Genomic DNA, 72089 nt, shown 5'->3' on the forward strand with positions numbered 1-72089 from the left:
TTCAAGTTCGCATGCTTGAGATAGGATTTAGTAGGAGTTTTCATGACCCTCCTGGATAATGGGATTTAATTTTAAATTTTCAGGACCCTCCTAGATAATGGGATTTAATTTTAAAATTTCAGGGCCCTCCTGGATAATGGGATTTAATTTTAAAATTTCAGGACCCTCCAGGATAATGTGATTTATTTTAAAATTTCAGGACCCTCCTGGATAATGGGATTTAATTTTAAAATTCTCAGGACCCACCTGGATAATGGGATTTAATATTTAAATTCTCAGGACCCTCCTGGATAATGGGATTTAGTTTAAAATTTTTAGGACCCTCCTGGATAATGGGATTTATTTTAAAATTTCAGGACCCTTCTGGATATTGGGATTTAATTTTAAAATTCTCGGGACCCACCTGGATAATGGGATTTAATTTTTAAATTCTCAGGATCCTCCTGGACAATGGGATTTAGTTTGAAATTTTCAGGACCCTCCTGGATAATGGGATTTAATTTTAAAATTTCAGGTCCCTCCTGGATAACGGGGTTTAATCTTAAAAATTCTCAGGTCCCTCCTGGACAATGAGACTTAGTTAAAATTCAAAACGTTCATGAGTAACATGATCTAGCATAGGCAGACCTTGAGGAAATATAAGTTTGGCTTTGAAGTTTTCATGCTTAGGATAAGATTCAATTTGAAATTTTAAGGACCCTCCTGAATAATGGGACTTAGTTTAATACCTCCCTTAGATGCTAAGATTTAGCATAAGTTTCACCGTTAGGAAGTTGAATTTAGCTCTGAAATTTTCACCCTTAAGATGTGATTTGATTTTAAATTTCAGGTCCCTCCTGGATAATGGGATTTAGTTTTAGGTGTTCAGGACCCGCCTGGATAATGGGATTTAGTTTTAAGGTTTCAGGACCCTCTTGAATAATAGGATTTAATTTTTTGTTGTCAGGACCCTCCTGGATAATGAGATGTAGTTTAAGACTTTCTTAGATAACAAGATGTAGCAGAAGTAACACCTTTAGAAGATATGATTTAGATTTTTAAAGCCGTCATTTAACTAGAAGTTTTCAGGACCCTCCTGGATAATGGGATTTAGCTTTCAAATTCATAGAGATATTTGGTAACATGATTCAATGCGCCCAGCATCAAACCAGAGCAGACGTTTTCTTTGTTTTGTTTATTTTGTGGAAATCAGGCGCCCACCTGGAGAACAAGGGAATACAGTTCAAGTTTTTGGCAATCAGGCGCCCACCTGGAGAACAAGGGAATACATTTTTCAAGTTTTAGTAATCAGGCGCATACCTGGAGAACAAGGGAATACATTTCAAATTCAGCAATCAGGCGCCCACCTGGAGAACAAGGGAATACATTTCAAGTTTTGGTAATCAGGCGCCCACCTGGAGAACAAGGGAACACATTTTCAAGTTCAGAAATCAGGCACCCACCTGGAGAACAAGGGAGTATAGTTCAAGGTTTAAGTTTTCAAGTTCTTACTCATATTTGGTAACATGCCAAACTGGGGTAGAAGCTTTCTTTGTTTTTGTCTATTTTGTGGAAATCAGGCGCCCACCTGGAGAACAAGGGAATACATTTCGAGTTTTGGCAATCAGGCGCCCACCTGAAGAACAAGGGAATACATTTCAAAGTTCAGCAATCGGGCACCCACCTGGAGAACAAGGGAATGCATTTCAAGTTCAGCAATCAAGCGCCCACCTGGAGAACAAGGGAATACATTTTCAAGTTTAGAAATCAGGCGCCCACCTGGAGAACAAGGGAATACATTTCAAAGTTTAGCAACCAGGCGCCCACCTGGAGAACAAGGGAATACATTTCAAGTTTCAGCAATCAGGCGCCCACCTGGAGAACAAGGGAATACATTTCAAAGTTTAGCAACCAGGCGCCCACCTGGAGAACAAGGGAATACATTTCAAAGTTTAGCAACCAGGCGCCCACCTGGAGAACAAGGGAATACATTTCAAGTTTCAGCAAACAGGCGCCCACCTGGAGAACAAGGGAATACATTTCAAATTCAGCAATCAGGCGCCCACCTGGAGAACAAGGGAATACATTTCAAGTTCAGCAATCAGGCGCCCACCTGGAGAACAAGGGAATACATTTTCAATTTCAGCAATCAGGCACCCGCCTGGAGAACAAGGGAATACATTTCAAAGTTTAGTAACCAGGCACCCACCTGGAGAACAAGGGAATTCACTTCAAGTTTCAGCAATCAGACGCCCACCTGGAGAACAAGGGAATACATTTCAAGTTTCAGTAATCAGGAGCCCACTTGAAGAACAAGGGAATACATTTCAAGTTCAGCAATCAGGCGCCCACCTGGAAAACAAGGGAATACATTTCAAGGTTCAGCAATTAGGCACCCACCTGGAGAATAAGGGAACACATTCAAGTTTCAACAATCAGGCGTTCACCCGGAGAAAGGGAAAACATCTCAGATTACAACTCAAGTCGACAACAAAGGAATTCCACCGGGAAATACAAGTCAACATGGCAACAAGAGCTGCAAGATCAAGTTTGAGGATATAGATAGGATTTATTGTAATTCATAGATCATAGTTTAGTCTAGCTTCTTTTATTTTATCATGGTGATAAGGGGTTCAGTAAGCAGTAGCAGCGGCAGCAACAGTGAAGTCACAGCTTCATGGTAGTCCCAGCTACCAAACATTCCTGAACTATACTGACCAGATTCCTTTTTAGCCAAGGATATGTAGGCAACCTCGGAAGCAGGGTGCAGTCAAATATTTCAATAATGCTTCACACGGAGTATTCAAATGGGCAAAAATCGCTCGTATCCGCTCACTTTATCTTTGCACGAAAACTTTTCGTGTTTCTGGGCAAAGAGGGGAAGCTGTGAGCACGTGATTTTTGACTTATATTAATTACTCCCATAGATTCAAGAAAATAAATTTTTCCCATTATTTGCAATTTTTGTAGATTTTTCGTAGGACTTTTGCTAATTGTTTGCATTTGTCCATGCATGTTTATTTTATTTAATTCATGAAAATACAAAAAAAATATACTGTATTTGCATTTAGGATCTAATTTTGCATTCTTGAAATAATTAGTAATTTAGTGTTTTATAAAAATAGAAAAATCACAAAAAATAACTTATTTTTGCATTTTTAAATTTTTAGTTTCGCATTTTGGTAGTTTTTCTTTAATTTTGGTATTTAATTAGTTGTGGTAATTATTATTAGTTAATTTAATTTGGTAGGATAATTTGATTAGGAATTAATTTAGGTTTTAATTTAAATTTTAATTTAAAAGAAATTAGAAAAAAAGCTAATTTAAAAAGAAAGAAAAAGAATTGAATAAGAAGCCTGTTTTTGGGCCATTTTTGTTTTAAATTCCATAGGCCCAAACATTTTGCCCTGAAACTCGTCCCATTTTGGTCTAAAACCTGCCATTGAACCCGGTCCAAGTAGTCCATCACCCAAGCCTTTGAAACGACGTAGTAAGGGAGTGGAACTACGTCGTTTCGAGTTCAGTTAGCTTTAACAAAATCCTAGCCCTTCATTTCGCTTCATCCGGCGGCCCAGATCACCTCACTTACCCCACTTAAAACTGTCCTAAGGGACGAAGAGCCCAGGTCGGTCCAAACAACCCCCCCTCGTTCATCTCCCTCATCTTTCTTCTAATGAACCCTAGCACCGCCCTCATATTCCCACCGCCTTAGCCCGGTGGCGCCACCTCTGTTCACCACCAAAACTACACCCCGGAACCTCCACGACCCCCTCCTCCCAAATCCCGGGTCAGTTTCCCTCGAATGTTGCCCGATCTTCACGAATATAAGATCAGAAAGTGAACCTTAAAATCCCAAGATTTTCGAATCAAGATTTCATTGAATATTTTAGGTCCATTTTGACTTTATTCATGTGTTTCTGATAAAAAAACACACGATTAACCTCAAAATGAGCCGAAAATTTGAAGACCTGAAGATTCGTCACCATTCTTTACTGGTCCGAGTTGTTTCTAGGTATTTTGTTCTTCTATACCCTTTGTTATTTAACTTCTATTTCTTTGCTCTCTTCTTACCTTCTTCTATTCTTTCTTTTAGTTTTCTGATTTTGATTTCCCATTTTTTTTTCATTTCTTCACGCCGTCTGTGTCTGCATGTTAGATTTTAAGCTGTGTTTGATTATCAATTGGGTCATGTCTTCAAGTATGGATAGTTTGAATTTTCATTCTTGTTTTGGGCTTAATTTTGTTCCGAGTCATTAGGTTTCTGAATTTGAATGTTTGGTTTTTGGGTTTTTCTTCATATTAATTGGGTTCACAAAGACTAAATAGCCCAAGAGGGAATTGAATTGGGTCTACGCAGACCCATTAATTTGGGTCAACTGGACCCGGGTTCTTCCTGGCATATAGAGGGTAATAAACAGTAGTGTGGAGGGTATTATAGGTAATTGGGGGTGGGGAATCTTTGTGTAACTGAATGGGAAGCTTCTAGGAAGCTGGGGTTTGGGACTGGATTTGAAATTCTGAAACTTGCATTAGGGGTATGGGAGCTAAAACCAAAATTAGAAAAGGTTTAAAGGGCAAACTTTAATATTTTTAGGCTGCCTTAATGCCTTGCCTATAAAGGCATTTAAACTTGACAGGCAAGGATGATTGGAAGAAGAAGGAAAAATCACAAAATTCAGACGGCTGAGCTTTCTGATAAAAATTCTGAACTTTTTTTGCATTATTGGTAAAAAAATGAAAAGAAAAAGTCTGCTCTTGTTCTTAGATTTTTGATTCTTGTGTGGTATAGAACTCTTGGAAATTGGTGATTTTTTGCCGAAATAGAAACCTGGTTGATGTTATTACTGTTCTATTGGAGATGGAGGTGATTTCTGTTGTTGTTCTACTGCTGTTAGACTACCGATTCCTTACTTCTTGGTTTCTTCTCAATCTCCAGGTACACTTTCGAATCATTGCAATGGAGATATGAATGTTGAATGAAAAATGGGTTTTAATGTCCAGATTTCAGCTCCTTTTAAAGTCTGATTTGAGTAGTTTTATTGTGGTTGATGTTTATTAATCAGCTTGTTTGCAGTTTTAAATGAACTTAGCATAATTTCAAGGAATGCCATGTAGTTGTTGTAATCATAAAACTGGACTTTCATTCTACTTCAGTCATTTCAAGTATATTCAACTGAACTTTTAGCTTTGTATTAGAGGTTTGATGCCATGATATACTATTGCTTGGCTCACTCGTTTATATACTGAAACCAATTGCCTTATTAACTTAGATGTATCTGTGCATTGGATATACTTGAAGAGTCAATAACTTTGCTCAAATGATATCCATTTAAGGGCTCCTAAGGTTGTCATCTTTGAGGATTGGTTGGATTACCTTACACTTAGTACATCAGTATATGCAAATAGGTGTATGCATGTTAGTAGAAAGAATCTTTGATGTTTAATGTTAAAGGTTTCACGGAATTGGTCTATTAATTGTCATAGTTACCATGTTTGGAGTTGGACAAGGTTAAGTCTATGTTATCAATTATATTTTGCTGAAATCATGTTGATGATGGCATGTGATTTGAGTAATAATGTATTAGTATTAGGAATGGTTCAATTGTGGATTTTCAATCATTAACTGTTGGATTTTCGCAAATCAACTTGATCTGTAAATTCAAATGGCAAAATTTGACGATTTGTGCTATGTATGGACTCGAACTGGACTGTATGGCAGGTCATTTTCCATTTTGGGCTCTCTTTTGGGCCTGGCCTGGACTAGTGCTAATTGTCAACTGGAGCAACCTCACGTCGGTAGGCTGTTGGGCCTCATGCTAGGCGTAAATATTAATTTCGAACCATCAGCCTCTTTTCTCTAAAAGAAAACGTACTTTTGTTAGTTTGAACCATAGTAGAATCCCATTAGTGTTTGGATAATTAAGCTTCTTTAAATAGTTGGGAGGTGAGCCGTATTAGACAATGCAAATAGTTTACGGCCCTCCGAGATTAGTTTGAATCCCCTTTTAAAATTGGAAATGAGATGCGCCGTGCCAAACGAAAATCTTAAATGCACGGCCCTCATTTAACTAATGTTTTGTCCCTAGAAATTGAGGCGCGCCATTTAGTTGAATTTCCATGGCCCTCGCAAAATTGTAAACACGTAGTTGCTTTAGGCACGTTGTTTTAACAATCTACCTTCCTAAACTCGGGTGCGCATTTATGTGACCCAAATCCAAATCTCAACGATGTTAAAATATGTCAAAAACTACGGGTGCATTTATGTGACGTGGTTCGAAACGTGTTTTAATAACGTTGCAATTTTCTTTAAAGAAGTGGTTAAAACTAAAATCTACACATAGGTTCATAATTGTTTAAAATCGGATAATTAAGCCGAATATAACAGTTGAGCGGCCGTGCTAGAACCACGGAACTCGGGAATGCCTAACACCTTCTCCCGGGTTAACAGAATTCCTTACCCGGATTTCTGGTTTGCGGATTGTAATACAGAGTCAATCTTTTCCTCGATTCGGGATTTGAACCGGTGACTTGGGACACCATAAAATTATCCCAAGTGGCGACTCTGAATTTAATAAATAAATAAATCCCGTTTCGATTGTCACTTTAAGTTGAAAAAAAAACTCTTTATACATACCCTTTCCGGGGGTGTAGTGTAAAAAGGAGGTGTGACAACGATATCATAAACTATACTAGAATTTGACAAGGTACGAGTAGCAAAATCTTATACGCATTGGCCTCGTCAAATTTTTGGCGTCGTTGTCGGGGATTGGCACAAGTCTACTTCAGACTAAATATTCTGTTACTAATTTGGAAACTTACTATTAGTATTATTATCTTTGCTATCAATGTGTACTAAATATTACTACTATTACTTTTACTATTACAAGTACTAACATCTTATACAAGTATTATTATCATTTATCCTTCTTATCATCATTATAGCATAACAGTCACTATTATTAATACTAGTACTACTCGTAACTATATTCTATATTAGTATATATTATTATTTTTCATCGTTAGTTACTGTTACTACTAACTGATTTCATTTACCATTTTTTTCATAACATCTATTGCTAATTAGTACTAATATAATTACTATTATCATATACTACTACTACTACTACTACTATTATTATTATTATTAATAATAATAATAATAATAATAATAATAATAACAACAACAACAACAACAACATTATCATACTACTATTTTTTTATCGCTTATTATTTTTGTCATCTTTGTTGTCCTTGTTATTCATCACTTTCTTTTAGTTATTTTCTTCTAAGTACTACTACTACTACCACTTTAGGAGTTAAGTTCAGTTTGTTCTTTTAGAATTTTGAGTAGTTTATGACCCGCTCTTCTATAAAAGAGTTGGTCAATTACGATCCTGAAATTGAAAGATTTCTTCGATTGCGCAGGAAAGGACAAACATTATCTTCCCAAAGTATAGCTTGTGAAGGTATGGAGAATCAGGAAGTAGAAAATATCAACCCACGCGAAGTACCACCACCAGTACAAATAGTGGGGGAGATTGTAACGACCCAATCGGTCGTTTTGAGCTCCGGCGCGTCATTCAGCAGTTTGAGGCCATGAGAAGCTTCATCTCAGGTATATTGACTTGAGTGTATGGTCAGAATTAAAATTCAGGAAGTTTGGAGTCAAATCTAAATGGAAATTCTCATTTTGAAAGCTTAAAATTGAAGAAATGAACTAGGATTGGAATTTTGAGTAAATGACCTCGGAATTGGGATCCGAAGGTTCCAGCAGGTTCGTATGATGATTTCGTACTTGGGAGTATGCCCGGATTGGGTTTTGGATAACCCGGGAGCGTTTTGGCGCCTATTGTGGAAGATAGCATTTTAGAAGAAATTGCATCAGTTTGGCTTAAAATGCATTTCAGCGTTATTGATGTCCGTTTGGAATTCCGAGACTGGGAGTAGCTCCGTATGGTGATTCTGGATTTGGGAACGCGATCGGAAGTGAATTCGGAGGTCCACAGGTCATTTTGGAGTCGTTTGGCTAAATATAGAAATTTGAAGGTTTTTGAGAAAATTCGACCGGAAGTGGAAATTTTGATATCGGGGTTGGAATGCGATTCCGAAAGTTGGGGCAAGTCCGTAATGTCGAATGTGACTTGTATGCAAAATTTGAAGTCATTCCTGAATGATTTTGGTAAGGTTTGAGACACTTAGTCTCTTTTAAGGAAGCTTAAGTTGGAAAAGTCAACCGGATATTGACTTATATGTTAGAGCGCTCGAAATGCGAATTTTATGGTTCAAATAGCTTTGTTAGGTGATTTGGGACTTAGAAGTGTGTCCGGAATATTTTTGTGATGACCGGTGTAGAATTAAGCTTGAATCGGCAAAGTTAGTATTTTGGCGAATTCCGGTTGATAGGTAAGATTTTGATCCGAGGCTCGGAATTGAATTACGAGAGTTGCTGTAGCTTCTTTATGTCATTTTGGACTTGTCTGCAAAATTTGAGATCATTCGGACTAGTTTTGACGTGTTTCGACATCGTATGTGAAAATTTGAAGTTTCAAAGTTCATAGGCTTGAATCCGTGGTGAATTTAGTATTTTTGCGTTGTTTTTGGTGATTCGAAGGAACAACTAAGTTTGTGTCATATTATGGGACTTGTTAGTATACTTTGTTGGGATCCCATGAGGCTCGGACAAATTTTGGAAGAGTTTTTGGAAGATTTTTGCCGTTTTGAGCATAAATGTAATGATCTAAAGGTTCATTTTTAGTTCTAGAGATCCAAATTTGATTTCGAGACTTCTGGAATTTTGATAATGAATTATAGGACTGATCTGAAAATTTTGGTCTAATTTCATCAAGTCGCGATTAGGTTTTTGACGTGAAACATGAGTAATTGTTTAATAAGCGAAATGGATATCGCAGTGAGCAAATGAGCTCCGAATTGAGTTTCGATTGAAGGGTTGTGTTCGTATTATTATTTGAGACTCATAGGAATAAGAATCGTCTAATTCTGAGTTCATATGATGGAGTTAGAGCCATTTTAGTAAAAAATGGTTGTGCTGCAATTTAAATTGGCTGCTGGTGCATTTTTTTAGCAGCAGTGAACAGTAACCCGCGCGTGAACAGTACCGCGCGGGTGAACAGTAATTGCAAAAAATCTGGGCAGTGAGTTTATATCAGATTTTGGGTCATTTTTCCACCATTTTCAGTCATTTTGAGAGCTTTTGGACGGGGATTGAAGGGAGTTTCAACTGAGATCGATTGGAGATACGTTTTATGAGTTAAATACATGATTTTATTGAAGATTCATCCTTGAAATTCATGAAAACATAACCAAATTATAAGAAATTTGGGCTTGAGATTGAAATTCTAAAATAAAGATTTGAGGGGTCATTTGAACTCCGATTTTGGTAAATTTTATATGTACGGACTCGTGGAGAGACGAGGAATCCGGTGATGTGACTTTCGTAATTTTTCGAGAAGTGGGCCCGGGGCTCGGGTTTTGCAAATTTCGTGATTTTCGATATTTTTCGAGTCTTTTCGATTGAGTTATATTCCCTTAGCCTATTGTAATATATTCCTTGTGGTTTTGGCAAGATTCGACGCGCGAGGAGGTCGATTCGAAAGGAAAGGGCATCGCGGAGTAACTTTTGGCCGTCTTGAGGTGAGTAATAGATGTAAATGTTGTTCTGAGGGTTTGAAACCCCGGACTTTCACATCGTAACACTATATTGAGGCGTGACACACACTCCATGGCGAGTGCGGGGTCAGATACTATTGGGGATTGTGACTTGGTCCATCCCGTGTGATGTTTATACTATACTGGTGATTGATACACATACTTCATTGACATTACTGGGCTTGATGCCATATTTGGGGCCTTGTGCCGATTTGTAAAATCCTTCGAGGATTGATATTACTGCTTAGCATGATTTGCATATCATTTAATTTCAGTCCAAGGTTTTAAATGTTGTTTTGCATACTCAGCCATAATTCTAAGTGTTGAAAACTTAAATGATATTTTTAAATGTATTCCGGGCTGGGAACTCTGTTTTGTAAATGCCCAAGGGGCTTATTATATTATTTTCTGGACTGATTATAAAGTGACTTGAAACAGTGGTAACAATCACACTGTGTGATATACTTGAAACAGTGGTAACAATGACACTGTGTGATATACTTGTAACAGTGGTAACAATGACACTGTGTGATATACTTGAAACAGTGGTAACAATGACACTGTGTGATACACTTGAAATAGTGGTAACAATGACACTGGATGATATACTTGAACAGTGGTAACAATGGCACTGTATGATATAAATTGGTCAGGTAACAATGGTTGACCGGTCAGGTAACAATGACTGACCAAGATATTGCGCTTGGGCTGTAGGAGCCCCTCCGGAGTCTGTACACACCCCTAGTGAGCGCCGTCGACGATAAATAAATATGGATGGCTCGGGCTGCACGCCGCAGTGGGTACTGGAATGTACCATCATATGCATTGCATTGTATTCATGTATTTGTATCTATACTGTTGTTTAACTGCTCAGTTCCATATGTTGTTGTATATTTGGATTTTAGCTTACTTTGTGTATTTACTGGATTTTCTTCGGACTGTAGTTACTTTTATTACTCACTGGGTCGGAGTACTCACTTTACTCCCTGCACCTTGTGTGCAGATCCAGGGCAGTCTCAGACACAGTAGATCCAGTTGATCAACGGATCCAGCATTTTGGGGAGTATCAAGGTAGTTGTACGGCGTTCGCAACATTGATTTCTTCCCTCCTATCCTATCCTTTTTTTATTTCCGCATTATCAGACTTTGGATACACTATGTATTGGGATGATATTTTGTATTCTAGAGGCTCAGATTCGTGACATCGGGTCCTAGTGAGATTATGTTGTGTATATTTTTAAACTCTTCAGTACTTTGATCTTGAATTAATTGATATTTCCATCCGCTATTTTTGATAAATTGGGTTAAGTGTTGAATAATGGTCGGGCTTGCCTAGTAGTGTGTTGGGCGCCATCACGACCGGAATTTGGGTCGTGACAATCAATTTGATGAAGTGGCGCCAAGGCCAGCAAACAGAATCTTAAGGGATTATGCTAGACCTAACCGCTTCAACTGTGAATCTAGTGTCAGAAAACCTCCAGTGACAGCCAACAACTTTGAAATCAGGACTGGCTTGATTCAAACAATTCAACAGTCTTGCATCTTCACTAGAGACGCAAGTGAAGATCCACACAGTCATTTAATTGACTTTTTGGAACTTGTTGAAACATCTAAGTATAATGGAGTACCTCCTGAAGCTATCAAATTAAGGCTATTTCCTTTCTCTTTAAAAGGAGATGTCAAGACTTGGTTGTGAAGTTTGCCACAAGGTTCCATTACCACATGGGATCAAATGACTCAAAAAAATTTAAACAAATATTTTTCCCCTGCTAAAACCACAAAGTTAAGACAAGACATATCTAATTTCTTGCAGACTGACACAGAGTCAGTTTATCAAGCTTGGGAAAGGTTAAAAGCAATGTTAAGAAAATGTCCACACCACGATATTCCTGAACATATGCAATTATATATTTTTTATCACGGGCTAAAACCCTCTTCTAGAAATGTGATAGATGCAGCTGCAGGAGGTTCAGTAATGGGAAAAACAACAGAGGAAGCGTTGCAATTATTGAATGAAATTTCTGAGAATGCCATCCAATTTCCATCTAAGCGTATAATTATCAAGAAGGCCGCTATAGTAAATCAGGTTGATACTTTAAATACACTAACACATCAAATTATTTCTTTGGCATAAAAGTTTGAAACTTTTCAGGTGAATACACAACAACCAAGCCAATTTGAGGCTTGTGACATGTGTGGAGGAAATCATCAGAACCATGAATGTCAAGCAACCAATCATAATGATGAACATGTCAATGTCATCGATTACAAGCAGTATCCTTTTGGAAGTCCAATGGCACATAAATATCCAGGATTTCAATGGAGCAATCTAAATGGTGCAGAGAACTCTCAAAGCTTCCAGAAGCAACAAATACAGGGTCCACCCGGATACCAGAATCCAAACCATGGTCAATCAAACTTTAGACCTTATCAACAAGCAGGGCCCTATCAGCAAAGGCCTCAACAAGCTCATTCAAGTCTTGATGATCTTCTGTATAAGTATATTAAGGTCACTGATGAAAAGATGGAGAGCCAAAATTCATCCCTCAAAAATCTGGAAATACAGTTGAGCTAACTGGCAGCTCTTGTTTCAGAAAAGATTTAAGATCTCTTACCAAGCAATACAGAGAAAAACCCAAAAGAGCACCTTAATGCCATCACCTTACGATCAGGTAAGGAGCTTGATGAACCCTATGTAGACCAGTTAAAACAACAGGTAAACAACGGTAAGAATGTTGAAATACCCTCTGAACCATCTCAAAAGAATAAAGTCAAGAAAAAAGAAGAAAAAAATATTGAAAAATTGACTCCTCTCCCTGTGAATATTCCCTTTCCACAAAAAATGAAAAGAGAAAAACTTGACAACCAATTTGCAAAATTTTTGTAGATTTTAAAATAAATTCACATCAATATTCCTTTTACTGATGCTTTGTTACAAATGCCTTTGTATGCCAAATTTTTAAAGGAAATTTTGTCAAGTAAAAGAAAATTAGAAGAAGTTTCTGTGGTAATGCTTACGGAAAAATACAGTGATATACTTCAAAATAAGCTACCACAAAAACTTAGTGATCCAGGCAATTTTACAATTCCATGCACTTTGGGAGGAGTATATTTTGAAAAAGCACTTTGTGATTCTGGAGCTTCAATAAATTTAATGCCATTTTCTATCTTTAAAAAGTTAGATCTTGGTGAAATAAAAGACACAAGTGTTTCTCTTCAGTTTGCAGATCAAAGTACTAAGAAACCTAAGGGAATAATTGAAAATGTACTCGTAAGAGTAGATAAGTTTGTTTTCCTTGTAGATTTTATAGTACTTGAAATGAAAGAATGTCCTAATGAACTAATAATTTTAGGTAGACCATTTCTTGCTACAGGAAGAGCAATTATAGATGTTCATCAAAGACAATTAATTTTAAGAGTTGATGAAGAAAGAGTCATATTTGATATGCAAAAGATACTAAATATTCAGGAGATGAAACATTATCTTCATGTTTTTCAATTGACCTGATGAGTTATCTTACAGATGAATTCAAAGATGATCAATTAATTCCAGATTCAATGAAAATATGCTTGATCGAATCAGGCACCACACAGGACGATGATCCCACCATCGGAAAAGAAGGTGAAATATTGGACAAGGATTCAGAAGAAGAATAGATGAAATCCGAAAAAGTTCAATCAAAAATTGAACTCAAAACTCTCCCTTCTCATTTGAAATATGTTTAAAGTATTGAAAGCACACAAAGGAGCCTTGGGGTGGACTGTAGAAGATATTAAAGGGATTAGTCCAGCTATTTGTACACACAGAATCCTCATGGAGGATAGCTACAAGCCAATAGTCCAGCCGCAAAGAAGATTGAATCCAGCAATGCAGGAAGTAGTGGAAAAAAAAATCGTAAAGCTGTTGGCAGCAGGTATTATATACCCCATTTTTGATAGCCCGTGGGTAAGTCCCGTTCAGGTAGTACCAAAGAAAGGAGGTATAACAGTAATAAAAATAATAAACTCATATCTACCAGGTGTCACGACCCACACCGAAGGGCTGCGACAGGCACCCGGTGCCTTACTCAACCGAGTACCAACGCAACATATCTTTCTTATCATATTATCATGAGTAAATGAGCCAGAAAATCTGTCATGAGATAACAAGAATAAAACATAAGGGAATACTCAACATATGAAGACCCAACATGATATACAAACTTATATATGTGACATACGGGCCTATAAGGCAGACATGACCATTAGTAAACTCGAAACATAGGCCGACAAGGCCATACAAGTATCCATACACCTGAAATCTGTCTACAAGCCCCTAAGAGTACATAAAATCATAAAGGTCGGGACAGGGCCCCGCCATACCAATCAATATATATCCAAAGCATACTGACCAAATAGGCAACTCCGGAGCAAGTGGAGTGCACCAACACCTTCGCTGAGCTAATAGCCTACTAGGAGGACTGTCAAGCTATCAAACAGGACCTGCGGGCATGAAACGCAGCATCCCCAGGCAAAAGGGACGTCAGTACGAATAAAGTACCGAGTATGTTAGGAAGGAAAGCATAAACAAGAACAGTAATGTAAAGAGAGAGATATAGGAGATACAACCTGTAACATCTGAGTGCCTCTAGGGGATATGATATGAAATGCATAATATATATATATATATATATATATATATATAAACTTTTTAAAACATTCGCCTCTGTGGGCATCATCATCATCATATCGTACCCGGCCTCAACTCGGTAAAAACGTACCCGACCATCATAAGGCTCGGTAGAATCGTACCCGGCCACGTGGAGCTCGGTAAAACCCAACTGATCAGTGGTTGCACAATAGGTGTCATACCCGGCCGACTATAGCGCGGCTCGGTAGAGTAAACTAGATACATATATATAATGCATGCTCGGCTCATGGAATTATGTTCTAACCCTTTCGGAGTGATGTAAGGTCATTGCACCTTCGATTAACATTATGGACATCCCTACCATCAATATGAACTTCACTAGGACTCAAGGATCATACAGACTTTCTTAGAATAACTTTGTACGGAAAGAACAACATAGACAACCTTAGTTACTAGGAGTAGATTCATTATGAAATAGCGTATCGTTTATGTTCATGTCACTTTAGATCATGCCAAAGGAAAGAAGTAAGTGCCTTAACATACCTTAAACCCATTGAGTCCTTAATCCCTTCAAGTAACTCTTTAAACAAGTCAACTCAATCTATCATAGTATAAGGAGATTCAAAATCAGTGCTGAGCAAAGGCTAAGTCTATAACTTAAGCTAGTAGCTCGTTTACGTAAATTTGGGCAGCATCTCCCTTGTAACAAGGGCCTCCTCCAATACCATATACCAACAACAATTACCAGAGCAATCCATCAATACATAATTATCAATATCAAGACACCATATAACAACAACAAGTCACAACTACATTACGACGAGCGGCAAGCTCCGATTGGAATCCGTATACCCCTTATCAATCCTTATAGACTTCTTACTTCAACATAAAAGTATCATTAACATGATAATGAAGTCATTAATCAATGATTCCAGCCTTATACCATATATTTATAACAACGAAAATAATCCACAACTTCAACTATCCCCAACTAGCAACTTTATTCACTAGTTCATGTCTAGCCCATCCATTTAACTTAATAAATATCAAGATAACCTTAGGCACAAGTAAGAACACAATATAAATACCTCCTACAGTAACTTCAAGTCAAAATCCAAGTTATATTCAGTTTACAACAACCCTCAATAGCAATACAACACCATAGAAGTGACTTAAGCTAACCCAAGTATTATCTTGTAGTTTATCATCCTAACAACTTAACCAACATACAAGCAAGATTAAGAACAATTAGTAGGATGTTATACTCACCTTAGACAGCAGCAACAACTTGGAATTTCATCCAAATACAGCCCACAACAATCCTCAATGACAACACAACCTCAAAGAGGTGTTGTTCTTCACTAGAACTAAGTTTTGATGTTGAAATATGGTGTAATCACTTTGGAATCACTTCAAACCCTTGTGGTATATGTTTAGGAGGGTTAGGAGAAGTTTGGAGACGAATATTAGTTGAAAAATGAGCAAAAATAGGCGTCCAAATCGTTTATAAATTGAAGTAGGTCAACCACCGCCTAAGTGGGTCCCATTGGGAGCTGCTTGCGCGGTCTCGCGAAAACACAAATATCTCTCTACTCCGATGTCGTATTGACAAACGGTTTAATGAGTTAGAAAGTACACTCGTAGACCTTCAATTTGGTAGGTAGAACACCCCATGATTCCAAGTATATTTGGAGAAATTCTCAGATACATTTGACCTAAATTTCAGCAAATTTATGAATGTAACTTGTGATGACCTTTGCCAACTCTTGTTCCACAACTTGCTTGCCTTCAAAATGTAGAAAATGAATATCATACGACTAAAATAACTCATAGAATAACCTCCTTATCATGTTAAGAACCCTAGTCTCACCCCAAAGTACATGTTATAACATTCCAAACTTGTCGACTTTTGACGAAACTTATTTTCTTCAATTGGTTTAGCTTCTAAGATTTCCAACCCTCTTGGTACTCGTTATTCATGATCTTAAATATTTGTAACCTCCAAGGTAACATGATTAACTTACTTTATTTGCTTCCAAATAGAATCTCATTTCCGAGCTTACATCAATGACTTACGACGTACTCTCACGTATGAAAACTTGGGGTGTAACATCATTCCCCACTTTGGAACATTCGTCCACGAATGTTGACTAATGCGCTTATCAGTTTCATAAACTATGGCTCTTACGAATACTTTAATGCTCATCTTTCCATCTAAGCAACTGTTTTGTGAATAAGTCCAAACGCTTGGGCATTCCCCCCTTTTAGGCCTCTTTTTCACACCATGACATGTGGTTGGAATTCTTCCAACATCGTAACATTTGATACCTTACGTCATGCAGTATGTACGACTGTGTCTTTGTATGAGCGCCTAGCGACTCGTCTTCTCTTTTTCCTCCATCTTTTATCCAATCTCTAAGCCTCACTTTATGAACATATACAGAATTATGACAAGTTGTCCCTCTAGGCATCTATAGGTGTACTGATGTCTTTCGCTTGGTACTTTATCGAACTTAAGACTATTTCTATCTCTTGTTTCATAGCCTTGTATATCTATCCTTATGGATTTACTACATCTAGGTAGGTTATACTATACCATAAAACTTACTTCGGTTTATTATTACCGAGGTTTGCTACCCAACTCCAGGTTACTCTCTCGTTGCTTATCCTATATGTATAAATCTAAGTCCTTTAGTGCTTCCTCATTATTATTCATCTAAGAATAACAAACAAATCTCATCTCGAACTTTGGAACTTGTACCTATCTATTGTTTATTCACCTTAATGTTGATCTATAATCTATCACTGATAACTTGCAACCTCTTATGTAATACACTGTCACTAGGCTCACATCTTATCGGGGAACATATGAAGTGATTTTCCTGATCTACCTAGGGATAATACTATACTTCAATAACCGTATTTCATTGCATCCCAACGCGATTCATCTTATGGGGGTATTCTAATCCCGTGCAATTAATGAAATCCCTTTCTCGTTAAATCATTACTCAATCAAAGGCCTAAGAATCATCCTCTTATCTATCACAATTACACCCTTATTCTACCGCCAGGGCAACATTCCATCTCTTCTAAATGCACCTAGTCTTAGACTCCTCTGGGTTCATTCAGGCTGTATAGAGTTTTTTATTCATATGGAAATCATCAGCTCCCTTGTTTTGATGGGTTTAATCCCGAGGACATACATATTCTCGTCACCTTCTCACTCATCTTTTCATATCATTACACCTATCTGCCTAAAACCTTGTTGCTCTACAATACTTTACCTTAGGACCTACACCGATCTATTTATACTACTTGCAACCTTCCTTTAACTTGCTAGCACCATAAATTTCCTTTCGTGCCTTCTCAGTTGTCCTTAAATGTAAGCAATTACTTTTGCTGGTCGTTCTATCACTTGTTGCATGAATACTTAGCTTGTCGTTTTGCCCACGAATACTATAATTTCCTATACCTCATATGATCTCAAACATCACCTTTGATGGCTTTTTTCTTCCATTCATTAGCCATGATAGGTGCCACTTTCTTTTGGAGTGTATATAATATTGTAGTGAGACTGTTGTTACAAGATCATTTACTCTTTAGCTCACTATGCTTAGGTGGAAACCTTCTTTCTTATTTCCTCGGTTAACCTTTCATTGTAGTACTTAGGGAGACCTTCTGGCTCTTGTAAAGTTGCAAACTTGATATATCATACACCCGAAGGAAATTTTCGTTGTTCTTACTCGCCTATAATAATCCTTAGTTACATAACTTTGTGCCTTTGTGCTCGTAGGGTTACTTCTATGCTCAAATTTTTATTTTCTCCTTAGTGGCACTCTCTCTTATTTTCATAAACCTTTAAAACGGTACCTTTAACTGCCTCAACTCCTATCTGAATTTTTTTTTCAAATGATTGCGATCTCGTATCTGCGAGACTGAATTCACTATGCTGCGGTTCACTATATTTATCTTGCATGATCTATTGATTTATCTGTGACCTCTTGTCTAGCCATAACTGGGCTCTTCCTGAATCAACTACTAATTACTCGTTGGTCCATTCTCATATATATATATATTCTGCATAATCCCTCTTGGGATATATCCTTTGTCTTAACTTATCTCTCGTCACTAGCTCCTGATGTATCAAATGTCCATTCACATTTATTTATCAATAACATCATGGCCAGAAAATTTTACTGCCTCTCCCCGATGTCGTGCTTGTATAATGTTCTGGAGTCGCAACATATCTGCAGGAACTGAATAAATTCAACATCATCCCTTTCTCCTTTTTACCACATTCTTCCTTTACCATTTCATCGTTAACTGAACCGCTTAACTCTGACTTAATACCATATCACACCATATTCCCCCCTTTCAAGGGAGTACTAAGATTTAGTACTACGACGATCTACCTATAGTTGTTTTACCTCTTCATCTTTGGCATCTTTTCACATTATCAATGAACCTTAATCGCCTTATGGTAACCTTCTGTACCAGGGATAACTAAATTTCTTAAGCACGAAGGTGACACCTACTGTAACTGGCACACTTAGTCCCATAAGATTAACTCTGCTCAGAGTGCTTGCTTTAGGTAAGCGACTTCCTAAATGGCCTTTAAAGCTAATTGTCTGTTGTCTATTCTATTATTGTTGGAGCACAATCTTTGAAATTCTCACGATGTCGACCATTATCAAATCCTCTGGTCCCTAATTCATGTTCGATTTTATCTTATTCACCAGCCCATACTGATTTTTATTACTCCGGGGTCCTACCTTTCCTCATGGTAATCACGTTGAAGTCACCAACTCATTTCTCGAAATAAGGATATGACTTTATGGCTTATACTCTTTTATTGCCTTAAGGCTTGTCACAGTCCTACGACACAGGAGCGGGATTCTCTAAAAAGCCAAGGTCGTGGGTGGCCAAGAGGGCCCACTTGGAAACTTGGGATATCAGCAGGAAATGCGAAGGTTGCAACTGCTATCTAATTAGCTCTTGGGGATATCATAGGTAAGAAGGAAGCCAATGCTGGAGGAAGTGAATCAATCATAAGAGGTTGTTAAAAAAGGCTTGTATTTTCCTTCACTTGACTATAGACTATGTCATCGTGTCCTATTTTGATTTACTGTTATCACCCATATATCACATCTTACTCATGATGCATAATTTATTTTCTTCTTATTCTCCGGATAATATTTTTTTTGTCCATCACTTTATTCTGAAAACTTCAACAAAAAATTCTTTCCCTTTTAGCTCCCCTAGCTTCATCTCACTGGCTCTTTGGAATGCCTAACATTATTTTGTTTTTTTTATTCGGGGCTAGAGTCATATTAAGGTAAATATTTGTCCCTTCTAGGATCCCACTACCTATCTTCTAATTTTTTTGAATATTCCAGTATTCATATCTGATTGTACTACTCTAGAGTTCACCATCTAGGTGTCTTAGAAGGAGATCTATTACCACATTTGCACTATCTTTGGAAACATTAGTTAATGATAACAACCCATCCACAATTTTTGGGTTACTCTAACTCCAACTGGATCCTAATATCTCATCTTTCTCTTAAATAATATCTGTTAGCTCCTATAGAACATAACTGAGATGGGTGTGGCCAATTGTACTTACCTCTGTCATTGATGAAGGTACCAAAATGCTTATATTTCTCTGCCTAATTTGAAAATATTGATAATCTTCATTATCTGGGTGCCTCGTACCCCTCTTCACCTTACTTCTTTTACTTGTTGAAACTTGTATCTAGCTTCTGAATCCCTCATAGCTTTTCACAATATTCGTGAATAGATATCCTTGCCTTAAGGCTCCTTATTAAGAAGCTTACACATCTTAGTACACACATGATCTGTTGAAGACCTCATATTTACTCATCATAAGCATGATGTGAAATCGAGTTCCTCTGACTCAACTCTTCCACATCCACATGCAATCTCTTACCAACTGTCTTTGTGGATGTAGGTATCGTTGTATTACGACTAAAGTCGAATTTAGGAGTTTGAATTCTTACAACTGAGCTCTACTGCACGATCTAGAGTAAGAAGAAAGAGTGACAGACCTAAATGCCCTGTAGCCTCCTGCTTATAAGTGTGGTGCACAACACACCCATAAACAAGACTCTACTAGACACGGCTTGTAGACTCCCTAGGACAGAACTGCTCTGATACCACTTCTGTCACGACCCAAACCGAAGGGCCGCGACGGGCACCCGGTGCCTTACTCAACCGAGTACCAACGCAACATATCTTTCTTATCATATTATCATGAGTAAATGAGCCAGAAAATCTGTCATGAGATAACAAGAATAAAACATAAGGGAATACTCAACATATGAAGACCCAACATGATATACAAACTTATATATGTGACATACAGGCCTATAAGGCCGACATGACCATTAGTAATCTCGAAACATAGGCCGACAAGGCCATACAAGTATCCATACACCTGAAATCTATCTACAAGCCCCTAAGAGTACATAAAATCATAAAGGTCGGGACAGGGCCCCGCCATACCAATCAATATATATCCAAAGCATACTGACCAAATAGGCAACTCCGGAGCAAGTGGAGTGCACCAACACCTTTGCTGAGCTGATAGCCTACTAGGAGGACTGTCAAGCTATCAATCGGGACCTGCGGGCATGAAACTCAGCATCCCCAGGCAAAAGGGACGTCAGTACGAATAAAGTACCGAGTATGTTAGGCAGGAAAGCATAAACAAGAACAGTAATGTAAAGAGAGATAGAGGAGATACAACCTGTAACATCTGAGTGCCTCTAGGGGCTATGATATGAAATGCATAATATATATATATATATATATATATATATATATATATATATACTGATATGAAATGCATAATACATATATATACATAAACTTTTTAAAACATTCGCCTCTATGGGCATCATCATCATCATATCGTACCCGGCCTCAAAGAGGACTCGGTAAAAACGTACCTGGCCATCATAAGGCTCGGTACAATCGTACCCGGCCACATGGAGCTCGGTAAAACCCAACTGATCAGTGGTTGCACAATAGGTGTCGTACCCGGCCGACTATAGCGCGGCTTGGTAGAGTAAACTAGATACATATATATAATGCATGCTCGACTCATGGAATTACGTTCTAACCCTTTCGGAGTGATGTAAGGTCATTGCACCTTCGATTAACATTATGGACATCCCTACCATCAATATGAACTTCACTAGGACTCAAGGATCATACAGACTTTCTTAGAATAACTTTGTACGGAAAGAACAACATAGACAACCTTAGTTACTAGGAGTAGATTCATTATGAAATAGCGTATCGTTTATGTTCATGTCACTTTAGATCATGCCAAAGGAAAGAAGTAAGTGCCTTAACATACCTTAAACCCGTTGAGTCCTTAATCCCTTCAAGTAACTCTTTAAACAAGTCAACTCAATCTATCATAGTATAAGGAGATTCAAAATCAGTGCTGAAAAAAGGCTAAGTCTATAACTTAAGCTAGTAGCTCGTTTACGTAAATTTGGGCAGCATATCCCTTGTAACAAGGGCCTCCTCCAATACCATATACCAACAACAATTACTAGAGCAATCCATCAATACATAATTATCAATATCAAGACACCATATAACAATAACAAGTCACAACTACATTACGACGAGCGGCAAGCTCTGATTGGAATCCGTATACCCCTTATCAATCCTTATAGACTTCTTACTTCAACATAAAAGTATCATTAATATTATAATGAAGTCATTAATCAATGATTCCAGCCTTATACCATATATTTATAACAACGAAAATAATCCACAACTTCAACTATCCCCAACTAGCAACTTTATTCACTAGTTTATGTCTAGCCCATCCATTTAACTTAATAAACATCAAGATAACCTTAGGCACAAGTAAGAACACAATATAAATACCTCCTACAGTAACTTCAAGTCAAAATCCAAGTTATATTCAGTTTACAATAACCCTCAATAGCAATACAACACCATAGAAGTGACTTAAGCTAACCCAAGTATTATCTTGTAGTTTATCATCCTAACAACTTAACCAACATACAAGCAAGATTAAGCACAATTAGTAGGCTGTTATACTCACCTTAGACAGCAGCAACAACTTGGAATTTCATCCAAATACAGCCTACAACAATCCTCAATGACAACACAACCTCAAAGAGGTGTTGTTCTTCACTAGAACTAAGTTTTGATGTTGAAATATGGTGTAATCACTTTGGAATCACTTCAAACCCTTTTGGTATATGTTTAGGAGGGTTAGGAGAGGTTTGGATACGAAGCTTAGTTGAAAAATGAGCAAAAATAGGCGTTCAAATCGTTTATAAATTGAAGTAGGTCAACCACCGCCTAAGTGGGTCCCATTGGGAGCTGCTTGCGCGGTCTCGCGAAAACACAAATAGCTCTCTACTCTGATGTCGTATTGACAAACGGTTTAATGCGTTAGAAAGTAAACTCGTAGACCTTCAATTTGGTAGGTAGAAAACCCCATGATTCCAAGTATATTTGGATAAATTCTCAGATACATTTGACCTAAATTTCAGCAAATTTATAAATGTAACTTGTGATGACCTTTGTCAACTCTTGTTCCACAACTTGCTTGCCTTCAAAATGTAGAAAATGAATATCATACAACTAAAATAACTCATAGAATAACCTCCTTATCATGTTAAGAACCCTAGTCTCTCCCCAAAGTACATGTTATAACATTCCAAACTTGTCGACTTTCGACGAAACTTATTTTCTTCAATTAGTTTAGCTTCTAAGATTTCCAACCCTCTTGGTACTCGTTATTCATGATCTTAAATATTTGTAACCTCCAAGGTAACATGATTAACTTACTTTATTTACTTCCAAATAGAATCTCATTTCCGAGCTTACATCAATGACTTACGACGTACTCTCACGTATGAAAACTTGGGGTGTAACACCAGGACTGTTACAGGATGGAGAGTCTGTATTGATTACAGACGTCTCAATGATGTCACTAGAAAAGATCATTTTCCTTTGCCATTTATTGATCAAATATTGGAAAGAATTGCAGGATATGGTTTTTATTGTTTTCTTGATGGCTATTCAGGATATAATCAAATACCAATTGCACCAGAAGATCAAGATAAGACAACCTTCACATGCCCTCATGGAACATATGCCTATAGGAGAATGACATTTGGTCTGTGCAACGCCCCTGCTACATTTTAGTGTTGCATGTCCGCAATTTTTGCTGACATAACTGACACATTTCTTGAAATTTTTATGGATGATTGTACACTATTTGGCAAAATATATAAGGATTGTCTTAACCATTTGACCTTAGTTCTTAAAAGTTGCGAAGAAACAAACTTAGTTCTTAATTGGGAAAAATGTCATTTTATGGTTGCGGAAGGAATTATTTTAGGACATAAAATCACTGCTAAAGGGATAGAAGTTGATAAGGCAAAAATTAATCTTATAGCAGGATTACCCCCTCCCACAACTGTGAAAGGAATTAGAAGCTTTCTAGGCCATGTAGGAAACTTACAGACGATTCATAAAAGACTTATCAAAGATTTCAAAACCGCTGACTAACCTCTTGATGAAAGACACTAAGTTTGGTTTTTCAGGTGACTGTGTAAAAGCATTTGAAACCCTTAAGGAAAAGCTATCAACTGCACTTGTAGTTGTGTCTCCTGATTGGAACCAACCTTTTGAGGTCATGTGTGATGCTAGTGATACAGCAGTTGGAGCTGTTTTAGGCCAAACAAGGGATAAGATTTTTTGTCCCATTTACTATGCTAGTAGGACATTGAGTGAGACACAAGTGAATTATGCCACGACAGAAAAAGAGTTACTAGCAGTAGTGTTTGCTTTTGATAAGTTTCGCTCCTATTTGATAGGAATCAAAGTCACTATTTTTACTGATCATGCAGCTTTAAAATACCTCTTAGTTAAGAAAGATGCTCGACCTAGATTATTAAGATGGATTATACTCTTGCAAGAATTTGACCTTGAGATAAAGGACAAAAAAGGGACAGAGAACCAAGTAGCTGACCATTTGTCTAGATTAGAAAATCCTCCCCTTGAGTTTAATGAGATAAAATAAGAATTTCCTGATGAACATATTTTTTCAGTTGACACAATTGTGACTCAACCACCCTGGTTTGCAGATATCGCGAATTACTTGGTTGGAAAGTAGATACCGCAAGATTACTCTTACCAGCAAAGAAAAAATCTTATATCTGATGCAAAGTATTATCTGTGGGATGAACCTTACTTATTCAAAAATTGTACAGATAATATCATTAGAAGGTGTGTACCTGAAGAAGAGATGAATAAAATTCTATATCATTGTCATGATGGAGCAATTGGAGGACATTATGCAGCAAATCAAACAGCTTTTAAAGTTTTAGAATCCGGATTCTTCTGGCCCACGCTCTTTAAAGATGCCCGAGCATATGTAGCACAATGTGACATGTGTCAGAGAACAGGTAATATCACCAAGAGAGATGAGATGTCACTGCAATCAATACATGTATGTGAAATATTTGATGTTTGGGGAATAGATTTTATTGGTCCTTTTCCTTCTTCTCACTTTTTTGAATATATCCTTGTGGTTGTGAATTACGTGTCAAGATGGGTTGAAGTCATCCCTACAAGAAAGAATGATGCTCGTACAGTATGTAATTTTCTTAGAAAAAATATTTTTACCAGATTTGGCACACCGCGAGTCATCATTAGTGACCAAGGAACTCATTTCATCAATAGGCAATCTTCTGCTTTACTATCAAAATATAATGTGACTCACAAAACAGAAACACCATATCATGCTCAAACTCAAGGGCAAGTTGAGGTTTCTAACCGCGAGTTAAAAAGAATTCTTAAAAAAACGGTTGGAATCTCAAGAAAAGACTGGGCTTTAAAATTAAATGATGCATTATGGGCGTACCGAACGGCTTTCAAAATGCCAATTGGAACATATCCATATAGATTAGTCTTTGGAAAAGCTTGTCATTTGCCCGTAGAATTAGAACATAAAGCTTTTTGGACATTGAAAGCACTGAACTTTGATTTAACCTCCGCTGGTAAAAAGCGATTTATTCAGGTTAATGAATTGGAAGAACTGAGATTGGAAGCCTATGAAAATGCTAAAAAATTTAAAGAAAAAACAAAAATATGGCATGACAAGTTGATCCGACCAAAGAGTTTCAAAATTGGAGATCAGGTGCTTCTTTACAATAGCCGACTCAAGTTATTCCCAGGAAAATTAAAATCCAGGTGGACGGATCCTTACAATGTTATAGGTGTTACTCCGTACGAGGCAATTGAAATTCAGAAAAATGGAGGAGACAAGTTTAAGGTAAATGGTCACATGCTAAAATTGTACTATGGAAGACATTTTGAACAACATCCATCGGTTACTTTGATAGACTGATGAATTCTGCAATTAATGACGACGTTAAACTCAGAACTAAGATACAAAACCGTATCCATTGAGGGAGAAGCAGTGGAGCCTCATAAGCCCGACATAGATTTGGGTAATAAAATGCTTAATCAATTGATCTGGTCAATATCCAGGTTATTGTACTACCAGAACATCTCATGAAGGCCTCTACAACAACAAAGTCACCTGTGCAGGAGTAACTTCATGGTGATCGGTATGCCTAAGTAACTGGTTGATTAACCATTTAATGAATCAATTCAAAATATTGGCACCGGTAATTTGTTGGTTTATATTTAAACCAGAACCAAATGACTGATAAGGTCTTAAATTAGTCAGTCTATTACATATAAAAATATATGTTGTCACACACTCTTTCAAGTTTTTTCTTTCTTCTCCCATATATATATATATATATATATATATATATATATATATATATATATATATATATATATCCATCTTTTATTTTATTCTTAATTGTTGTTCTTGTACAATATTAATGTTTCAAAGTAAAAGTTTACATATTTTTCAAACATAATTTTTTTCATTTATGCCATATAACTTCCAAGTTTGTGATTTTATTTTTGTGAAGGAAAGAACGAGTATCTCCAAATTTGAGAAAGTGTTGGAATTGAGAAGCATTATGATCTCAACAGGTAGAATCAATAAAATTCTACTAGAATTTGCCCCAAATGTCTATCAAGGCGAAATTCTAGACAACACTATTTTTAGAATGAAATTAGGCTTTCTTTGACACCTTTTTTAGCCTATCTATTTTTAACCACAAATATTTATATTTTACCTTTTAGCACCCAACTTTGAGCCCCCCTGCCCCTCCCCCCAAAAAAAAGAAAGAAAAAAAAAGAGGGATAAACCAACTTTTATTGATGCACCATATTGGTTTACCTTACAAAAAGATTGATACTACTCCTTCCGGCTATAGTTGAGCAAAAATGATTATTAAAGCAAACGATGAAGGAATACTTATGGAGTAAATGTTCTATTTTACTCTTTAAAAAAAAGAGGAAAACAAGGTGTATATACCTGTAAAATAAATTATTGGTTCAATAAACTTGAATTTAAGAAATCTATTGAGAGAAATGATGAATTAAGTGATGTTAATTATGAAATTGGAGACCGGGACCTTTAGCCCAATCTCTAGAGTTATTTTCTTGTGTTGAGTTGTACATAGTTACTTTGATAAAATAATCGGCTCTCATAATAAAGATGGATGGAACAAAGTCACTACAAATATATCCTTTTACCTTACCAGCATTAAGCCTATCATTACAAGCCGGAAAAAGTCCTAAAATAATTTTAGAAATTAGTGTTGATTCTACATTAGTGGAGACTGATATGAAGGGCAAGCCTATAGACAAAATTTGAGAAACTCGAAATTGTAATTATAATGTTATCAATCTCAAAAAGTTCATCAAAAGAGAAGTTGAAAGTTTTTGGCAAACAAAAGCAGAAGCAGAAACATGGTATAGATTTGGCGACTTGAAAAACTTATAGGTTTTGAATTTTATGTGAAACTTTATTTTTTTACTTATCATGATAAAACAAATAAAGGAATAGAAAGAGAAGAACGAGGCATCATGGCAATAGAAGCATGACAATAGAAGCATGACGCATCATAGCAATAGAAGCACGACGCATCATGGCAAAAGAACCACGAGGCATCGTGGCACCTTATGAGATTTGATTTCTATAAATAGGATGTTTGTGTTGAAAGAGGAGAGATCATACGTACCTAATTTTCTCTAGCTTTGGTCTTTACTTCTCTCTTCATCTATTTTATTTTATCTTGTAGCCTTTGAATTTTCTAAGAGTGTTGATAGTATTTTAAGAATATCTTTCTTTGTGAGATTTAAATATTCCATAATGGAGTAATCTCTTTTGTTGGGATAGTTGATGAAGCTCGATAGCGTTATAATATTAATCTCAATTTTACTACATGCTTGACCTGAAACTTTCTAATTATATTTCTATATTGTGCTGGAATATTAGTTTTAATTAATTATTATCACTTCTATCTATTTATTCTCCAAAGTTAGTTGTATGTCAATTTTGTAATTCTCACGAAGCAAAATTAATATACGATAATTATTGGGTAAAATAATAGAGTGAGAGTAATTCTTTTTAAGCTATCATTCCAAGTCTGTAATCTTGCTTACTTCCATTCTAATTCTCACGGAGGAGTTGTAGTTGGCAAGATTATTGGTTTTTAGTAAAAATTAATCGCAAGAGGTTTTTGCTATCTTTTAGCACAATTCAAGCAAGAAAATTATTTCAGTTTAATCATCACGAGTCATATATCACATGATTTACATAACCTCGCGGAGTGTTATTAATTGATTATTTCTTAGTGAGCAAAATATAACTGTATTAGCAATAAACAGTTATTCCTAAGAGAAATACATGTAGAAGCTAAGATTTTATTATTATCACGCTATCGAGTGAATTCAATGATTCCCAACTCTTTTTAAATATAAATCTTCCGAAAGTTATTTTGTTTCAATTTAAGCAATTTAAATTTTCAACAAACAAAACTTCATCAATCTGATTCTCTCAAATAATAGTAAGAATATTATAAGTTTGTAGCTAGATTATCCAATCTCTGTGGGACGATATCATAAACTATACTAGAATTTGATAAAGTACAAGTAGCAAAATCTTATATTCATTGGACTCGTCATTTAGTAATTTGAAAATGAAGACTTTCGTCCTAGAACTCCTAAAAATGGATAAGTGACAATGTACATATTCTAAGATAAAGTGTATATGTGTTCTTTATTTTTCCTTTAGATCTAATTTGTCAAGGAGTAAATAACTAATATTTTTGTTCTTTACACAAACTCTCAAAACTTGACCTTCTCTAAGTATTCTTAATAATTTGATCTTCCGAAAATTGCCATGAAATTGTTGGTTTCTGGTATCTTTTTACTTGCTGTATTTGTAAATTATAATTCTGGAGAAAAGAAAGTTAACGTATAAACATAAATATAAATGAAACAGTAATTAATTCGAGCCCACTGAATTCACAGTGTTTTCTTAAGGAATTTAATCCCCTCCTAGTACCCAAGGTTATGGATTATTTCCTCCCAGGATAGAACGAATTACACACGGGTGTAGCGGTACTTCAAACCCTAGTGTTTCAGCGAACACAAAGTTCGGTAGCAAATCACACTTGTGGTTGCTTTGTTTGTAGTTTTAAAACAATGCACAACAAAAAAGGAGAACTCAAAAGTCGAATGGAAATTCTGAGAGCAAGGAATGCAATTTATAGCCGATGTTGAGTTCTTACTGAAGAGGATATCAGTAGTTGTGTAAACTGAAGAGGAAGGATTTCTTTCTATGTCTTCAACAAGCTGCTTGCACCATCTATTTATAGTACAGTTAGCTGCTAAACACGGACCCGTTGCCACTCATTTAGTGGAGCACTTGGCCATGGTAGACGGAGCACTAGGTTGCTAACTAATGGAGCAATCACTTGCTATTATGGAGAAAGCATTTGGCAATGGTAGGAGACGCATTAGCCTGCTGGAACAAATCCGCGGATTGGAACATATCCGTTACAAACATAGATAATATTACATTAATATTTACTATTAACAAATAAATTTGGTCCAAAAAATTAATCAACCAATCGATCATTTGACCAAATCCAAATCCAAATCCAAATCTGAAGCCGAAGTCGTAGCCGTAGCCGTAGCCGAGCTGAGCGAGCGATGACGATGATGGAAAGAGGCTTGCATTCTTCTTAACTCTTTAATAGCTACAAGAAGAGCAATTGTATATATACCCACCAAAATCTTGCTCCTCTTCCAATATGGGACACTGTTTCAAGAGAGGGAAACTTAAAATTTTACTCAAAAATTTTATTTTCCCTCCATTTCCCATTCACCCTATTTTTAAGACTTTTCCATCTTAAAATCCTCAAAAATCCCCCACATGAATGGGGAATGACTATATCATGGAAGTATGCATGAAAAACTTGTGTGATTTGCAAACAAGGATTAATTGCATCTGGATAAGTAGGTTTCCCTTTGAACTTTCCGTAGTGAACTTATGTTGGATATACTCGGTCAATTGGTAGATTTGATATCTTTGAACCGTCGAACTTTAGTGTATACCTAGACAACCATAAGTCACACAATCATCCCTTAACCGTCTTTGGTTCTCATTGTTGTGTTCGTTTCAGCCATGAACACGACCTAGTTTCATTAGTGCGTAGAGAATTGACCTTGCAAAATTCTCCTTGAAGCGACTAACACTTCACACTTACATAGGTAATTTCTAATCGTGTCATCCCGTAGATACACTATTTGATATACCCCATATCAAATTTAGAAATCATTAAAAAGCCTTAGTGCTTTATCCTTGGTTCTAAACATTGTCTCATCACGAGAATGGACCAAAATTTTTGTTGACAATGTTGAACCGTCATTAATGACTTTGTTTGATCTCCTTGAACCTAGATCTTGGGATCTCCAGTCTTCTAGGTAGAGTTACCGCCACAATGACTTGTTCTAGGCCATATTCTCATTCCCCTCGATGATTTCTCAACTACCTCTCTAGTTAGACCTTTTGTAAGTGGATCCGACACATTATCACTGGACCTTACATAGTCAATCGTGATAATTCCTCTAGAGAGTAGTTGCCTAACGGTTTTATGTCTTCGTCGTATATGACAAGATTTACCGTTATACATAACGCTCCCAGCCCTTCCAATTGCCACTTGGCTATCACAATGTATGCATATTGGTGCCAACGGTTTGGGCCAAAATGGAATGTCTTCCAAGAAATTCTGGAGCCATTCAACTTCTTCACCGGCTTTATCTAAGGCTATGAACTCAGCCTCCATTGTAGAGCGGGCAATACAAGTTTGTTTGGACAACTTCCAAGATACCGCTCCTCCACCAATAGTGAATACATATCCACTTGTGGACTTCGAATCAGTTGAACCGGTGATCCAATTTGCATCACAATATCCTTCAATCACTGCAGGATATTTATTGTAGTGCAAATCAACGTTTTGGGTATGTCCTAAATATCCCAAAACTCGTTTCATTGCCATCCAATGAGATTGACCTGGATTGCTCGTGTATCGACTCAGTTTACTTATAGCACAAGCTATATCTGGTCGTGTACAATTCATGATGTACATTAAGCATCCCAACACACGAGCATAATCCAATTGTGATATGCTTTGGCCTTTGTTCTTTGCTAATGCAAGATTCACGTCAATTGGAGTCTTTGCAACTTTAAAGCCTAAGTGCTTGAATTTTTCAAGTACTGTCTTAATATAATGAGATTGTGACAATGCCAGACCTTGAGGAGTCTTTTGGATCTTAATCCCCAGAATTAAATCCGCAATTCCCAAGTCCTTCATATCAAACTTGCTAGTTAGCATACGCTTAGTAGCATTTATGTTGGCAATGTTATTACTCATTATCAGCATATCATCCACATATAGGCAAACAATGACTATGTGATTTGGAACATTTTTAATGTACACACATTTATCACATTCATTTATCTTAAAACCATTTGACAACATTGTTTGGTCAAATTTCGCATGCCATTGTTTGGGTGCTTGTTTTAGTCCGTAAAGGGACTTAACAAGTCTACATACCTTATTTTCTTTACCTGGAACCACAAACCCTTCAGATTGTTCCATGTAGATTTCTTCCTCCAAATATCCATTTAAGAAGGCTGTCTTTACGTCCATTTGATGAATTTTAAGACCATAAACTGCAGCTAAAGCTACTAGCATTCGTATGAATGTAATCCTCGTCACTGGAAAATATGTATCAAAGTAGTCAAGACCTTCTCATTGTCTATACCCTTTGACAACAAGTCTTGCCTTAAATTTATCAATAGTGCCATCATCTTTCATTTTTCTTTTAAAAATTCATTTACAACCCAAAGGTTTATTTCCAGGAGGAAGATCAACCAATTCCCATGAATGGTTGTTCAATATGGATTCTATTTCACTATTGATTGCCTCTTTCCAGAACAATGATTTCGAAGAAGACATAGCTTCTTTAAATGTTCGAGGCTCATTTTCCAATAAGAAAGTCACAAAATCTGGTCCAAACGAAGTAGACGTTCTTTGACGTTTACTACGTCTTGGATCCTCCTGATTAAATGTACTTTCTTTTGTTTCTTTCCGAGGTCGTTTAGATCCTTTACCAATCGATTCACATTCCTTTTTATACGGATATATATTTTCAAAGAACTCAACATTATTTGAATCTATAACCGTATTATTATCAATGTCGGGATTTTCTGATTTATGAACCAGAAATCTATATGCTTTACTATTGGTCGCATATCCTATGAAAACACAATCAACTGTTTTTGGTCCTATTCTTACCCTTTTGGGTTTAGGAACTTGCACTTTTGCCAAACACCCCCACACTTTCAAATAATTCAAGTTGGGCTTCCTTCCTTTCTATTTTTCATATGGAATGAATTGTGTTTTGCTATGGGGTACTCCATTTAGTATCCGGTTAGCCGCAAGAACGGCTTCCCCCCACAAGTTCGGTGGCAAACCAGAACTTATCAACAATACGTTCATCATCTCCTTTAATGAACGATTCTTTCTTTCCGCAATCCCATTGGATTGGGGCGTGTAAGGGGCTGTTGTTTGATGAATAATTCCATATTCTAGACATATTTCTTCAAAAAGAGATTTATATTCACCACCCCTATCACTTCTTATCATTTTGACTTTCTTGTTAAGTTGTGTTTCAACTTCATTTTTATATTGCCTGAATGCGTCTGTTGCTTCATCTTTACTATTAAGTAAGTAAACATAGCAATATCGAGTACTGTCATCAATAAAAGTTATGAAAGACTTCTTTCCACCGCGAGATGGTATTGACTTCATGTCGCAAATATCTGTGTGAATTAAGTCTAAAGGATTTGAATTCCTTTCAACCAACTTATAAGGATGTTTAACATACTTAGATTCCACACATATTTGACATTTTGATTTTTCGCATTCAAACTTAGGCAATACTTCCAAGTTAATCATTTTCCGCAAGGTTTTATAATTAACATGACCCAAACGTACATGCCATAAATTATTTGACTCAAGTAAGTAAGAAGAAGCTGAAGTTTTATTATTAGTTTCGACAACTATTACATTCAACTTGAAAAGACTCTCAGTAAAATAACCTTTTCCTACAAACATTTCATTCTTACTTATAACCACCTTGTCAGATACAAAAGCACACTTGAAACCGTGCTTTACAAGAAGTCCAGTAGAGACTAAGTTTTTCCTAATTTCGGGAACATAAAGGACGTTGTTCAAAGTCATGACCTTGCCAGAAGTCATCTTGAGAAATATCTTCCCATATCCTTCAATTTTTGCTGTAGCAACATTTCCCATAGAAAGCGTCTCTTCGGGTCCAGCAGAAACATAGGTAGAAAACCTCACAGCACAAACATGGCGAGTGGCTCCAGAATCAATCCACCACTCCTTAGGATTTCCTACCAGGTTGCATTCAGAAAGAATAGCACACAAGTCATCAATATCTTCGTGCTTTTCAACCATGTTTGCTTGACCCTTCTTCTTGTCTTTCTTTGGAGTACGACACTCTACAGATCTGTGTCCAGCTTTTCCACAGTTGTAGCAATTTCCACTGAACCGCTTCTTGCTTGGGTTATTTCTTGGCCCAGAAGCCTGCTTCCTCTTTCTCTTAATTTGAGAAGTAGCTTCAACAATATTTGCTCTCATTATTGTTGAATTTCCACGGCCTTTCTTTTCAGCTGTTTTGTTGTCCTCTTCGATTCTCAACCGAACAATGAGATCTTCAAGGGACATCTCCTTTCGTTTGTGTTTCAAGTAGTTCTTGAAATCCTTCCACAAAGGAGGCAGCTTCTCAATAATTGCTACAACTTGGAATGCTTTATTGATGACAAGACCTTCAATGAAAATTCCGTTAGTAAAAATACTAAAATTTTTACTTTCAATATCAGTATTCATTTTATATATACCTTCAGCAAGTAGATCATGAATAATCACTTGCAATTCCTGGACTTGGGTAATAACAGACTTGCTATCTACTATTTTGTAGTCCAAAAATTTTGCGGCAACAAATTTCTTCATCCCAGCATCTTCGGTTTTGTATTTCTTTTCAAGCGCAGTCCACAGTTCTTTTGACGTTTCTACATTACTGTAGACGTTATATAGATTATCCTCCAGCCCGCTAAGAATATAATTCTTGCACAAAAAGTCAGAATGCTTCCACGCCTCAATCACGAGAAAGTGTTCATTCTCTGGAATTTCATCAGGCAGATCAGGAACATCTTCCTCGATGAACTTCTGTAGACATAACGTAGTCAAATAGAAGAACATCTTATGCTGCCAGCGCTTGAAATCAATCCCGGAAAATTTTCCGGGTTTTTCTGTCGGTGCCAACGCCGGTGTTCGGCTTGTTGATGCGTTGACAGTCATCATCGGAACAGCTCGGTTTTCGTTGTCATTTGCCATTTTTTCTGTAAAAGAATGACACAAACAAACGTTTAAACTTGGAGGAAAAAAATCACGTAGATTTTAATCTCCAACAAACCGCCACGAAGGCTTTAATCTCCAATACGGGAGTAGACAAAACCACAAAGGTTTTAGTCTCTAGAGCAGTAAGTATAACACAAATATAGAAATGGATTAAATTCCTTAAGCTTGTTGGTTTCTGGTATCTTCTTACTTGTTGTATTTGTAAATTATAATTCTGGAGAAAATAAAGTTAGCGTATAAACGTAAATATAAACGAAATAGTAATTAATTCGAGTACACTAAATTCACAGTATTTCCTTAAGGAATTTAATCTCCTCCTAGTACCCAAGATTATGGATTATTTCCTCCCAGGATAGAACGAATTACACACTGATGTAGCGGTACTTCAAACCCCAGTGTTTCAACGAACACAAAGTTCGGTAGCAAATTACACTTACGGTTGCTTTGTTTGTAGTTTTAAAATAATGCACAACAAAGGAGGAGAACTCAGAAGTCGAATGGAAATTCTCAGAGGAAGGAATGCAATTTATAGCCGATGTTGAGTTCTTACTGAAGAGGATATCAGTAGTTGTGTAAACTGAAGAGGAACGATTTCTTTCTTTGTCTTCAACAAGCTGCTTGCACCATCTATTTATAGTGCAGTTAGCTGCTAAACACGGACCCGCTGCCACTCATTTAGTGGAGCACTTGGCCATGGTGGACGGAGCACCAGGCTGCTAACTAATGGAGCAATCACTTGCTATTATGGAGCAAGCATTTGGCAATGGTGGGAGACGCATTAGCCTGCTGGAACAAATCTACGGATTGGAACATATCCGTTACAAACACGGATAATATTACAATAATATTTACTATTAACAAATAAATTTGGTCCAAAAAATTAATCAATTAATCATTTGACCAAAGCCAAAGCTGCAGCCGAAGCCGAAGCCGAAGCCGAAGCCGAGCCGAGCGAATGGCGACTACGGCGGCGCTAAGCTTGCCTTCTTCTTAACTCTTTAAGAGCTACAAGAATAGCAATTGTATATATACCCACCAAAATCTTTTTCCTCTTCCAATATGGGGCAATGTTTCAAGAGAGGGAAACTTAAAATTTTACTCAAAAATTTTATTTTCCCTTCATTTCCCATTCACCCTCTTTTTAAAACTTTTCCATCTTAAAATCCTCAACAGAAATATCTTATCGTGAATTATAAGATACTAATGACATTTTAAATATGTTATACATCATTAGTTTATATATCAAAATTTCTTTCTTTGTAACTTTCTTTTACCAGCTAACAAATTTCTTTCTATAATAAATAAAATTTCGATTATATAAGGTTAAGTTCTTGAAAACTTAAAAATTCACAATTAATTTCAAAACTTTAAATATTAATTTATCTAAAATTTATGAAGATTCAGTGTTTCAACACCACGTTACGTTTAGTGATGCTTGAACGAGTTCATTTTATATAGAAAAAGAAAAAGTAGTCCTAAATTTTATCACTTATTTTTGTATAGTTTTATTTCTTTATGAAAAATTAGCCGGAAAAAAAGTAAGTCATCTTCCCTTTGAGGCTTGCTTGGTTATAAAACATTATTTGGTGAAAATTACTTATCTGGATTCTCTTATTTTATACTTAGTAATTAAGATGCATTTTTATGCAAACTGATAATGTTAAAAATTTCTTCTACTTTTCTAACAGGCTGATGGGTTGAGTGAGTAGTTTTAGTAGACTTTGTACGACCTTAATACACTACCAGTTCAACTAATAAGAGACTCCACGTAGGTAAAAGAAATAGATTGAGAATTTGTGAATTTTAAAATGATCTTTATCGATTTTTGTATTATAGTATTTGAAAACAACGCTCAATAAATCGAACAAATAACTAAGAAAATAGAGAGAGAGTAGTGGTTGAGAAATGTTAATAACACTAACTATTCTTTAACACACAAATTCAAAAGTAAAATAGTGATCATTGATTTACCAATTAAAATTAGAATATGATTGGAAAAACAATAATTACTGAATATTTGAAATCTGGCATGAGCTAGCATTAACAATTCAAATCAACAAGAGAGTAAAGTATTTTACTGTGTGACAAATAATTAAGTCTTTGAATTAATTAATTAGCAAAATAATCTAATTCGATTCTTTTAATAATTCATCAAAAATTATTTTTTAAATTGACATAATAGGGTACATAACTTGTGCCCTTGAGAAGAGAATCAGCGGCGTAAAAAATTTAAAAAATAAGAGATCAGTTATAATATAATATTAAGAGTCAAATTTATTAAATTGCTATTCATTAATTAATTCAACACTCTTCACTTTATTAGATTATATATTTTATAACTCAAATATAAATTTTTAATATAATATTTATATGATTTTTAAAAAGTTTATACTAATTGAGTTGGGTGCACGCGTAATCTAAAACTAGTACTCCCTCCGGTCCAAAATAAGTGATTTTTTGGCCCTTTTTGTGATCCAAAATAAGTGATTTTTCCAGATTTCAAGAATAAATTAAATATTTTTTCCTACATTGCCTTTGGAGTAAATAGTGTTGGAGTATGTGTTAGGAGTGTTTATGTGAAGAGATAGTAAAGGTTAATATTGTCAATTTCATTGCTAATTAATGTTAAAATGTAAATTTTTTAATTTGTGTGAAAATAGCCAAAAATCACTTATTTTGGAGCGGGAGTAATAAGCAAAAGAGAATAGAAGAATGGAATTAAAATTAGTTTTTGGGTTAAACAGAGTATAAAGATCAAATATAAGACTTTTTCCGCTACTTTAATTATGCAAAAAAAAAGAGTACTTATTATTTTTAATTGAGTTGCGCACTTTAAGCTTTCACTCCTAAAACCCAAAGGCCATAAATCTACTCCGTGAACGTGCAAATTTTCCGGTGATAAAAGGACAATGGCGGCGGCGGCGGCGAGGACAGTGGGATCAGGGGTGGTGTTGCCGCGGCCGGTGACATTTGTTACCGGAAACGCTAAGAAGTTGGAGGAAGTTAGGGCAATTCTTGGCCAGTCTATTCCCTTTCAGTCCCTTAAGCTTGACTGTGAGTCCACACTAATTTTTTATTATATAGTAACTTGTGTTTAATTTCAATCTTTTGTTTAAAAAAATGAACTCCTTTATGTCAAAATTTTATCTTAGTGCCAGAGCTTCAAGGTGAGCCTGAAGATATCTCCAAAGAAAAGGCAAGAATTGCTGCCAAAGAGGTAATGCACCCTCCCTTTATTGCATTTGTTTAACTTCTGTGCAGTGACAATGTAAAGATATTTGAACATCATGTCAATTAAAATGCAATTGCAGGTAACTCTATTAAATAACATTGAATGATAATCTTTAATAAATGGAAAGTAACATGTTATAATAAGTTAAATTACAATGACAGTGTACAAAATTTATTGCACTATCAGTACATATAACTTAAATCCTTATTGCATATATACAAACTTGCGTGTGTTTTTACTATCTTTGTATGTATATGTAGGGGCCAATTCCCCCTTTATTAGACTCTAGTTGAATCGGAGTTTACCAATGTAACACTCATCCAGTTTAGTACTTCAAGTGCTTATCTTGCATATAATGTTAATCCTCTAGCATATCTATTCCAACAATCCTTTTAACCTATCACTAATAGTCATGTTAAAAGCTGTCCATGCGCTTCAGAGAAATGTATGCTTCAACAAATAATGAAGCAGACCATTCTTCGAATCTCAACTTTGAGGAGTTGGACTAATGTCGGCATCATAGTGTATTGGATGCTGAAATGACTTATTTTAATTACAGTTTGATTATTTTCATTAAAATTTTGCTTATTACAGTACTAAAATTCATATGTGATTGGTACCTATTGATTTTTCATAAATTGTGTGCTTCGCTCGCTTTTTGCTACAAGCCTCTTGGACCTTGTAGCTTTTTTGTGCTTTTCACTTTTAAAGAACATTGCTATTAGTAGTCCACTCTAAAGGTTATTCAATAAATGCTGGTTTCCGTGGGTCAAATTCTGAGTCACTTTGTCATCATATTCTTCCTGCGTTTGCTTTAGACCAAGGTACTATTGTATTATTGAACTCTTATGGTATTTCACATTCATTTTGACCCAAACATTTGCAATGTCTTGATATGTTAATATGAGACAAGTGAAAGACTGACCCATTTGGTTCTAATTAAATGAGCCACCACAGATTGGGATATAACACTTCTTGTCACTTTATAATTATCCTCTTCTAATTTTCATTGCATTATCTATGAGAGAGCTTTTAAATTTATTGGTTGAGTATGTTTGGGAAACTAATCGAATTATAAAAATTGGTTAGGTGAATGGACCAGTGCTAGTTGAGGATACTTGTCTCTGTTTCAACGCCCTTAAGGGTCTCCCAGGTACTCAACAATCAGACACGTATATGCTTCAATATTTGTATATGTGCTTATTAGAGTTGATGCCAATGAATTAAGATGCTGTAATTGTTTTTGCAGGGCCTTACATGTAAGTTCTTCTCCTCTTTTATCATTTTGCTCGAGTTAAATGTTGTCTTCTTATCCTTTATATGCTGCCTATACTATCTGTTATGATTGTTAATGATGATTCTCAAGCAATATTCTTATTTTGTAATTCTGCTAATTGCACTTCAGAACAATGTTATAAACCATTGTGCATTTCCCCAATATGAAGTATGTTCTCAATTTGTTTATGTTCGCATCTGAACTAAACTAATACACTTCAATGAGTGTGAAATATTGGATTACTAAATGTGATTAGTTGTTTCAGCTCAAGCTGCATACTTGCTTGAGGCATATGGTGTATGAAGTTTTAATGTTATCAGAATTACGAGTTGTTTGGCACGGTTTAAAGTATTTTTACAAAAAATGTTTTCTTGGTAACATCTTTTACTGTTCGGATGCTGATAATATTTATACACCAGATGGGGAAAATTGACTTACATTGATGTGCGTGAGTCATTCTTCTTTGCAATTATTAACTCTTATTTCCACTTGCTTCAACCAACATATAACTGTTTCCTCCTTTAATACTCAATATTATCACAAAGCACCTTCCCGATGTCCCAAACCCTACAGTATACTATTGAGATGTGTTTGATGTGTTGTAAATTGTTTTCTGTAACAATATTTCCGTGTTCACTCAGCAAAACTATTTTCTAGATCATGTTAGAGTATGTGGTAATAAGATAAGTAACTTATATCAATAGTAAAATTCAAGGGATGCGGCACAAGGTATCTACTTTTCAGAACGAAAGCTTTACATGAATATAGGCAACATTCAATGAAGCTTTCATGTTTCAACAAAAAGAGCATAACAGCATGCTGATGAACCACACCTTGGGAACTTATGCATTCCCTTTGAAGGAAGTTCTGCTCTTATGCATCTCAAACATAGAATGTTTCTAGGAATTCTCTCTACCTTTTGGTTAATTTGCAGTAGAGAACCTTTTTTGCAACTTTGTTGTTATTTAAATTTTTCATATTAATTGATCAACTAGTTGTATCTTCAACTTTCTGTATTCCTTTTTCCTTTCTTGTGGGGGGTGATGAGATTTTGGGTGTTTGGGGTTGGGGTTGTGGGGGGGGGGGGGGAGATTGGAGCTAATGTTGATGGTGGAAGTGTGTTTAAAAACTTTCAGCTAGTGGGAATCTCTGGGGGCTTATTCTTAATCATTGGAGTCTTTTGCAAGCATGAAGTTCACCCTTTAGATCCTGGAGTAAAGACAGAACATCTAATTTCCTTTCTAGAACCTCTTGAAAAGTTGAACATGCAGCCTAAGCTAGTTTTTATTTTTATTTTAATGAAGGCATCCTAAGCTAGTAAAATTGTATCCATTTTTATGAAATAGGTTTCTAGAGATTTGTTTTGGATAATGGTGGTGTCTGGGATAGCTTCAATGCGTCCCGACTATTCCACCAAATACCTACTACTTGAAATAGGTTCCTAGAGATTGTTGCTCCAATGTAAAAATGTAAAGGCTTTTCTTTCCCTAGGACAATCTGCTTGCTCGATACTAGAATCTTACTCAGCATGCTTCATGTTACCATAGATTGGTCTAATTTTCGTGCATGAAGCTAGAGAAGACATGACATTTTCGTTTTTTCATTAGCTGACCGTAGAAACACGGATTTGCTTCATCAGTTCCTTAACAAACTGAAAAGTGAAATTTTGTCAACCAAAAGTTACCACAAATAGTGATGTGTCTTTTTCTCACCTTTGAAAAGAATGCTTGTTGGGTGAACTTGCACTGCACACTTGTGAAGAGGAAAATATAGTTGTTACAGTTGCCAGTCAGTGGACTTTGCAGGATCTTTATTAACACACAATAAAAGTTACAACCTTACATTAATTCCTTTGACCAGTCAAAGTATGACGGCTAAAATGGAGAGGAAATTGGAAATTAATGTGTGAACTTGTAAGATATTTGGAATTATGTCCAAAGAATTGATTTACCTTCTTGAATCATATGCAATCTTTAATTTTGATAGAATGTTCTGTAATTCCCTTGTCATGGACATGTCAAATAGTTTTTTGTAATTCTTGTATATGCTGTTATTTGCCAGTGTTAGCTAACTATTGTCTTTTGCCTTGACATAATATACTTTGTAATTCTTGCTTTATTCTGGGGATTGCGTGCCAACTTACGTTGTGCAGCAAGTGGTTTCTGCAAAAGATTGGTCACGAAGGTAATCGCTTAGCTTGCTTGTTCTCATGTATCATTGCCTTGGAATTAATGTTGTACCTTGGGCCGGGCCCGGGCCTAAATGGGCCAAACGGGCCGGGCTTAACGGGCCGGGCCTGGCGGTCTCGGTCTCTAGCGGTCCCGGGCTTCGTGGGCTCAACGGGTGGAACCAGCCCATGACGGGCCTAAGCCCATATGGTCCTGTGCTAAACGGGCCGGGCTCGTGGGCCTAGCGGGCCTAACGGGCTTTTTGATTTCCGTTTTTTTAAGGCAATTTCTTGTAAATCATATCATGGCTATATAAATAATATATATGTAGAAATCAAATTATTAAAGTGCTTCAATACATAGAAATCAAATCATTTTTGTAAATTGAAAATAAATGGCTATTTGTGCAATATGGCCGTTGGTGGTCATTGGAGGTGGGGCCCTCATTTTGAATTTTGAAAAATCTTGTTTTGAAGACTTCTATAGTATACTAGTATAGTATATTATATATAGTATGTTATGTATATATATATATAGATTTTCTTGTAGTATATATTGTATGTTATGTATATATATTACCTTATATATTTTCTTGTAGTATATACCTTATATATTTTCTTGTAGTATATATTGTATGCTATGTGTATATATTACCTTATATATTTTCTTGTGGTATATATTGTATGTTATGTGTATATATTACCTTATATATTTTCTTATGGTATATATTGTATGTTATGTGTATATATTATAGCTTATAAATAATTGCAAGTTAAAGACCCAAAAAATATTGCAAAAAGATATTCAAGGGCATGTCTTATAATTTTTATTACCAAAAATGGCATATCTTTCTTAGTCTTCCTCCCCCAATGGAATGAGCACAACAAGGTACTAATACCACCATTAAAAGGGAAAAAACTAAAAGAAGATATGCCAAAGTACAAGGTACACCATAATCTACATTGTATCTCTAACAAATTTCATAAATCTTTCAAGGTTCGGAGGAGGTTGCGTTGGTGGTGGTGGAAAAGAAGCTTGTTCATCACCACTTCCGGGCGAAGCAGCATCCTCCGCAATTTCCGCCATCATTTCTTCATAAGCTTCATCTATCGCCGGTTGTGATTCTGCAATTCCAAAGTTCCTTCTTTCCGAGCGGATCCAATCTCTAAACAGTACAGATTTTTCCAAGCTCTCCCTCATTGACGCTCTATGATCACCTATTTCCAGTCTTGCTTGACTGAAAGCGCTCTCTAATGCAACAGTTGAAGCTTGAATTGATAAAATATCCCGAGCCATCCTTGCAAGAACCGGAAAATGTTTTTCCCTTGCCTTCCACCATTCCAAAAGATCAAAAGAGCCGTCTGGATTCTCCTTTTCAAGTCCCTGAGACAAATAAACTTGAAGCTCATTTAGATGTGAAGTTTCATCATAATTATCACCTTGAGAACCCCTGAACTCCGTCCAAGATTTAAGAGCTTTTAAGCCCGCAGCTCTTTTAGACGATTGTGAGCTAGACGAAGTAGGGGTTGGAATAGTTGGCCTAGCATGCTCTAAGGCAAGTTGATAAGCATTATAAACTGTTTGAGCATTAATTTTAATTGAGGCTTTTGCATCTGCAAGTGTAGCAACTTCCTCATTTGAAAGATCTAAAGCCTTATAAATATTTGAATACCAAAAATGAGGACCTCCCAATTTCATTGTAGGATTTAACATTGCAGCAAGACCATAAATAGGAGGGATAGGAAAAAAATATTTTTTAAACTTTTGTTTCATTTCATTTATAGCAAGTTCATAAATGTCCCCACCCTCACCAAATTCAACAAACAAATCAGATAGTGCTGCAATATAAACTAAACAGTTTGAAATAGTAGGATAATATTGCCCAGAAAATGCATTTGTAGCAATTTGAAAATGTTCTAAAAAATCTAAAAGAATTTTAACATTCGTCCAATCTTGAGTAGTAAGCATTTCATCATCATCCTCACCACCTACCCGAGAATTAAACGTTGCATTAATTGGGTTTCTATATTCATATGCAACTACTAAACTTTCGTACATACAATTCCATCTAGTCGGGCAAGGTTTAGGAACCTTTCTTTCTCTAAGGCCATATTCATCACATTTTTTAAAATACTCTCTAAGTTTACTTCTACGGTTTGAATAAAAAAGCCAATTAAGAGCCATTCTAACCTTTTCAATTTCTATGTTTAAAATTCGCATACCATCACCGACAATTAAATGATAAATATGACAAATACATCTAACATGGAAAATATTAGTAAATGCAGGATTTAGTGTTGTTGTAAGCATGCCTATAGCACTAGTGTTACTAGAAGCATTATCCATAGAAATTGCCATTATTTTATCGCTAAAGCAAAAATATCTACAAATATCTGCAACAGTGTTAGCTATAAACTTACCTGTGTGACGTGAATTAATTATTCTATACGCAATTATGCGTTTTTGCATTGTCCATTCCTCATCTATCCAATGACTTGTAACAGTTAGATAATCACAATCATTACCACTTCTACCAATATCAGTAGTAATAGAAATCCGATTAGGTATATGAGTAAATAAATACCGCAAATATTGTTCATATTCATGTTTGAATTTATAAATATCACTCTTAACTGTTGCGCGAGGCCAACCTTTATAAGTAGGATTAAAAACTCTTCTAATATAATGAACCCAATTAGGATTAGAAGCAAAAGTATAAGGTAAGCACATAACAGTAATCATCTTTGCTAATTCTTCACGATCTCTATTTGGATCGTAATATAAAATACCTCCGGTGACAGTGTTAATTCCTGGTTGAACTAGATTTGAACCTGTACTAGGGTTAACCGCAGAATCTACACTTGTCCCCTCTAGCTGCGCTTTCATTTGTAAAAATCTAGCCTTATCTCTAGGGTGTGTTTTTATGTGCCTAGTCAAACTACCCGTGCCGCTACGGTCTCCAGTATATTTATGCGACATTAATTTCCCACAAGTTTTACACTTAGCCTTATTTTGTTCTCTTACTTGAGTAAAAAAATTCCAAACTAATGATGTTTCTAGGCGTTTAGCAGGTTCTCTATTAAAAGTAGGAGTTTCTACAGGTGGGTCGGCCGGTGCATCAGTTGGGTTATTAAGAGGACTAGTAGGTGTATCATCTAAATCCGGTGCTTGAGTTTCATCATCATCCTCATTTTCCTCATTATTTTCTAAGATGGTTTCATTAGGATAAAGAGCATTCATAATTTCATCATCTAATCTATCACCTGGTGCAACATTATGATAAAATTCACTATCGGTAAATTGAAAACAAGGGTGATCACTATCAAGAATTACGGAAGGAGGAGGACGTCTAGGTTGGCGACTACTTTCAACTTGCTTATCTTTTCTAGGTCGGGGAGCCGGGGGAAGGGTAGTTGGTTGGCCACTACTTTCACCGGTTTTATCTTTTCCTTTACCAAACATTTTTTTCAAAGTAAATGCCATATTAATTATAATTATGCAAACTAAACCACACAAAAATATATTCTTAAAACGTAAGAGTTGAAACGAGTTTACCGGATTGCCGAACAACTTCTTGAAAATTGAAAATCGTTGAACACTTGAAAACTTCAATTCAACAACTTCACAATTTTTCGCGAAATTTCAACAATAAATTAAGTAATTGTAGTAGAGAGATTGAGAGAGATTGAGAGATATTGATGAATAAAAATGAAAGAATGAGGGGGTATTTATAGTTGAGAAATGGGGAAAATTGTAATTATATAAAGTTTGGGGGCCAAATGGGCATTTTCTAAACTTAAAAACGGTCAAATTGTCAGCCAAAACGGCTAGATTTTAAATATGGCCGTTGGAGAATTTTAAAAACAATTTTTTTAAAAAAAAAAATAAATAAAAGCCGTTGGGCCCGTTAGGCCCGCCAGGACCGGCCCAAGCCCGGCTGATGGTCCCGGGCTAAACGGTCCCGGGCTCGTGGGCTAATGTATGAAGACCGGCCCGTCATGGGCTTCTCAGGACCACCAGGACCGGCCCACCAGGTCCGTTAGGACCGTGGGCCCGGTCCGGTCCGATTCAGGCCCGGCCCACCAAGCAGCATTACTTGGAATTGATGTCCTCCATTTCTGTGAAATCACTGTTGTTTTGGTTTAAATTTAGTTTTTATTTTATTTTCTGACATCTTATAGGCCTCAACAACTTGCTGATGGCTTATGAGGATAAAACAGCATATGCCACGTGTGTCTTTTCTCTCGCTCTTGGGCCAAATACAGAACCATTGACTTTTGTTGGAAAAACTATGGTAAGCGTTTGCTTCTGTAGTCCTTGAATATTTCCTTTAGACTTCGTATTTCCATTATTTCCATTAATCTTTCTGCTGATGAGTCTTATGTTTCAAACTAGAATGATCCTCGGTGGGTATTGCGTGAATATTTTGCTAAAGTAATATCAAGACTGCTGGTTAATATTTTTTTCAAAATTAAGTACCAGAATGCTGGTTGTTTGTGTACTTATATGAAAAGAAAATGGAAAAGTAGTTCCTATTTGGCTTCTTACGATGGTACTTATTTATTACCTGTGTCTACTATTTAGGCAGAATACCCTCGCCCATTCTTACTAAGAACTGAAAGAAGACTCAGAAACAGAAGAAAGGGTGGAAAGTTCGTTTAACATACTTGTAAAGATAATCAGTGTGGATACTATCCTAAAATGAAGAACTTGCGAAACTTGATAGATTTTCTTTTAATATTTCTTTATTGAACTATGCAAACAATAGCACTAACATTGCGAACATGGCTCTTCAGGGCAGGATAGTTCCAGCGAGGGGACCCAATGATTTCGGATGGGATCCAATATTTCAACCTCATGGCTATGACCAGACGTAAATCTCCTGTCCTCTTAATATTTGCCTATCGAACCTCTTGACATGAAGAGTACTAACTGATAGAACTGTTCTTGCAGTTATGCTGAGATGCCCAAGGAAGAAAAGAATAAGATTTCTCACCGGGGTAAGGCTCTTGAACTAGTGAAGTCACATTTCTCTGAGGCTCGATACACTTTCCAAACGGACACCACTGCCTAAGATTAGAGTGTATGCTCTGTAGTGACATAATTTTTATGTGTTTGCTCAAGAACTATAATTGATGACAATGTAAGCTTCTTTTATTCCCCAGATAAAATAGGGTGGAGGAGGAGTTATATGAAATATGAGAACTTGCTTTGTTGTTAATAGAGTATATGATCTATTTTAGAATGTTAGATCATAGATGAGACAGAAAATATTCTATTGTGAATGTACTTGATGTATTTTTAGATTAGGAGCTTATTCTCCTAAAGATTCCAATGTCACTCATCTTACTTTTGTAGCATACCATAACCTGATAAGCTGAAGCTCCACCAACAGCACTGATTGTTTGCTTATTTTGCATATTCTAGCTGCAAATAGTTTTTGGAAAAAGAAAAAAAACAGCATGGTGCACAACGCATTCCGCTTATCCAAGGGGGTGTGATGTAAGCAGTCTATTCTGATGCAAGCATCAGTGGCTAATTTCACGGCTTGAACCCGTGAACTAGGGGTGTTCATAAAAATCCGAAAATCCGAACCAAACCGAAAAACAAACCAAACCGACCAAAAAACCCGACACTTTTTGGTTTGGTTTAGTTTTGGTTTTCAAATTTAAAAACCGATTAAATTTGGTTTGGTTTTGGTTTTAGTAAAAAAAAAATCGAACCAAACCGAATATAGGAGTAACTATTTTAAATTTATTATTACACCTATATATATGTATACTTTTATACAAAATTTCAAAAATTTTATAGTAAATGTTAATCGTTTGCACTTTTAGTACATGTAAAGCCTTTACATTCTAGTTTGATTGGTAATTTTCTTTTGTTAAGTGTAAGAATCTATTTCATGTTAAAAATAATATATTTTTAATTGAGTCCTTAAATTATTCATCACTATTTGATTCAATTATCATCAATATATCTTGGTAAATAATAGATTTCTCAAAGGGCAATTGATTTGATAGTGTTACGTTGAAAATGTGGTCGCCGAAATATGTGTTTGGTAGTGTATGTCTTATATTAAAGAAAAAACCGATAAATAACCGAAAAAATTGAAAAACCGACATAAGCCGAATCAAGAAAAAATCGACTTAATTGGTTTGGTTTGGTTCTAATATTTGAAAACCCGACTTACTTGGTTTGGTTTCTTTTTAGGGAAAAATTGATCCAAACCGAACCATGAACACCCCTACCGTGAACTATAGGTCACGCGGAGACAACTTTACACACAAACTCATTAATAAAAGGAGAGGCAAGTCCAATGTACTTAAGGAGCCTTTACTTTTCTTTTTCCAACCTAATGGAAATCACTTTGCAGCCTGGTATTGTACCATCAAAGTCCAAGTAGATAAATTGGGCCTCAAGGGAAAGGGAAATTTTCTTTATATAAATGAGAAATTCGCGCGGATCGAGGATATGCTATTCGAAACTCTACTCTTTCCTACTTAAATACCAAACATTTGATCGCATCAGGATTCGAAGCGGTGATGTGCGTCTAACTTATACATCACTCAACTCTTACCAATAGACCAAAGCTCAGGGACATGGCAATGGGAGATAGTTAAGTAACATAACGTCCTTTTTATTTTTAAATTTTTTTGTTAAAGAGAAGGACCATTGTACGGGGAAAGGCAGTTGACATTTAGGATATCCTCCGTGTTTTTCCTTCTTTTCCCATTTTTGATCCTAGATAAACTTATTTTTTTTCATAGAATAGAAAGATTAGTGTTAATTAAGCAACTAAAAGCAAAATATGGGTAAACAATTGGTAAATGTAGTACAGAAGTTGGAAAGCATCAAAGTTTAAACGAGGAAAAGGATAATTTCTGTTATCGACTATAATGATTTATTATAATTTTCTCTTGCTGGTATCGACTAACCAGCATAATCATTGTGGTTAACTAAATCAAGTAACCACATTCGATCTTGTCTCATTTCTATACATATATCAAATATACTTTTACTAAAACAAAGGATCATGTTGTGCCAGTAAAAATCAAAACCATCTAACGTTTAATCCATCTTTGTCCAGCTAAAGGTTCTTCTGTTGTACTAATGAGAATAATCATTATCGATCTAATCAGAAATTTCTGATCTAATTAGCAATTTATAAAGATGAAAAAAGTTTCATATGGATTCATGAAACAATTACGGCTTTAATTTGGGGAGATTGGGCTGGCACTAAACATCCCCTAATCCCACTACCCCTAAAGTTCTTTCAAATTTTTTTTATTTTTATCTTGACCTTCCTATATGGAGCGTCTTACTCCCTTAGTAGGTATACTCAATGTAAATCTAAATTACTCAGGCCAGTGAGTTTTTTTTTTTTTTTTGTGAAAAGTTTTCAGGAATATCCCCAGCCGCTACCCTTTGGGTACGCATTGGGTAACCTACTCACTGTGCAATAGCTTGCAATTCACACCTGAGTTGTAAACCGTACTAGGCAAGTCCAGTGCGACGAGCTGTGATTGAGGAAGCTGCTCGTGAGGAGAATTGATCCTAGGTCTCCCATGTGGGAAATCGCTCGTCCAACCAATTCAGTCAACCCTGTAGGTGGCCAGTGAGTTCTTGATATCCAATATTCAGGATGGACATGATTCTAAGTTTTTGAACATGCTTTAGAATTGGGGTTGAATATAATTATATTGAATGTGACAGCTCCAAATTAGGGCTTTATCACTTTAAATTTCAATGTATGTATAACATGTAACATGGGTATACATGTGGTAAGTTGGTCAGTGCATTAAGAATATTGAAAGACACCCAACCTTCAACCCTACAACTACAAAGTAATATATCAAATTGAGGCAAAATTAAAGAATAGGTCACATGCTCTTGGGGTCCATCCTCACATGCATAGCTTTGTGAGTTTAATTCCTCCCCAGAATCATATTGTGAAACTGAGACTCTTTACCTCATTGTCCCATCAAAGTCATTGTAGCAATATGTTAGGTACACCACCATCACTTATGTTCTATTCATACAACAATTTTGAACTTTGTTTCTTGTTACTGGTGTTGAATTCTATAGGTGTAGAAGAGGAAGGTTTTCTTTCTGATAATTTGTACTATTAGGTGTATTTGAGGTGCAATGCTCGATAGGAGTCTTTTAGTCTAGTCAGAATTTATATGATCGTAAAAAATATGAAGCATTTTTAGTGTTAAAGAAACTTTGATCGTTTATATAATATTGAATTGACATAGTGTAAATGAAATGGTAAAGATTCATACAGCCAACTCTAATTTCCTGGGGATTGAGGTCAGTAGTAGTAGTTGTTGTCCAAACAAGGATAATTGGACTACTTTTCCACAAATTATTAAGTGGAGGATTTCTTTTCCTCAAGGATAAAAAGATATTTGTCAAGAAGTGTATACTACCATTGGAGGGGTGGTTTTCTGGCAATCCGTGGGAATTCACATTGCCTTTTACGGCTTGAAATTCCTATTATATAGAATTCTTTTTTTGAATTCAAAAATTCTCCGTCTTTTCTCAGCTTGACACCTACTTTAGAACCATACGACAAAGCTCGAACCTTACTTCATTGTATTAGAATTTTATTCTGCTTATTCTGTCTTGAACACTGACTCCTATTCATATAAGATATTCTATCTTAACTGACTCGTGAGCAACGGCGATCATAGAAGATAAGAAAATGCCCGACTGAAGTCAAAGACAGGTAAGGGGATAAGAAGATCAGTTACATTTTTGTTTCGTTCTTTAGAATAAGTTTCAGCTTTATTTTTCAGAGATAATGCCATGAAATTTGTCAGTGCGTCTCTCATCCCAAATGACATGGTTTCATCTCCTCTTTATAAAACAAGAGGAAGGGAATTTAAGCTCTTTATAATTCTATTTAGTTTTAATCCTCGAGCTTTACCAAATTTTATAAAGAGAAAAAAAGAAGGAATCCCATGTGACAAATTTTTTTTCATCATTATGATAATAGATTATGCTTAAGTGGAGTTGATTTATTCATGACAAACCATTAGGCAAGTAAATCTCCAAAGTTTTAACGGTATCATGACTTCAAGAGACAGACTCATCATTAAAGTTAGTTTTGCATCTTAAGCACATGCTACCATTATGGCAACTACCAGCAGGATGAAAAGCAAAACTTGGACAAGTGTAATTGATATCAAATTATAGTATTGATTTAACACAACCAAGATGATATTAATGTTTCTGTTGACAATGACAAAGCAAAAAAGTAAAAGGTAACATAAAGGTAGTAACTTTGCATCATTTCAAACAAAAAGTTTCTTTTTTCTTACCCTTCCAATAACAGTTTTTGACATTCACGCTATATAGCTTGTATGACTCAAGAAAGCTAAAAAAAACTTACAAAATCATTCACTCCTATAATAAAGAAAAGGCAAAAACACAATAGCCAAAGCACAATATGCAGACTAAAGACTCAAGACACAAAGATAGAGTGGGGGTGGTTGACAAATGGTGGTTAGAAGAAACCAATGGATGAAGAGACTGAGAACTCTTGAGATTGGAAAAATAAAACAAGAAACGGGGCATGGACAACGCTTCTGCACCTGCTTCAAGAACAGACATTGGGCTTTTCTTGAAGTGAAATCAGGCCGAGGTTGCACAACGCTTTTAGACAGGAACTGAAATTGACAGTGTAAAAAAAGTACACTTGCCAAGGAGGAACTGAATAGATGATTAATGGACAGATTGACAAACAATGGGATATAACTTTGATTTGGGAAGAACTTTAGGGAAGTGCTTTTTAGTAGTAAGAATGGGAATCTAATACTTAGTAGAAAAAAGAAAAGAAAAAGGGACACTTTCTTTTGGAAAATCGGTATAAATGATAGAGGTAAAGCTGGCTGTACTAGCACATGCGGCTTCTGCGGCAAGCAAGGGGACCAGCACCTGAAGTTATGGCGCCCACCATAGAAGAGGATTTGGCACCTAAGCTTGAAGCTCTTGCATAGCTTGCTGAAGCTCCAGCTCCTGATGGAGTGAAATAGGCACCATTAAGCATCAAGTCTCCCTCTGATCTCCAGTTCCAACCCTTCCACTGACCTGCTGCTGTGTCAACCCTTTTTGTTACCTGTGTGTTTCAACAATTTCAATCAAATTAGTTAATTCACAACAATTGATGAAGTATTAGAAATTACTACAGTTTTTGGCTTTTAATTACCTCCTTTGCAAAGGGATTAGTTGGGGCAAGGTATCTGTTTCCTTGGCTGTTGATGGTGGGGTTAGCACTTCCACCAATAGCATACATCTCCCAGTGAGTGTAGTCATTGTTCACCACATGGAAGTAGCCATGTCTGCACCTGCAATTTTTCACAAACACTCACGTCATTAAAAACGTTTTCAAAGGTAATTATGATCTGTTTAAAGACTGAAACACACCAGAAAAGACCGGAATGGTTATAGGATTTATACAAACAACCCCATCTTGTTTTGATTGAGGTATAGTTGATTGATCAATAAATATTGTAAGGAATGATAGTCATGGTTTCTTCAAATAATAAGATTGTTTAAAGCTTAGGGCAAGTTCCAAGGGTAGACAATTACCTTGGCATTCTTTGAATGAGACCCTCTCCAAAGTGGTTATAGGCAATTGTCACTTGCATCTGCTTGTCTCTAGTGTAGGAGTCACTGTGGCCCAATAGCATGACCTGTTTGCATTAACACAAATAGCCCCTGAAGTTAGTTCGATGGCTATGGACAGCAGAGAAAGAAAAATCTAAAAGTAGTTTCAAAGAATTAAAAGCACCTCATTATGATGAGCAAAATGATTGTTAGAAATAGTAATGGCAGTTGAGCCCATAACAGCATCAACAAGACCATCAGCACAGTGAGAGAGTGAGTTATGATCAATCCATATGTGGCTTGAGCCAAAGATAGAAACGGCATCACCATCAGCCATTGTCCTCCAGCCGAAATGGGACGGTGAGCTCCTCACCATAGCATTACCCGTTGGCTTACAATCATGAATGTGAAGGCCATGGATAATAATATTGGTAACAAACTGGATAGTGATACAAGCACCATTGGCAATATGAACATTGTAGCCACGGGCATCAATGGTCTTGAAACTGTTCATAATGAGCTCCTGTTTCAATTGTATGACCATGTCACGCTTGAAAACAATCCATAGAGGCTCCTCCTGGATAACAGCATGGCGAAGGGTACCGGGCCTGGGGTTAACAGGGTCATCGTCGCGCGAATCAGTGACGACATAGTAACGACCATCACGACCACCAATGGCATTGCGCCCAAATCCAATGCCACAATCAGCAAGGCGCTTGCGGTTCTTTTGCCAATTGCGGTCACAACGCCAGCAGTCATCAATTGGATTTCCCGTCCCACATGAGAAATATCCAAGTTTTCGCCTCTCAGTACTGTTCCTAATGCTCCTGTTAATTAGCACCCCAACCGTAGCTATTTAACATAAAGAAATGTTTCATATACTGCAAACGATCATTTTCAGGCATTGAAGAGTAAATTCATCAAATAGTATCCATAGGAACATGTCACTTTCTATTCTTTTTAAGTAAATTATTGTGTCTAAAGAACAGGGGATTTAATTTTTTCCTAGGAATGGAAATACGAAGGTCAAAATCAAATACTGGTGCTGGTTACTTTTTTAGAGTGTCGGTGGAAATAACAAGCTAGGTACATATATTTTTTCTCGCAACACTATACGGTTAGAAGCGTAGGGACCATAAATTTGGAGCCACGGAAAATGCATTAAAGTATTTTGTCAGTACACAAAACCTAATTTGGTTTTTTCCAGTTTGGTTTGGTGTGTTTTGGGCTAGTACAAGCAGCGAACAATAATATTGGAGGCACTATTATAATCTTAAAAAGGATATAAACAAGGGCGTTGCTGTCACGTGAAAAAAGATAACGAGTCGTGAAAAAAGAACAGTATAATCTCAGTGTCTATTGTCCAATTATATTTTCGTAGCACGCACCGTTCAGTTTGCTCTGTCATTCTGATATATTTTCTTGCATGCACATGCACTATTGAAAACTGTCACAACTCCATGTGTAACCAGTCAATTAATAACTTTACAGATTGTAAATAACAATATCAACGCACACACCTTTTCCTTTTCTCTAAATGACAAAATAGAAGATAAGTAGTGAATAATACTAAAATATAAGGGGGATTGCAAAAATATCCTATTGGATGTGTTAAAGATATAATCATTTAATTGACTTCCCCATATAAAGTTATCTACTCCTGAGATATTATTGTCAATTAAATATTTTTAATTCAAAAAAAGGATAAGGAGACAGTACAGATCCGACTATAATTAGATAACATAATACAGCTAGGGGTCTCTACACTTTTAATACTGGCAATGTCTAAGTATTTAATACTTTATCAAACAAGAACTGGAAGTACTGTTCTTAATTGCTCAATGTCAGATGCTTCACTCTTTATGGATCATTTTAACTTAAAAGCAAGTGCTTAAAAACAGTTTTTTACTTTATACAAACACTAGCTATTTTGGCTTAAAAACACTTAAAAGAAGTCAATCCAAACGGGCTCAATATTGCTCCAACAATATCAAACCCCCAACCCAAAGGGGGTACTGAGTAGGTCTGCCATAGAGGAGTCGTTAAAAGGACCACAAAAAAGAACTACTCATAACAACCAAAACCCGATGTGAATTAATGAAAAGTTGCAAAGAATTAAAACTAGGAACAAGAAGCAAAAAAAAAAGCCAATTATTATTATAGGAATAAAAGGAAAGGTGACCCACTCTGCAACCATGGACACAACTTCTTCTGGATCATCCACTGCATGTTTGCTTAATTTCTCTTCAATCTCTTCCAAACTGATAAATAAAAACAAAACAAAAAAAATCATCAACCAAACAACCCTAACAAGGGCAAATATGGAAATACAGGTAAAACATAGGCAACCGACATTTATCCACTATTTCACGCATCAAAAAGTGGGGTGACACAAAGTACACTGTAAAGATACACACACTACACACTATAGTGCGTGGTTTTTTGTACACTGCTCAAGGTGCGAAAATGCCTATGCATACACACGCTATACGTATGCATAATAAAACCGTCAAAAAGTGCAACTAGAATCTGCGAGGTGTAGCGAATCGTTAAGAAGGAATTAAAATGACAAAAATGCATATACACGTGGATTTAACTGCTACGAGACCTGTAAATTAGTGGGAAAGGGAAGGGGTAGTTATGGGAATGTACGTCAGGGAGAGGCAGTTAAAGGACCAATGAAGATTTTCTGGTAACAAAGCAGAGGAATCCAATGAGAGACAGTAAAATGAACGTTTAACCGATTAAACAGTTCAGATCTAATGGAATAAAGATATCTCAACGGCTCAGATTGTTCCTTCTACCAGATTGTTGGATCGGAACAGTGAGTCTATTAAGGACACCCAACGGTGAATAAATGATTCGTTTTTGGAACCAAAAACCGACGGCAGATATATACTGAGTGAGTCAACTCGTTGAGTTAATTAGTTTCTGCTTACTGCTTACCTCACCGCCATTGTTGAGTTTTCAGAGCTCTTCAACTGCACTTTTTCCACTGTCCTGTAAAACTCAAAATGTAGCATTTTAGGTTTTTTTTAAACATTAAAAAGTAAAATGCATATAATTTTCTTCCCGGAAAAAGCTAAAATTATAATTTCTGTGTGAAATGCAGAAGTTAAGGAACAGTTCAAAACCCTATAATTTAAGCTTTTTTGGTTAATTCTGAGAAAATCCTTTTGGAACTAAAACTTCTCAGAATTCTGCAACAACAGAGTTTCTAGAAGTGTCTAAGGGAAAACATTATGGAAAATATCACAAAATGAAGAAATTACGGGAATTAAAAGGAGAGTCGAACGAAGTAGAATTCGACCAACTCGTAAGAAATCAGTAAAACAAAACAAAGCATGGAAAAAAATGTAACACAAATTTTGATAGTATTTTCGAAAATGCAGATGAATTTTTAACCAGAGAAGCAAAAAAAAAGTACGTTGAATTTGTGTAATTTTACCATAACTTCACAGTTAAAACGCTGTAATGAAAAAGTAATGTAGATGCTTTTTAGAGTTAAACAGAGAGAGAAAAATTCGACGGACCTGACATCGGAACTGTCGGTAGTCTGAACACCGGCGTAAACTCCGACGAGCAGCAAAAGAAGAAGCAGAGAACTGAGACTAAATGAAAGCCACTTCTTCAAAAGCAACAAACTCATTGCCATTTTCCACTAGGCACTTTTTCTCTTTCTCTCACTACAATGGGATCGGAAAAAGAAACAGAGCAAAGCAGAGGAAGAAGAAGAGAGAGAGAGAGTCAGAGAAGAAGGTGCACTGCGCCCAACGTAACGGCCTGGGTGTCGGTTTATATAGACCTTGTTAATCAGAAAACGTTAAGTTTAACGGCCGTTTATCAACTAAATCCCAAAAGGTCTATTATCCCCTATTGTTTTAACTATGGTTAGTGGTTTAGGTTAGTTTTTGTCCTCAGGTTAATTTTTGTTCACTTCTTTTTTTAACCTAACCACCTTAGTAACCGCCAGTAACCGCTTTAAGTTAGGATTCCTTTTTTCCACTTTAATGCTACCACTAGGAGTTAGTAAACTTATGATCCCTTTATGATTTTATCTAATAGCAATCCTTAGTTCTTTATCTGAAAATTGATACTAAGTAAATTTATTTCATGATTTATTTAATTGTAAGTTACTCTTAGATTTAATGTTAAAATTATGAGATAATACACGGAACATTATAAGTCTATTAAACTTGTAATTATCACAATATATTAGCTTGTCAAACGCATGGTCAGAATATATAAATTAATAAGATTATAAAGTAATTTTGTAAATTATTGCATTAGTATCATATCTTAACATTAGAAAACTTATTTTTTTCAAAAAAAGAAGAAAATTAGCAGCCATGTTACGAGTTTGAATTTTAATGATCTGTATGTAATTTAGCTTTTTTCCTACCCATTATGAAAAATACTCAATTATCATATCCAAATATTTGTCGCTCCCTAATATTACTATTTGATGCTACTTTTTCTCCTCTTTGCTTATCGTCTCCCCCCCCCCTCCCCTCTCTTTCCTCTTCTTCTCCCCTATTCTTCATTTCCACCTTTTTTTGAGCCGAGTGTCTTGTTTGCAACAAATTATTTGTGATACAAAAATAAATCGTAACCACAATATAAATATGAAGAAATACAATTTTATTGATAAACAATGCGGGTACAATTCTGTTTAGCCCTTGATTTTTCCCTCCGCTTTATTCTACGTGATTCGAGGGTCTTAGCGGCGTATTTCTCGAACGTAGGACTTTAAGCAAGACATATTTGACATGTCTTTGATCTCTTAATGAATATCCTAAGAGTTTCATGGAATGTCGGAGATCTCATATTTGATCTTTGTGCATATTCCGAGAGTTTATGAAATTGCTGAAATTGTCTTTGAAGAACATATATAGCCTTATTTATTGGCATGAATCAGGGTTTGGGTAGAGTAGCCATCAAGTAACCCTAATAGATTCATAATATTTCAAGAGTTGTCTTGAATATAGGATTTATCTTGATCTGTTAAAATTTCAGTGTCTACAAAGCCCCCTACTTCAAGGTTTGTCGAGGTGTAGATTTGCTGAAACTTGAAGACGAGACTTGAAGTACCCGACCATCACAACAGATAATTTTGAAACTTGGAGTTTTCGATTTACAGGAGGAAGAGATGAAGGGCAGAACTGGTCCCACTGGGTATGCCAATTTGTTTGCTACAAATTATTTGTGATACAAAAATAAATCGTAACTACAATATAAATATGAAAAAACACAATTTTATTGATAAGCAATGCGAGTACAATTCTGTTTATCCCTTGATTCCTCCCTCCGCTTTATTCTACGTGATTCGAGGGCCTTAGCGACGTATTTCTCGAACGTAGGACTTTAAGCAAGACATATTTGACATGTCTTTGATCTCTTAATGAATATCCCAAGAGTTTTATGGAATGTCGGATATCTCATATTTGATCTCTTTATGCATATTTCGAGAGTTTATGGAATTGTTGAGATTGTCTTTGAAGAACATATATAGCCTTATTTATAGGCATGAATCAGGGTTTGGGTGGAGTAGCCACAAAGTAACCCTAATAGACTCCTAATATTTCAAAAGTTGTCTTGAATATAGGATTTAATTTCAGTGTCTACAGGTCTATTGGAAACAATCTCTCTACCTCTCCATATAGGGGTAAGTAGGTATATTGTTATTATTGTTGTTGTTGTTGTCATATCCAGATCTAATAAATAAATGTAGAATATTTATCTTTTATGTAAGCTTTATCATTTAAGCGTGATTAAGTGAGATGTAATTTTCACCTTAATTTGTGATTTTTATAGTTAAATTATTTGATTTGTAAGATAAATATTGTCCCCTGTCGGCTATAATAAAAAGGTATTAAGGTAATACCACAATGAAACTCTCCCTTATTGAAAAATAAGAGAAATTTTCACAAACCATTAGTGGTTATTAGCTAGTTGTAGCTACTATTTACTATATTACTTTCTATAGCTATGTTTTCAGGTTTTTTAGAGTGTATTCGATGTATTTAAGCTACTGTATTCATGAATACAATAGCATTTCTCGGCGTGAAGCAGAGGATTATAGCTAGACAGATTATTGTATTCGACTGTATTCACGGCATGAAATAGGGGATTATATCTAGACAGATTATTGTATTCGACTGTATTCACGATATGTAATTGTGAATACAGTAATGTAAATAGAGCAATTCATGGTCTATTCAGCTGTTTTTAAACGGAAAGCGAATCAATTAACATAATAGACTTCTAATATAACTCAAACTGTTATGAAACAATAAAAGAAGAGGAGGAGTATTGGAGAGAAAAGTAGAGAGAGAGAATTCTTATTGATTTTGGGATGAATTACAATGGAATAGAACCTTCTATTTATAGGGAGAGGTTGACTTAGCCACCAAGTAATAAACCCTAAAATCTTTCTAAATATGGACATTCACCATAAATAGAATTCTATTTATAACACTACTCTTTGAATGTCTACTCGATAAGTAATGTGCCTCATTAAAACTTAACTAAAATAAAACCCAGTGGGAAAAAATTTCTAGAAAAGGAAAAAGAGTACACATCTCTAATAATACGCCTTTTGGTTGCCTCGTTAAAAACCTTTCAAGGAAAACCCAGTGAGACAACACCTTGTAAGGAAAAAAGAGTGCAACGCGCATTAACTCCCTCTGATGAGAGCATCAATTCACTTCCTTGAGCCCTCGCATCCCGATCTTGTACACTAGCTTCTTGAAGGTTGACGTTGGTAGAGATTTTGTGAACAAATCAGCCATATTATCACTTGAACGAATCTGTTGCACATTGATATTACCATTCTTTTGAAGATCATGTGTGAAAAATAACTTTGGTGAAATGTGCTTTGTCCTATCTCATTTTATGAATCCTCCCTTCAATTGGGCTATGCATGCTGCATTGTCTTCATACAAAATCGTGGGTAGTTTGTCACATTTCAAACCACATTTGTCTCGAATAAGATGTATTATAGACCTCAACCACACACACTCTCGACTTGCTTCATGAATAGCAATTATCCCAGCATGATTAGATGAAGTAGCCACAATTGATTGATTAGTCGATCGCCAAGATATGACAGTGCCTCCACAGGTAAACACATAACCTGTTTGAGATTGAGCCTTATGTATATCGGATAAATACCCAGCATCAGCATAACCAACAAGATCAGGACTGCAATTATTGCCATAAAATAAGCCCATATCGGTAGTCTCTTTTAGATACCGCAATATGTGTTTGATTCCATTCCAATGTCTCCTTGTGGGAGCAGAGCTATATCTTGCTAAGACATTAACTGAAAAAGTTATGTCAGGCCTTGTAGTATTGGCAAGATACATTAGTGCACCAATTGCACTAAGATATGGTACTTCAGGACCAAGTAGCTCTTCATTCTCTTCTTGAGGTCGGAATGGATCTTTATTCACATCAAGTGATCGAACAACCATCGGAGTACTTAATGGATGTGCTCCATCCATGTAAAACCGTTTCAATACTTTTTCTATGTAGGTAGATTGATGAACAAAAATTCTGTTTGCCAAATGTTCAATTTGCAAACCAAGACATAATTTTGTCTTTCCGAGATCTTTCATCTCGAATTCCTTCTTTAAATAATCAATTGCCTTTTGGAGTTCTATAGGAGTTCCAATAAGGTTTATGTCATCAATATATACGGCAAGTACGACAAATTCCGATGTTGTTTTCTTTATAAAAACACATGGGCAAGTGGCACCATTTATATAGCCTTCCTTTAATAAATACTCACTAAGACGATTATACCACATTTGTCCTGATTGCTTTAGACCATACAAAGATCTTTGCAATTTGATTGAAAACATTTCCCGGGATTTTGAATTATGTGCGTTTGGCATTTTAAATCCATCGGGAATTTTCAGGTATATCTCATTATCAAGTGAGACATAAAGGTAGGCGGTAACCACATCCATTAAATGCATGTCAAGCTTTTCATGGACAGCAAAACTAATGAGATAACGGAAAGTTATAGCATCCATAACGGGTGAATATGTCTCTTCATAATCGACACCAGACCTTTGTAAAAATCGTTGTGCAACAAGGCGTGCCTTATATCTTTGTACCTCATTTTTCTCATTTCTCTTGCGTACAAAGACCTATTTATAGCCAACAGGCTTAACACCATTAGGTGTTTGGACTACAGGCCCAAAAACTTCACATTTTGCAAGTGAATTCAACGCTGATTGGATTGCTTCTTGCCATTTTGGCCAATCAAGTCTTTGTCGACATTCTCCAACAGATTGAGGTTCAAGATTCTCACTTTCTTGCATAATGCTAGATGCAACATTCTATGCAAAGACATAATCCACCATTATATCCACTCGACTCAAATTTATCTCAATATCGATTGAATTTATTGATAGTTCCTTATTTTCTTGAGCCTCGGGCTCAGTGGATTCCTCATGAATCTCAGAATTTATTAAATCGTGGATTTCTTCATGAGATTCTTTCGTAGTGTCATTTTGATCATTTTTTTTCCTTTTTCTAGGATTTCGATCTTTTGAACCTAATGATCTGCCACGTTTTGGGTGTGCCTTTGACTCATTAGCTATGATGCTAGAAGATTGTCCAATAGGGACATCAATACGGATTGGAACATTCTCTGCAGGGATATGTGATTTTGTTATCCTTTTCAAATCCGTAAATGCGTCTGGCATTTGATTTGCTATTCTCTGCAAATGGATAATCTTCTGCACCTTTTTTTCACAAATAGAGGCACGTGGATCAAGATGAGATAATGATGGATTTTCCCACAAAATTTTCCGTTTGGTTTCACCAACTTCTCCCCCTAATTTTGGGAAAAGTGTCTCATCGAATCGACAGTCTGCAAATCGTGCAGTAAACAAATCCCCCGTCAATGTTTTGAGGTAGCGAATAATGGAGGATGATTCAAACCCAACATATATTCCTAACCTTCTTTGGGGCCCATTTTGGTGCGATATGGCGGTGCTATAGGCACATATACTGCGCATCCAAAAAATTTTAAATGAGATATATTAGGTTCATGACCCAAAACTAATTGCAACGGGGAATATTTATGTTAATTTGTTGGTCTGAGACGAACTAGCATTGCTGCATGCAAAATGGCGTGATCCCAAACAGAAGTGGGCAGCCTCGTTTTCATGAGTAACGGTCTTGCTATCAATTGTAGACGTTTAATTAAAGACTCTGCAAGACCATTTTGAGTGTGAACATGAGCTACAGGATGTTCCACTTTTATCCGAATTGATAAACAATAATCATTAAATGCTTGGGATGAAAACTCAGCAGCATTATCAAGTCTAATAGACTTAATTGTATTATCAGAAAATTATGCCCGTAATCAAATTATTTGTGCCATTAATTTTACAAATGCGAGGTTGCGAGATGACAATAGACACACATGGGACCATCTAGAAGATGCGTCTATTAAGACCATAAAATATCTAAACGGCCTACTAGGTGGGTGAATAGGTCCACAAATGTCCCCTTGTATACATTCCAAAAACGCAAGGGACTCAATTCCAACCTTTGTTGGTGATGGTCTAATAATTAACTTGCATTGATAACAAGAAGTGCAAGAAAATTCATTATCTAAAAGAATCTTTAAATTCTTTAATGAATGCCCATTTGAGTTTTCTATAATTCGTCTCATCATAATTGATCCAGGATGTCCCAATCGATCATGCCAAAGTACAAAAGTATTGGAATCAGTAACCTTTTGGTTTACGGTAGAATGTGCCTCAATTGCACTAATTCTTGTCCAATACAGGCCACAAGATAAAGATGGGAACTTCTCAATAACCCTCTTTTGGCTAGAGACATTCTTGGTAATGATGAGATATTCAAGATTATTCTCATCTATTGTCTCAATATGATATCCATTTCGACGGATATATTTAAAACTCAACAAGTTCCTCTTGGACTTGGAGGAGAACATTGCATTCTCTATGATAAGTATTGTTCCCTTAGGCAGAGTTATAGTAGCTCTTCCAGAGCCTTCAGTTAATTTACTACTACCAGAAATTGTAGTAACATCTGCCTTACACATACTTAAATGAGAGAAATATTTCTTCTCTTTAAATATTGTATGAGTCGTACATGAATCAATTAAACAAATATTTTTACAATTGAACTTTGATCCAAATTTACCTAGAGAGATATCGATATTTGTTTGATCCATTGAATAAAGACTGTTGAACGTTTTCTAATCTTGATTCACAGTTGAAAGGACTTATAGGTCTTGATCAATTGTTGTTTGCTAATTCTTCTCTAAGAAGTAAGGGAAGACAACGACACTGCTGACTTATATACACAACCTTTCAACATAGGCGCAACTAGATATTGAAAACATAAAACATGTTTCTTAATCTTTTTGAGACGATAGAGTCTCGTGTTGATAACGTGTTATGAAACAATAAAAGAAGAAGAGGAGTATTGGATAGAAAAGTAGAGAGAGAGAATTCTTATTGATTTTGGGATGAATTACAATGGAATAGAACCCTCTATTTATAGTGAGAGGTTGACTTAGCCACCAAGTAATAAACCCTAGAATCTCTCTAAATATGAACATTCACCATAAATAGAATTCTATTTATAACACACAAAATTTGTATTTCCAGTTATAAAGAAGATTCTCAATCTAAAAATACCCCAAAAATATAGCAATCTTCAGAAAAATTATATAATTACATTGAATACACTTAAATACATAAAAATACATTATATACATGAAGTATAACAGGTCATCTATAATGCAAAAACATATGAATACATCCTGCAGATACATTTGAATACAATGAAATACATGGAATACAGTGGGATACATTGAAATACAATAAATACAATGAAATACATAGAATACAAAGATATACATTAAAAATAGAGTCCGGAACCAAAACGTGGTTTTTTTTACTCAAAATACGCAAATAAGTGTTAAAAAAGTTACCAAACTATATATAACGCCACAAAAAGTGGTGCTATACAGTAAGGTAACTGCACCGTTACTGTATAGCGCCACTTTTTGTGGCGTTATATATAGTAAAACTGACACATCTTACATAGCGCCACTATTAATGGCGCTATACCCCTTATTACCTGACCCCACCAATAATTTCTGGGTTCAATAATTCAAAAGCGTATAAAGCCACTTTTTGTGGCGCTATATACAAAAAAAAACCTCTCCGGCTAGCCATTTCCTATATAAACATCGTAGAATTGCATATCTTCATTCAAATTTTTTTTAACTCTTGTTGGTTTCTATTGTTGTTAAATTCTCCAGCATTTTTTCATTATGTCTGAAGAACGTAGAATAAGAGTATCATTATATTGGAGGGGTGAGGTTGTGATGGAGAATAACTCTGTGAGCTACAGTTTACCTGCTAAGTGTAATGTTAAATTGCTACTTTCAATGGAGTACGAAACATTGATATCGTTGTTATGAAAAAAAATGAGTGTGAGAAAACGTTCAGTGATACTCAAAGTAACCGGAAGATATCTGTATTCCGTTACGCCGCAAGGGGTTGCTTTTTACTTAGAGTTTAACATCGACGATGATGACACTTTGAGTGATTTCCTGAGGACTCCGGACGAATGCCAGGAATTTTTTGTAATCACAATGTTAGAGATGTACGTGAAGGTCGAAGACGTTCCAAAAAACGAGGTTGTACGTAGTAGAGATAACCCCCAGTTATCGGGTAGTTATTCTGGATCAGTTTTTGCGGACATGTTCCGGATGAAAGATTTTTTCTTGATTTAAATTTATCACCGTCGGCGAATGAGCAGCGAGAAAATAATTTATACCCTGCTTTCCATAATTCACAAGAAGAGTGGTAAACTTCAATTTTCATTTGTGTTAATTATGTATATTTTTGGCGTATTGAATTAATTTTAACGCTCATTTATTTAATAGGGGGTACCGGCCGGATATGAATTTTACAAGTGGCCCATCCGGTAGTCATCACCTAACTGAAAACGTCCATCATGGAATGTCATCACATTACGACTTGTAAGTGAAATGATATAGCCATATATAAAGCATTTATTAATTTAGTAGCTTATATTTTTGTTGAAATGTGCAGTGAAAACAAGCAAGTTGAACTACCCGTACTCACTCAATTGCCCAAAAACAACGTATTATATCAGGATCTGGTAGATGCACAGAGTGAGGAAGAGAACAGCGATTACGATAACAATGCCGATGAATTGGGAGACGAGACACCATTTGCTCGTGAGGATGGTAATGAAGAGGACGAGGAGGAAGGACCCGATTTGAAGAGAGCCCCTCATAGACGAAAAGTGTACGAGTCTGAAGTGTCGTTTCATTCAAGGGAGATTTCTTATATTGATAACTTGCCAGCCGTGCCGGATGTGAAAGCTCTCACAAGGGATTTTGATGAAATCCGGACAGCAATGTGGGATGAGTCTAGACCAACGGTGCTTGCAAAGGGGATGCTTTTTCCTGATAAAGCACGCGTAAGCAGGGCTTGTAAAATGCACAATGTTAAAGAGTGTCGTGAGATGCAGGTATCGGAGTCAAGTCCGACGGTATACAAGGCTATTTGCCGCAGGTGGTTTTGGCCATGTAATTGGATGTTGCGTGCGTCGAAGAAGAAGACAGGTATGTGGAAAGTGGGTAAATACATTCCCACCCACACATGCGAAATGGACACTTTCAACTGGAATCACTTCAACTTGGATATTGACTTGATATCTTTTGTACTTATTCCGCACATTGAAGTGTCCATAAGGTATAAAATCAAAGAGTGCATTACAGCAGTCTATCAGGAATATGGCCACACAATTACTAAAAGAAAGGCATATCTTGGGCGCAAAAGAGCGTTTGAAATAGTCTATGGTAACTGGGATAAGTCATTTGCGGATCTGCCTAGGTACATGGCTGCACTGCAGCACTTTAACCCCGGAACAGTTGTTGAATGGAAGCTTGAGCGGAGTCCGGGTAAACCAGAATATATATTCAATTACGTGTTCTAGGCGTTTAAGCCAGCAATTGATGGTTTTCCGTATTGCCGGCCCATAATATCCATAGATGGAACTCATGTCTATGAAAAGTACGATATCAAGCTATTGATAGCCGTGGCAGTGGATGCTAATGGACATATATTTCCTCTAGCCTTTGCTATTTGTGCCAATGAAAGCACAGAGACGTGGACAATGTTTTTGAACCACCTGAAAGAGCACGTTGTCAAACAGCGTTCAGGTATTTGTCTAATATCTGATCGGCACAGGGGTATATTAAGTTCTGTGGAGAACCTTCCTGCCTGGCAAGAACCTTATGCATACCACCGTTACTGTGTGAGGCACTTTAAGGCCAATTTCAAGAAGGCACATCCCAAAAAGGATCTACATGATTTGATGTGGATGGCAGCAACAGACCACCAACAACATAAATTCCGGAGGCATATGGATTCTATCAGGCAAGAAGACGAGGCAGCATATCGTTGGTTAATGCGACATGATCCTGAAAAGTGGACGTTGCATGCAGATGGTGGCAGACGCTGGGGAATTCTTACTACAAACGTGTCAGAATCCTTCAACGGGTTATTAAAGTCGGCAAGAGGATTGCCCGTCACAGCCATGGTGCGTATGTCGTTCAAGCAGATGGCGGAGAGGTTTGTACAACGGTCTGCAGCTGCAACGGAATTGATGGAAAGGGGTGTTGAATTTATGCCAGTGCCTATGAAGAGATTAGAGAAATACAGACGGCGAGCACATTGGCATTCCTTTTTGCAATATGATAACGAACGAGGTATTTTTGAAGTTCGCACCGCTATCCATAATAATCGGGGTAATAATGTACATACTGTAAATGAATCTATAAGGTTATGCTCATGTGGGAAATGGTCAATTTACCACATGCCTTGTTCACATGCCATCAAGTGTTTTCAACGTGTTGGTTATACGGAGACCAACTATATTGATCAACAATATAGTGTTTCCAAATACCTAAACACATATAGTGGTCAGTTGCAGCTAGTGGGTGCTGAGCATTACTGGCCCCCAGAACCATTTAAAATGGTGTGTAACAAGTCCTATTTGCGTAAAAGACATGTGCAGAAGAGAACGCGTATACGGAACCAAATGGATGTTAGTGATACCGTATATGCGCGCAAATGTGGTATATGCTCGCAAACAGGACACGACCATAGAAAATGTCCTTTGGGTGGCAACAGTAATCAAGCTCAGGGCGGGTGTTCCTCTATTGTACCTAACTACTCATGAGTTCATGTTGTAATAATTAGTTGTTATGTATACGATTTAAGTATTTATGAAATAAAATTTTCTTGTTTATTAATTATGATTTGTACTTTCCCATTTTACCTATTTAAATAATAATTTAATATAATGATCGGTATATTTATTATGTGTGTGTTGTCTTGTCGATATCACGATATTTAATACGCAAAATATAGCGCCATTATATATGGCGCTATGTGTGTCTTGTCTTGTCGAACTGAAAAAGCTGAAAAAGCTGACCGGCTGACATAAAGTCGTCTTGTCAACATCATGATATGGCGCCATTAGATATGGCGCTATATGTGTGTTGTTTCGGCCTATAAATAATGGGGTCATTGTAGTTATTTTGTGTGCTAAAAATTTCCCCCAGAAATATTTCATTAAAAGTAAGTAAGGTTTTTTATTATAAGCAAATATTTCACAAATGGCTCAACTTGGTCGTCCACCAATTTGCTTCTGTGGAAAACCATGCATGATGGATTGTGGGTGGGAAGGTGCTAACGCTGGACGCCGCTATTGGTGCTGTATGAACACGTTGTACAAGCAACCCGACGAACCTACTTGTGAATTTGATGAATGGGCTGAGGAACCATGTTATCAGGAAAGCTACAGGGAGAGATTACAGGATTTTCATAATATGTGGTTATACCAGCAGAGAATACAAAAGGAGGGAGATAGAATTATTACAGAAATGAGGGAGAAACTGAAGGAGGTGGAAGATAAAAATTAATTGTAAAAATTATATATATATATATATAAAATTTTTATAATTATGGTTTTCGTGCTAGAATATAAGATAATTAAACAAAATGAATTCTAAGCTAAAATACTACACAATACTACGCTACAAGGCTCTAAATTTTACTATGCTAAAAGGGTCTACGTTTTACTACGCTAAAAAGGTCTACATTTTACTACGCTAAAAAATAATCTAAACTAAACGGCATAAAAACACATAAATATACATGAGGATATTAACAAACACATTTTTTAGACTAATTTACATATTTTTATACAACACTAAAATTAAATTCGGATAAAATTTAACACGCTAGTTTCGGAAAAAATAAACACAAACTGAAATAGAACACATACAAATCAAGTAATATGCATTGTTATAAAAGTTTCAACTTAAAATAAATCGAAATACCTCGATTTAGAATTTCCGAAATGTAAATAGATCGAAATTTTGACTCCGGAAGAGTGAATCCACAATAACACGAAGCTCTACTCGACAGTGGGACCACCAATCTTCAACTTTTATGTGCCGGGGGACCCAAATTTTTTTTTTTTTGGGGCAGAATCGGGGGGGGGGGACCAAAAGGGAGTAAAATAATGGAGATGAAACGAAGAAGAAGACGGAAGGATTTTTAATAAGGGGTATAGCGCCAGCCATTAATAGTGGCGCTATATAAGATGGGATTTTGGGGTATAACGCCATTAATAGTGGCGCTATGTAAGATGTGTCAGTTTTACATATATATATAATAGTGGCGTTATATATAGTTTGATAACTTTTTTTTAACACTTATTTGCGTATTTTGAGTCAAAAAAAATCACATTTTGGTTCCGTGCTCATTAAAATATAATGAAAAAAAAGGTAACAGACTCTTCAAGTTGCTTAGCCCCAAACTCTGTCGTCTTTGTTCAAGAACAACCCTAATGTCATCTCGTCAAGAGAGCCACGATTCTGACTCGAAACTCTCAAAATTTAGCGCAAAAACGAAAAAAATTCCTTATTTTCAAAGAAAGAGAAGAGAAAATGGTTTATCGGAGAAAGGAGTTGGAAAATTTGAGGTTTGTTGGAATCGAAGAACAGAGGAAAAAGTGGGTTGAGGTGTACTGTGGGCTTGATGATACTGTACAAAAGGAGTACGATGGCCTCCTTCAGTCTAATACTCAAAAGCACATTCGTGGACACCTTGGAAAAGAAAATACCTCTGTGATTTCTGGTTGGTTTTTCCGAGACAACTCGTATTATTTGAATTTTCTTTTTTGCGTTGTTATTATTCATGGAGAAAGATTGACGTTTAAAAAGAAGATGGGGTGGAAAAAATTTGAAAGAGTGAGAGAAAAAAATAATACAAAGAATATTTTATGGCTTAAGGGTAGGAGATAACCATAAATAGATAGTTGGCTATAAAAATCAAAAGGCATTTATGGAATATAATTTTTTAAAAAGATATTTATTTAAAATAAATAAGGTATCAACCCTTGTTATATGAGGTAATAATTCCAAAAAATAATATTGTATAGCCACTCTCATAATAATAGCCAAAAAATAATTTTTTGTATATATATTATGTATTTTATATACAAAAATTAAATAAATTTTACACACTTTTTTACCTACAGGCTATAAATAATCCTAGCGCGAGCTAAAAGTAAAAATACTGCCTCTTGTTACCTAATGACATGTAGGTTAGGGCCCGTTAAGATGCCGTACCGTTGGGACAGAAATCAGAATAGGTGTTTTGACCTTAGGATACGAACATTCCGAGGGAAGGGAACAAGATTCACGGGGATTAGCTGATTCTACGGTGTTTCCATTATTTTATATATTCCAAATAAAAGGAATTTCTTTATCATTCTCCTAATGCAAAAAAATAAAAAATCAAAGGACTAGAGATGGAATAAAAGAAAGTTTGAGTGCAAAAAGAGATATAATAAAGAATTATGGGCCTCCCCGGGAGTCTCGGCAGAGGTCATTGAGGAAATATTTGTGGAGTGTGAATTAAGGCATTTTTTTCAGTTTGGGGGTTGGAAGTTGGAAGACAATCAATTTATCTTATAATTCATCTCTATCATCTATGTCTGGATCTTCATGAACTTTTGGTAGCATGTTTTTAGCTTATCATCTATTTATGATATCATTTTCAAAGTTATTTTTAAGTTTAAATAGTTGTCGCATTTAGATACAGCAGCCAATGCCGACTCAAGGCCAAAGCAACTAAACCAAAAGCTTTAGCCCCCAAAATTTTAGGGCCCCCATTTTCTTTATTAGAAATAGGTTCTATGCTTAATTTTCAAAATACATTTAATATTTAAGGTACAAATTACAAGATTTATATTAAAAAAGCCATGTAATTGATTAGCTATAATGTCAATTAAAAATATTACTACTAGGAGAAATTGATATAAAAGAAGTTGTTAATACTTAACAATTTTGCATTTCAAAAAACTATAAATATAGATTTCAAATAAAATACATATAAAATTTTGTTTTTTTTTTAAAAAAAAGTTAATATAATTGTAAAGTACATGTTCTAGTAAAAGATTAGTATTTGATAGCAAACCTCGAGACTAGATGTTTGGAATGATTTACATGGTTTTGTTGAATTCATTTGAGAACGGATATAGCGCATATCTAGGATATAAATGAACTAGCTGCATGTTAAATCGATGTTTTGGCTTTATTTTTGAGCTGCATGTGTATATAAGTTGTATACAAGCTTTACACATTTTATAGACAAAATACTATCTAAAAATATGTATCATATAAAGTGTTTTCTTTAATATATAAAGAGCTAAAATACTTTTTATTAGTTATTAATGTGGAATTCTAAATGTTTATCACTTTAATTCCTAAATATTCTACTAACTAGTTAACATAGATGGAGGAGCAAGTGGGAGTGTACTTTAGAGTTTAGACTCCTTAATTAAGGAGTTTACGAGCCCGTTTCACCATATAATTGTCATTATTTAGTGAATACCGTTTTCCAAATATATTTTTAGATAGCGGTCACAAACCTACCAAAATGGAAATATGAATAGTTTTTAAGGTAGATAAAATGTGTTTATTACTTTATATATTCGAAAATTGATAATCTCAATTATAGTCGGAAATACCATCTTATTATAGCAATCTAGCTATGCGGGAGTATGCTTTACGTACGCTGCACATTGAAGACAAATTTTTATGCAATATTTCTTTTGAAATGATGGTTTTCATTTTTTTGTTTCTCACTCCGGATTTACCTTGAGAATTTTCATTTTGGGGTAAAGCATTTTCTAGCAAATACAATATTATTTCTAAGGCTCCAACATGAGACCATTAATTAGTAATAAAGGGATAATTAATTATCACCGATCCCTGCCAAATATTAAATCATCTTTATCAATCAATTGTCAAATTTATAAATTAGCGAACTATTTTATTTGATTATCCTACATGAAAAGGTTTTACAAAATTAAAGACCCATAACGCAACAAACAATTGCATTATTTTCAGGGCAAGTGAATAGTCATTCTCAGGGATGCTATTTAGAGATTAACCAGTAATTATTCTGTCCTAAAATTTTAAACTAAAAATCTTAACTTCAAAACAATTCAGGACATTTTTATTCTGAAATTTGAACTGAAAAATTAAAATTGAGGGCACACTAACTAATTTCTAAATAACTGCCTTTTAGAGTGGCTTCGTGCTGCCATTTCTACGTTATTTTCTCTCTAAGGTATGTTTTTTCCATGAATCATGGAAGGCGTCATGTTTTTTTTCATAGCGTAATCATCACCTAATTTAACCTAATTAACATTTACGTTTAACATTATGCATTTTCCATCTCTTTTTTTCTTTTCCCTTTTTTGGCGAATAGAGCATGACTTTCGGAATTCTTTATTTTATTTTATTCTTATTATGTAGGCTTGATTTTCGGAATTCTTGAACCGGCACTTCAAATCATTAGGCTAACATGAGACAACAAGCATATAAAAGGAAAACTACAAATTAAAGAGAATGTCGAAAGCAATTAAAGAACAAAAATAATACATGGCGAAGGTTCCATTTACAGCAATTATAATTGTTTTGACTGACAAGAACGAAAAATGATTAACATAATAACAGAAAAATTTCTTATTCTGCTGTGGTAACTTAAGGAAAAAAAAATATAAAACACGTTGCTTTTGAAAATCTTCTTTTCAAATTTCATCTATCATATTGATGTCCGACACAGTAATAAACGTCTACTTCGTAATAAATAAGAAAAAAAAAATATCGCATTATGGATCTCTTAGTTATTGATAAATTCTTATTTCGATCTTGTAATATTTTATTAAGCATGTTGAATTTTCAATTAACTAAAACGTGCAATTTTTCTCTTTTACATAAGTGATATGTTATATATATTTATAACTATATTGGGTTCAAATATGAAATGAGAGTGCAAATTTAAAATGACATATAGAAAATAAAAAAATTAACAGTTAATAACAGATTAAATTTATAAAAAATTCACAAGCATAAGAATCTAAGTGCACATTTTAATTGATTGAAGGTTAAATGTGCTTAACCAGATATCACAACGATCAAAATCAAAAGGATTTATTTATATTTTACGGACTAAAACTGTAAATTGGCCCCAAAAATATTTGCCTTTCTATTTTAACGCTTAGAACAAAATAAAAAGAATCCCGAAAACTTCTCGCAAAAGTCAATATTGGAAATTATTACAAAATTTTGAGCTTTGCCAAAATATTGTACTTTTTGAAGGGGAAAATGGGACAATATTATGTTTTCCATACAACCACCAAGTGACTTCAATCATAACAATTTTTTCACGCGTTTTAAGTACACAAAACATTTTCCCAATCCCAAGTTTTTCACCACTTCGACCACCCTAGGGTAGTGCAGGGCAGGGTGGGTGGCTCCATGCATAAAAAGCTATATATATTATACATATAAAACAACACAATAATATAAAGTTCATTCGACCAACTAATACAGTTCTTCATTGCATGGTCCAATTTGTCATATTTTCTTGTTTCTTACTCGAAGTTTAGTATTTTGTATTGGAATTCGGTTTAAATTTAACTTCAGCTCGAAAAGTCTCATATTGAAAATAAAAGTATGCCCTAACAAAAATATCATACCTTACGCTCGAACAAGAAACATCTGATTGAAATGAAATATGTATCATTTCGTTACAATATTTGTTGGACAAATTGTCATAATTTGATATACTCAAAATTCTACCCCCTCACAAATTTACCTCACAAACCGTATCTAACTGCTAATAACAACTACTCCTAATAATAAACCTTTTTCCTTTTTTTTTTGTTGGTCCATACTTTCTTGGTTTCTTTGATCATTGGCATATTGTTTGGTTGCTTTGGTTTTAGCTTAGTTTTAGTACCCGCGATGCGCGGTATAAACCATATCAAATTATGACTTGGATTATTCGAATTATGTGCAAATAATCTTAAAATTAAATTTTCTATATGAAAATTGTAAATAATTATTAGATATTAATTAAAA

General features: G+C 35.7%; 4 protein-coding genes and 1 non-coding gene across 5 annotated transcripts; 2 read left to right on the forward strand and 3 right to left on the reverse strand.

Moving 5' to 3' along the window:
* Positions 1-11425: 11425 nt before the first annotated feature.
* On the reverse strand, positions 11426-11532 carry LOC138881983 (small nucleolar RNA R71). Its single transcript, XR_011403412.1, has one exon. It is a non-coding gene; the product is annotated as a small nucleolar RNA R71 (small nucleolar RNA).
* Positions 11533-12583: 1051 nt separating this feature from the next.
* LOC138868966 (uncharacterized) lies at positions 12584-13153 on the forward strand. Its single transcript, XM_070146548.1, has one exon. The coding sequence runs from the start codon at positions 12584-12586 to the stop codon at positions 13151-13153; it is 570 nt and encodes a 189-aa protein (XP_070002649.1).
* A 23881-nt stretch (positions 13154-37034) lies between these two features.
* Positions 37035-46284, forward strand: LOC104226098 (inosine triphosphate pyrophosphatase). Its single transcript, XM_070147467.1, has 8 exons — positions 37035-37302; positions 37401-37465; positions 38570-38633; positions 38730-38739; positions 40909-40940; positions 45106-45218; positions 45721-45797; positions 45878-46284. The coding sequence occupies exons 1-8, from the start codon at positions 37158-37160 to the stop codon at positions 45996-45998; spliced, it is 627 nt and encodes a 208-aa protein (XP_070003568.1). The 5' UTR covers positions 37035-37157; the 3' UTR covers positions 45999-46284.
* On the reverse strand, positions 41843-48524 carry LOC138869984 (uncharacterized). The gene is made up of 2 exons (XM_070147471.1): positions 48405-48524; positions 41843-42307 (listed from the first exon to the last, which is right to left on the reverse strand). Exons 1-2 carry the CDS (start codon positions 48492-48494, stop codon positions 41882-41884), a joined length of 516 nt encoding a protein of 171 aa, XP_070003572.1. The 5' UTR covers positions 48495-48524; the 3' UTR covers positions 41843-41881.
* Positions 48525-50111: 1587 nt separating this feature from the next.
* On the reverse strand, positions 50112-55313 carry LOC104225105 (probable pectate lyase 8). The gene is made up of 7 exons (XM_009776875.2): positions 55075-55313; positions 54488-54541; positions 53728-53802; positions 51726-52368; positions 51524-51627; positions 51141-51279; positions 50112-51050 (listed from the first exon to the last, which is right to left on the reverse strand). The coding sequence occupies exons 1-7, from the start codon at positions 55194-55196 to the stop codon at positions 50829-50831; spliced, it is 1359 nt and encodes a 452-aa protein (XP_009775177.1). The 5' UTR covers positions 55197-55313; the 3' UTR covers positions 50112-50828.
* Positions 55314-72089: the final 16776 nt, after the last annotated feature.

The sequence above is a fragment of the Nicotiana sylvestris genome, chromosome 1 (assembly GCF_000393655.2).
Source record: "Nicotiana sylvestris chromosome 1, ASM39365v2, whole genome shotgun sequence".
NCBI lineage: Eukaryota > Viridiplantae > Streptophyta > Magnoliopsida > Solanales > Solanaceae > Nicotiana > Nicotiana sylvestris.

Coding starts and splice junctions, on each gene's coding strand:
- LOC138868966 (XM_070146548.1), top strand. CDS start 12,584: ATGCCTTTGTATGCCAAATTTTTAAAGGAAATTTTGTCAAGTAAAAGA.
- LOC104226098 (XM_070147467.1), top strand. CDS start 37,158: ATGGCGGCGGCGGCGGCGAGGACAGTGGGATCAGGGGTGGTGTTGCCG. Junction 37,466..38,569: donor CAAGAATTGCTGCCAAAGAG/GTAATGCACCCT, acceptor AAAATTGGTTAG/GTGAATGGACCAGTGCTAGT. Junction 45,219..45,720: donor CTTTTGTTGGAAAAACTATG/GTAAGCGTTTGC, acceptor ATGGCTCTTCAG/GGCAGGATAGTTCCAGCGAG.
- LOC104225105 (XM_009776875.2), bottom strand. CDS start 55,196: ATGGCAATGAGTTTGTTGCTTTTGAAGAAGTGGCTTTCATTTAGTCTC. Junction 52,369..53,727: donor GTTGTGTCCATGGTTGCAGA/GTGGGTCACCTT, acceptor GCTAATTAACAG/GAGCATTAGGAACAGTACTG. Junction 51,051..51,140: donor CTAATCCCTTTGCAAAGGAG/GTAATTAAAAGC, acceptor TGAAACACACAG/GTAACAAAAAGGGTTGACAC.
- LOC138869984 (XM_070147471.1), bottom strand. CDS start 48,494: ATGGGAGACCTAGGATCAATTCTCCTCACGAGCAGCTTCCTCAATCAC. Junction 42,308..48,404: donor TAGTACGGTTTACAACTCAG/GTGTGAATTGCA, acceptor TATTTGTCTCAG/GGACTTGAAAAGGAGAATCC.